The sequence below is a fragment of the Nicotiana tomentosiformis genome, chromosome 1 (assembly GCF_000390325.3).
Source record: "Nicotiana tomentosiformis chromosome 1, ASM39032v3, whole genome shotgun sequence".
NCBI classification, from domain to species: Eukaryota; Viridiplantae; Streptophyta; class Magnoliopsida; order Solanales; family Solanaceae; genus Nicotiana; species Nicotiana tomentosiformis.
In genome coordinates, this window is record NC_090812.1 from 54,006,113 (window position 1) to 54,078,201 (window position 72,089).

A 72,089-nucleotide genomic window follows, 5' to 3' on the forward strand; every position below is an offset into this window, starting at 1 on the left:
TGACACTGGCAATAATTTTGATGATAGTGACTATGTAGGGAAAGTCTGTGATGTGAGTTTTTAGTCATGTGCATAATTCTTAGGTTCTTGATTCTTGTGCTACTTTTTACATGTGTCCACACAAGAATTGATTTGCAACTTATAAGCAAATGAGTGGGGCTGTCTACATGGGAGATGATAATCCATTACCAGTAGAGGGATTGATAACATCAAATTGAGAATGTTCGATGGAATTATCAGAAACATTGAGTATTGGCATGTTCCTCGGATAAAGAGAAATTTGATTTCTCTTTCGACTTTGGATGATCAAGGGTATAGATTTTACTCCGAGAATGAAATACTTAAAGTGTGTAAAGGCTCCATGGTACTCATGAAGGGTAAACTGTATTCTAAATTGTATCATCTTCAGGCCAGTATAGTTAAAGGGGAAACTGTTGTAGCTTCTGGAAAAAGTGATCTGAATCAGTATCAATTATGGCACTTGCGACTTGGTCATACGAATGATAAGGTATTATCTTTGTTGAGTAAGCAGAATTTGCTGAATGGGTAAAAAAATCAAGTTTTAAATTTGTATGAGCATTGTGTGTTTGGTAAACATACAAGGGTAAAGTTCAACAAGAAGGCCAAGCACAAGACCAGAGACAAGTTAGATTATATACATTCAGACTTGTGGGGTCCAAACAGAGTTTTCTCCAAGAGTGGTGCCAGGTATTTTATGACTTTGATTGATGATTACTCAAGGATGGTGTGAGTGTATTTTCTGAAAATAAAAGATGAGGCATTTCCGACATTTGTTAAATGGAAAACGATAGTTGAGAGGCTGACGGGAAGAAAAGTTAAGCATCTTCGAACTGACAATGGGTTGGAATTTTGCAATGCTGAGTTCGATAATTTTTGCAGCAGAGAGGGCATAGTGAGACACTGCACTTGTGTCGGAACTGTCATGACCCAAATCGATGGGCCGCGACGGGCACCCGATACATTACTCAATCGAGTACCAACGTAATATATCTTTCGTATCATACTATCATAGGTAAGTGAGCCGGAGAGGTTGTCGTGAGATAAGTAGAATAAAACATAAGGAAATACTCAATATAGAGTGACCCAAGTTGATATACGGATTATACATATGATGTACTGGCTTATAAGGCTGGCATGATCCTTAATATACTTTAAACATAGGCCGACAAGGCCATACCAGTATCTGTATACATGAAATCTGTCTACAAGCCTCTAAGAGTACATAAATATCATAAAGGTCGGGACAGGGCTCTGTCATACCAATCAATACATATTCAAATCATACTGACCAAATAGGCAACTCCGGAGTAAGTGGAGTGCACAAACACCTTCTGCTGAGCTGATAGCCTACTAGGAGAACTCCCAACCTATCTATCGGGACCTGCGGGTATGAAACGCAGCGTCCCCAGGCAAAAGGGACGTTAGTACAAATATAGTACCGAGTATGTAAGGCATAACAGTAGTATATAAAAGATACGAAAGAAACATTGAGTAAAGAACTCATCCTGTAATTCTGAATAGCTCTGTGAATCATGAAAATTTATAATGTCTTGCATGTGCATATAAATGCCATACCATGCATAGGTATATGCGTACATAACATCATCAAGCCTTTGAGGGCATCCCATCATATCATCTTAACCACTGTGGGCAAAATCATCAACGTATACCTGCTGATCAGGTGATGGTGCGTATATAACGCCATAACCTTTTTCCATATCCCATATACATATAATATACGCGTATATAACGCCATATGGTCACGGGTCAATGTACATGTATACATGAATGAAATGCATAAGAAGTACGTTAATAGGATTTCTCAAAATGTCATAAGATCACTATGCCTTTGATTAATATCATGAAATAAACTTTATCAGCTTGCATATTTTTCTGAGACCCATAAACAGACGATAGAATAATAAGACACATAGGGAATCAAGAATATAGACATCCATAGTATTTATATGAATATAGTCATTTATGAAAGTTGTGTATTTGCTCGTTTCGTTTCTATCGTACATGTAACACCCCGAAAAATTTTGAAATACTTAAGTGGTAAGCCCGGTAAATTTTGCAAAGAAAATAATGTTTTATGGTGTCAGACTAGGCTTACGTATTTGAGAATCACTCTGCGGACCGCATAATGACCGCAGAGTGAGGCAGTTAATTGGGCCAATTGGAAGCAATTATACGGTCGACTATGCGACCGCATAACTGTTATGCGGTGCATTATGTGACCGCATAACGGTTATGCGGACCGCATAGTGACCGCATACACAGACAGTTCTTTTGGCTATTTTGTAACCAACTATGCGACCGATATGCGGTCCGCATATCGGTTATGCGATCACATACCTTGTTACAGAGCTCCATTTTTGGGGTTTTAAAACCCGATCCTATTTCGTTAAATACACTATTTGGGGTCATTTTTTAGCTATTATCTGATATTTTAGAGTGAGAGAGGGTGTCCTAGAGTGAGAAGGTGTTCTCCAATATTTGTCCTTCAATTCTTGCCCAAGTTTTGGAAGATTAAGAAGGAAAAACTCACTAGGTCTTCATCCTAGAGGTAAGATTCTACACCCTAACCCTCACTTTCGAATTTTGTGTAGAATTAGATAATTAGCAAGATAATTGTGTAGGAAGATTGTTGAACTAGGCATGGTAAATATTGGATTGTGGGATGATAAAATTCTCCATAAAAAGGGCCTTGAAACCTTAATGCATACCTAGTGTTTGATAAAATGCTCAAATGAGCTAGAATTATAATCATCTTCCTAATTTTGGCTCAATTTGTTATATTTTTAAAAATAGATTGAAGTTGCTAAGAATTCCGAAATATTTAGAGTGTAAGGAAGCTCAAGTGAGGTATGTTGGCTAAACTCTTCTTTAAGAATTGAAAATTCCAATATCCTTGTAAGTTCTGAGATGTTGATTATAAATGGAGTATTCCGATAAGTTTTATGGTGAAGATATATGTTCAATTCGTGTTTCAAATGCTCTTATCATATTGCATTATAAATTAATGATGTGCCCCAAACTATGGATTATGTATCCACATGTTATAATTTCTAGTCGTGATTTATGTGAAAGTTATTATGCCAAGTTGTGTAGAGATTGTGATTGTGATACACCTCCACCCGCATACATTGGGGTGAGGCGGCATGACCGCTTTATGTAGGGATTATGATATTGTGGGACTGCACCTCCATCCGCTTACATTGGGGTGAGGCGGTACGACCGCTTTGTGTATGGTTTTGGTATTGTTGTGGCACCACCACCCGCATACATTGGGATGAGGCGGCATAGCCGCTTTGTGTTGGTATTGGTATCGTTGATGCATTTCCATCTGCATACATTGGGGAGAGGCGGCATAGCCGCTTTGTGTAGGTTCTTGGTACTGTGGTTATACATACACCCGCATACGTTGAGGTGAGGCGGCAAGGCCGCTTGATTTGAGTTGTGGTATTGTACGTACACCTCCACCTGCCTACATCGGGTGAGGCGGTGGGGACGCTTTGTGTGAATATGGTTATATAGGATCTTATCTTAAATCCTATAAATGTTGTTGATAGCTTTTAAAAAACTTGCTATGGTTGAGACGGTTATCTATATTATTCTATTGTCGCACTGGTTCATCATAATTATCTTGTATTTCTAAATTCTTTAAATTGGTGTTTAGTTTTCATACTAGTACTATTCGACGGTACTAACGTCCCTTTTGTCGGGGGCTCTGCATCTTTAAATGGATGCAGGTGGTTTCACAGCAGGAGACATTAATCAGTGATAGCAGTACACCTTCTTCCAGCTGACTTGGTGAGCCCCACTTCATCTCGGGGTCATGTATCTTTTGTTCTTTATGTATTATGGTTGAGGTATAGCCGGTGCCTTATTGTCGGCATTGTCATTGTACTCTTCTTTATCTATAGAGGCTCCGTTGACATAGTGTGATTTGTGTATTGGTACTGGGAAAGACAAACTATGCTATGTTGTGGTTGTATTACTTGTCCATTTGAGACTTTAAAAATGGTGAAACTTATGGTAAGAAATTGGTAATTGCACACACGACCACTTTATTGTTTAATTAAGGAAAACATATATTCTCTTTATTCATGAATGAGTTTGGGTAGAAGAAATCTGACAGGCTTGCTCGGTCGGGTTCACTCAGTTGAGCGTCGGTCGCTCTCCACGGTTTTAGGGCGTGACAGTATGGATCATGCCAAAAGGAAAGGAGGGATAGCCTTAACATACCTTAACTCCATTGAGTCCTTAATACCTTCCAAGAAATTCTTCAAACAATGCAACCCAATCTACCACATCATAAGGAGATTTAAAATCAGTGCCGAGTAAAGGCTAAGTCCGCAACTTAAACTAGTAGCTCGTTTACGTAAATTTGGGCAGCATCTCCCCTGTAACTAGGCCCTCCTCCAATACCATATACCAACAATAACAAAAACACAACAATAACAATATGTAAGCATTATTTTCCAACCTTATCTCCGTCGCAATATATCACAAAATAGTCCACACACCCAAATCACTTCATACATAAAACGACAACCAAAGTAGTGTCAAACAACTAAAAAAAATGTAACGACGAACGACTAGCCCACCATTCCATCATTATGTGGTGTTTCTCCACACAATTTTTCCTCCAAAACTCCATTAAACAGTAGAAAAATATACAGCCCAAAGGCAACACGAAACAACCCACAAAATAGTCCACTACAAGTCAAATAACTCGAACTCACGACTTTCGATCATCGTCCCGCGAGTTCTAACTATTAGGAAATGAATTTATCAACATTCTTTGATATTTAGACACTTAAATATAGAAAGTACATATTTTTTTAACTATGAAGTACCTTCCAAAACTCAAACTACAAAGAAAAAAAGAGGCGATATAGCGATACTTACGTCATAGGGATTGTTTTAATATTAACGCTTCTTGATTCCGTGCCCGGAATGATAATGTTATTTGAAACTCTTGCATAGAGCTTAAGAGTAAAGTTAGGGGTATTATTTGGGTGTGTTCTCTGAAGAAATGGAGAAAGAGACGAGATGGGATGTAAATATCCCATTTTTTAAAAAAGTCAAAAAGGTGCTACTTGGTACCCTATGATTGGCCCTTCTTCCAACGCTTATAACTTTTTATACGGGTGTCGTATGAATGAAAGGTTAAGATCGTTGGAAACTATATTCTAAGACCTTCAATTTGATATATAATATGTCCCAAAAGACCTCATATATCATACGAAATTTATTTCTCAAAAAGTTGTGATACAAGGCAAATTCTTAGTCGATTTTTCCGCAACTTTAATCCGATTTTCCCAAACTTCATATTTTCTATACAAACATCATATATAGACATATTAAGACTTTAAAATTATTTAAATCATGATTAACAAGTCTCATATTCATTACGTCACCTTGAGACGCACATGGTGTAACAAGAACATCACAACAAAATGGTATTGCAGAACGTATGAACAGAGCATGCTTTCACACTCATGTGTTAGCAAGTTTTTTTGGGCTGAAACAATCAATACAACTTGTTATTTGGTCAACAAATTTCCATCCACACCTATTGAGTTCAAAACTCCTTTTGAGGTATGGTCCGGTTCGCTTGCTGATTATTCAAGCTTAAAAATATTTGGTTGTCCTCCTTATGCTCATGTGAGGCATGAAAAACTTGAGCCGAGGCCAAAGAAGTGCATATTTCTAGGGTATGCAACTGGAGTGAAAAGCTATAGGTTGTGGTGCAAGATTAAAAGACTCCAGGACTAATTAACAGTATGGATGTAACATTCAATGAATCTGCCTCACTGGATAGTCAGAGGAAGAAGGCAATAGCAGAAACATATCGTGGTGTCAGTGACCGCATAGAGCTAGAAATTGAATCTCCACTAGCTCAACCTAGTAGTTCTAAAGTAGAGAAAGTGGAGAATGTGCAAAATATTGATCAAGATGATAATGTTTGCGCAACAAAAACCATATAGGATTGCAACAGGCAGAGAGAAGAGAGAGATCAACCGACCGCAAAGGTTTGCAAACATAATTGATGAGAATCTTCTTGGATATATGAATCCTGTGGGATTTGCTTTGGCAGTTGCAGAGACCATTGATGCGTTTGAGTGTTATAGCTATCCGGAAGCTATTTCGGGTACATAACCAAATCGATGGATTAGTGCGATGGCCGAAGAGATCGAGTCTCTTAACAAGTTTAGGTGTTGCCTAGACTTAGTTGATGTGTACGGCAATGGGTAGAGCCATCGTGAGGGCCAAGGACAAGGTAGAGAGATGTTGTTCTTGTTAATAAAGAGAATTCAAGCCAAAGGGAAAATTTGTTATTTTGTGGCTTAGATTATTTTCTTGTATCCCATAATCCCTATAGGTTTAGGAAAACCCATTATCCTAATAGATTTGGGAAAGGAAAACCTATAGTCCTTGTCAAATTAGTAAACCTTTTTCTTATAGATTTGGGACGATTTTGGATCTATATATATGAATTGTGGTTGGAGATTCTATAGATTGTATTGTGCTTTTCTTCTTATTCATAGTGAAAAACTCTCTCTGCTTCTGCCCTGAGGATTATGCTTAGCCGAACCTCGTTAAATCCTTGTGTTAATTTTTCTTCTCTATTTGCTTTACGTGTGATTGTGTGCTAGTTAACCCACCATCTTCCGCAACATATATTCATGTATATCTAATCCCCTTGAGGAGCAGTTGGTAGTATCACGATCTTACTTTCTTTAATTGGCCCGAGAACGTCCGTTAAAAGCTGGCTAATAATATATTTCTTGCATCTTAGTTATTTGATCTCAATCTAATTATTATAACATATTAGTAGAACTAATCGTATAATTAATTGTCCTTAGAATATAATTATTGCAACCTCAAAGTTTGAACAAACAAGCTTAGTGGTTCCCAAGTACAAACTCCTCGTCGCCACCTTCTCCGTCTCTCAATCACCAATGAAAGAAAAATAAACAAGTAAAGGAAAAAAGAGAGGACTATTTCAAAATAATTTGTCGCTAAGTTGGAGTGTTTGAAACAAATTAAGCATATTCCTCTATCCTATTTTAATTGCCACTTTTCAATTGGATATAGTTGAATAAAAAAGGAATATTGTAAAGAGTTGTTGACTGTTTAGCTGGAAATGGATAAGAAAAATTTCATGACCATATGAAATTAGAGCTTTTCAACATAATGAATAAAATAGATTATAAAAACACAAATTTAAAGTAGTTTATGATAAATGGGATCCCAATTCCAACAAACGAAGATTTTAGGAAGTTTCGATTTGGCAACATGCTAACACAATTTTAAGTTTCTAAAAAACCAATAAAATAGGAATAACTACATTGTAAGATAAAAATATAACATTTGAAAAAATATGTTGAGTTCCAAAAATGAAGATAGTTTATTTCAACAAATAATTTAAAATCACTTTGAGCTAGAAAACCTGTACAAGTACGAAAGCATTCTGGTCAAAATATTCACTGGTTGCCAAATTTATCACTTATAATTAATTACTACCAGTAAGAAACTTAAATAACTAGCAGTATTCATTTTGGGACACAAGAAGTAACTCATTTACCCAATAATAAATTTCCTCTTCCAAGTGGAAAATTCTTTCTATGTTATGTTTGTTCTTAATCGCCATTCTCAACTATAATCGATGCACTCGTAGAAATAGACTAATTCAAAAATTATTTTTTTTAGGGTATGTTTAGTATGAAGGAAAATATTTTTTAATTTTTCCATGTTTGATTGGTTTAAATATTTTGGAAAATATTTTCCTTATTAACTCATTTTCCTTTAATTGGAGAAAAATATTTTTCTTATCAAAATAAGAAAAAATATTTTCCAAAACTCCCTCTCAACCTTCCCCGCCCTATTCCCCATCCTCACCAACCCACCCCACATCCCCACACCCACCCACCTAACCTCACCCCATGCCTACCCACCCCATCCCCTCTCTCAGAAAAAGCTTTTATTTTTTCAAATTTCAGTTTTTTTTTGTCATCACCCACCCTACTAACCCCCGCAAAAAAAAATTTATTTATTTATTTATTTTTTTTAATTTCAAATTTCTGTTTTTTATTTTTCTGCACCCCCGTCACCACCCACTCTACACCCCCCTCCCCCGTAAAAAAAAGTTTTTTTTTTACTTTTTTTTGTAATTTTAAATTTTTATTTTTTCGTTTTTCTACACCACCCACCCCCACGCTCATACTCCCGCTGCCCCACCCCTTACCCCCGCACATTTTTTTTTTACTTTTTGTTTTGTAATTTTAAATTTCTGTTTTTTCTTTTTTCTGCACTCCCCCGCCCCCCTCTCCCCCCGAAAAAAAATATTTTTTTAAATATATTTTCAGTTTTAGTTTTTCCATCTTTCGGTTTGTATGTTCGAAATTTTACAAGTTCCAAAGTTATGAGTTCAGAGATTTATGTGTTTGGAAGTTTACGCGTACCAAACACCGAAAAATGAATAAAATTACTATTTATTTTCCAAGAAAGTTATACCAAACACACCCTTAGTTCCAACAAAATTTATTTTCAAAATGATAGCTAAATGTTTTGTGTAGATAAATAAGGTTATTTTGGACACATTGGGACATTGGATCCTCCCTTTTTTCCATGGTTGTTCAAAATTTCCAAAGTAATCCAAAAGAATTCAAAGTCATAAACAAACCGCGAAAAGGATAAGGACTAGTCAAAGTGTTAGACAAAAAGGCCCCCGCGAATATTCCGCTGGCATAATTATTGTCTCAAATCGCACGCCCCCTCGTAAATCCCTTCCCATGCTAAGGACATTATTGTCATTTCAATTAATCTCCCGAGGCATCCACCGTTTGATTCACCATGATGTTAGATCCACGGTTCAAAATTAAAGTTTGACTGCAAGTACGAAAAAATATGCAGACAGGAATGATTGGGCCTTTCGGTCATGACTTTGACCAGTGAGATTTTGAATTTTGATTTGAATATTAGAGATTAGAGAGAAAAATAAGATACTTTTCTTTGTCTATTTACAATTACATTCCCAAATTAAAAAAGGATGCGATTTTATAAAAAACATTTTTACATGTTTTTTATATAATTACCTGAAAGTATTACTCCCTAAAAATATGATTCAAAACGTGATTTTCTAAATTTTAAAATAAAAATTATTTCATATTTTGAAATTACATAAAATCATATTAATTTTTTAGAAGGAAAATAATATATATAAAAAAGTAAAATTAGAGAAAGGAATACAAATAGTAACTCTTATCATGTTTAGGGAATTTCTTTTCTCTTTTGGACACAAAAGGAGAGGAGAGGAGAGAGAGAGGAGAAGGGGCCTTTTATTGTAGTAGTCATATTTTCACATTTTGGTATTTCAAAGTTCAACCTTCTCTCTATCTTCTTCCTTTTCTCTCTCTTTCTCTCTACCATTGAAGAAAAACTTTCAGGTGTTTGAGGAAAGAGGAGGAGAGTTAGTAAAAAACTCTTAAAAATTTGTGGGTAAGCGGTGGTTTTTTGTGCTCTTGGGCGAAGCAGAGATGAATGTCATGCGTCGCCTTAAGAGCATTGCTTCTGGACGTTCCTCCGTTTCAGATCCTGTAATTTTCTATCTCTGCCTTTCTTTTTCTTTGTTTCTCTTAAACTGGTCAAAATAGAGCGAAATAAAGATATATGTTTTATACAATATAACATAACCTAGCTAGTCTAGGAATTAGGATTGAATTAAATGTTAATCGTTGTTTTCTTAATGCGTCTAGATAGAGGGGAATCAAGTGAAGTGATTTGTATAGAAGGTTGGGAATTAGAGAAACTAAATGAAAAATATGGGAATTTACTGTTTTCTTGTTAATTTTCATCATATGGTTTGTTTTGATTAGGAAATTTGAGAAGAAAGATGTTTACTTTTTGAATTTGGAATTTAAATTCTGTTTTTTTAGTTTTTTCTTTTGGGGTCGATGATATTTGTGTTGAATGCTTCTTTGTGATTCTTGAGGGGGAAAAAGAAGCTTTACAGTGATTTTATTCATCATATTAGCTCTAAATATGTGCGACTAATAATTAAGAAAAAGTTGAGGCTCAACGGTTGCAAGAAGATAAATGCCATTTGGAAGATCATTTGCTTATTTGACTTTTATTTTGTTTTATGCTTTTTTTTTTTGTTTTTGGGCTGGGTAGGTGAGGGTTGGGAGAGTTGGAATCTTGCACCCCATAGGCCTGCTTACTCTGGTAATATCTGGCTGTTGTGTCCCAAATTTTGTTAGGATGAACTGATATGAGATTTATAATGGAAGCTTGATTTCATATTATTTTTGATTAGATTTATCAGTAATTCATCTAAAGAATGTGATATATTACTGATTTTAACAGGGTGGCGATTCAAGCATAAAGAGGGTGAAGGTTGAGCAAGAAGTAGATCAAAGGGTGGTTGGTGAAACTCAAATGGAAGAGAGATGTACAACTATAGTTCCAAAAGAGGATATGGCTTCTACTTCTAAGGGCACAACTACTGGAAGCACATCAACTATGGATACTAGACCAGAAAATTCGGAGTTTGATGAGCTTCCTAAAGAAATGCATGAAATGAAAATTAAAGACGAAAAAGCTGATAGTCATGAGGATAATTTAAAGGTATCTTCCACGCATGTGCTCTTTCCGGACTAATTTAGTACATAAAGTTGATGTCTTTAAAATTCTGAAAATGTTGCTGATCTATCTTGTATCCCATAGGATATGGAACCTGCTGTTGTTAGTGGTAATGGAACGGAAACTGGTCAGATAATTGTGACTACTGTGAGTGGTCGAAATGGACAACAGAAACAGGTGAACTAGTTGAATATAATTTAATTTCTTATTATCCCCACTATCCTCTTTTAGGTTTCATTTTAGCTCAATTAGAAGTTGACCTCATACTGTTGTCCCAGACATTGTCTTACATGGCGGAGCGCGTGGTTGGTACTGGTTCATTTGGAACTGTATTTCAGGTAAATTTATATATTTATCTAACGTCTATCGAAAGTGCTAGGTTGATGGAAGCTTTGCAGTTGTCTGGATGACTTTATTGATTCACTCTTCACCCATTTTATATATATGTCAGGCGAAGTGCTTGGAAACTGGTGAATCTGTTGCTATAAAGAAAGTCTTACAAGATAGGAGATATAAGAACAGAGAACTTCAGATTATGCGCACGCTTGATCATCCTAATGTTGTTAAACTAAGACACTGCTTCTATTCTACTACTGAAAAGAATGAAGTCTACCTTAACCTTGTCCTTGAATATGTTTCTGAAACTGTTTACCGAGTTTCAAGGCACTACAGCAGAATGAACCAACACATGCCCATTATATATGTGCAGCTATACACATACCAGGTGAGCTTATTGCTGGATTCTTCAATTTTCTTATCATGGTTGTTTAATTTCAGATTCTTGCAACGCAGATGTATTGTTTCACGAACTATCTTGATTTCAGAGATTAAATGAATTCTTCCTCTAAATTATAAATTTTGCAGATATGTCGGGCTTTGAATTACATGCATGGTGTTCTTGGTGTATGCCATCGTGATATTAAACCACAGAATCTTTTGGTGAGCACTCAATTTTCCCTCTGGACATGCTTGTTGCTTTTAGATATTTATAGCTCTTCCATTTGCATGCCAAAATGACTCGAAAAAGTTACTGTATCCCATGTTGTGGTAAACTGGAGTTTTATGTCGGATAGTCTGTTACTGCTTGCTTTTCTTCTCCCTTCGCTCCTTCTCCCGTACCTGTCCTGACTATTTTTGGCTTATCCAACTTCTGAAGGTTAATCCCCACACACATCAGCTAAAGCTCTGTGATTTTGGGAGTGCAAAGATGTTGGTATGTGATGTTTCTTCTTAACCAAGTTTTCTTCTTCCTTTACAGTTAGAGAAGTTCCTAATATTTTGCCTTTTTGCTTTAGGTGCCTGGAGAGCCCAACATATCATACATTTGTTCTCGTTATTATAGGGCCCCTGAATTGATCTTTGGGGCTACGGAGTACACAACTGCAATTGACATGTGGTCTGCTGGTTGTGTTATGGCTGAGCTACTTCTGGGACAGGTTAGTTTATATGTGTAGTTTAAAGTTCTGCTTCACGTGTTCTCGTTTCTGAGCAATCCAATTCCAAAAAGTTCACGATTAAGAAAACTAATGAATAAACAGAAATATATGTTGGTGACCTTGAATACATTAGTCTGATAGTTTACTGCTGTAATATTTGTAGCCTCTTTTCCCCGGAGAAAGTGGTGTTGATCAGCTGGTGGAAATCATCAAGGTGTGCAATCTAGGGACTCTAATTGCTAATGTTAGGTGGTTTTAATCTCTGTCAATTTGGATGCCTAATTTTACTTAGTCTTTTTATACTTGGCGCATGTCAGATTTTGGGGACACCAACTAGAGAGGAGATTAGGTGCATGAATCCAAACTACACAGAGTTCAAGTTTCCCCAGATCAAAGCTCACCCGTGGCACAAGGTTAGTGAAACTTATTTGGTGGATGTAACCGATTTTTCCCCCTTTCACCTCTTTGTTCCCTTGGTGAAGTTTGTTGTCCACTCACCCTCACACGAGTCTAGCATGGATCAAATCTAACTAGATTGCAATCTGCAGATATTTCATAAAAGAATGCCTCCTGAAGCAGTAGATCTTGTATCAAGGCTTCTTCAATATTCTCCAACTCTACGTTGTACTGCTGTAAGTTTCGAATTTTCCTTTTAGTTTTCGAGAAGTTAGGTTATTATGGAATTCTCCTTTTCCCCACCCTTCAAACTCGGTGGAATATTTGTGTCCTGTTTAATGAGTCCTCAATTTATGTGCTTTTAGCGCATCATTCAGTGCCCATGAAACAATTCGGTTTGCTTGCAATTCTTTAATGTGATCTTTCATGCATGCTTATAAAGGTACAAATAGTAAAAGACAGAATTTTTGTTGAAAGTAGTTTTCAGTAATGTTGTATTACTCCTTTAAACGTGCTTGATGTCTGTTTTCTGGGGGAATTTGAGCATATTTTGTGTTTATTGACAGTTGGAGGCATGTGCACACCCTTTCTTTGATCCTTTAAGGGAACCAAATGCTTGCTTGCCAAATGGGCGACCTCTGCCACCTCTTTTCAACTTTACTGCTCAAGGTGACCTTCAATTTGGTTTTTCACTTATGCTATCACATGATTTGATGCCTCAATCTGACTATTGTAATTCTCATGCAGAGCTCTCTGGTGCACCTGCTGACCTGCGAAAACGCCTTATTCCTGAACACATGCGCAAGTGAATTTTGTGAAGACAGTTGCTTAGGCTTTGTAAATGGGTTTTTTTGAGAGGTTTAGTCGCCTAATCAGTGCTTACTTTGCTCCAGCAAATGCAGCTGCTATTCTTGGCCCTGGTAATATTTGATGCATTTCAACGTCAACATGGAGCTAGTAACTTGCTAGTTGGTTTTGGAAGGAGGTTATGTCAGTAAGATTCGTCGGTGAATGATCGGCATGGCATGTCTGTCTATAAACTTATTATGTGTTAAAAGTATCGAATACCCCTCGCAGTTTTAGATGAGAGTTTTCATCTGTTAATTGATACGTTGTAGCAATATCTAGTTTGTGGGTATTCATAAGATCAATGGGTGCTCCCAAACTGGAGTTATAGATGAATTATTAGGAATTTTTTAATTTTTAAGTAAACCATTTCTTCTCTTCTGGTTGTCAGTGCTAATATATTCACTCCTTAAGTTAATATTTGTATTCTACCAAATGGAGCATTTCCACAAATGAGAAGAAAAAGGAAATGAAATATATGGGTTGTTCAACGAGCATTCCCTAATCATACGTGTTCACAGAATTTACCTATTTTCCAAAATGAACGACCTGCATTGACACTTGAAAAAATAGTGAATGGATACAGGATGGTGACTAAAACTAGAGGATAAAACAATTTTTTCTATAGCAATGACATATATAGGGTAACTTTGCCCGTAAAGGTTTAGAAGACAAATAAGAAGAAACTGATTAGCATTTTTTACATCTTTTGAGATTTGAACTGAATGCTAGGCCACCCACTTGGATTGTAGAGGGCAAAATAACTTGGGAGTGTTACTCCGTCCATGAGACTTGAAAATATGGGCATTAAAAACTAAATAAGGAACTATTAGTCCATTAAATACGAATCCTCCATTCAACAATTTAAGATTTAGTCGTAGCCACCATTTGGAGAAAATAGATTCAAAGCACTAATTAACAGCAACTACAATCTCTTATGAAAAGTCAGCACCTAAATAGTTTTAAGTACAGCTTTGTGGTCCTGTGATCAGAACAAATTTGAACCAGAGAGATCACATCCCCATTCAGCAAATAAGGACAATCAAGATAGGTCTGTTTACTTATTGACAATTGCATAAGGTCCTTGGCATGTGGTCCGGATGGTTTATGAACTTGCAACACATACCTATTTGATCTACGAAGAGAATACACCACCACAGATATAACCATCCCCATCAACAGTGACATTGTGACAATCCAATCAATCCATCAGTATGCTTTCCTTTTTCTTTCCAATTTGTGGTAACCTAATTTTAAGTCTCTGTTGCCATGCAACTAGTTGAATCTCCAGGATCAAACAGAAATGGATGTACTTTGAAACCTGTAACGCAGTCCCACCAGAATTCCTGGTACTGTTTCATCAACTCCGGGGGGATGGTGGATGGTTTCAGGAAATGTGTGTAGCTATTTTCCCCCGCTAGCACTCATAATAGGAAAGGCTACATTGACTTCACCGGAAAAGGCTTTGATGTCATGGAGGACTTGGGAATGATGAATATACTATGTTCAGTAACATGTGTGTTTTTTGTGGTCCATACAACCAAAGGCAGGCAATGAACAAAAGACTTTATTAGATATTCCACTTACCAGATGCTCACAATAGAGAAACAGGGGACTAGCGGTGGGAAAGCTATTAGCTTCTGCAAGCAACTATTGTTATACTTTTGCATAAAGGAATAGGCACTTAACAGAAATAAATTATTTATTTGAAATAAAAAAGTATCCATTCAAAATCAGAACACCAATTCATTTTGTCCTAGACATTAAGAGAGATAGATCTGAAAGTAAAGATGTCTAGACTTCTGAATATAACCACCGTCCGCTTCACCAGTAATAAACTCGTGCATCCTTGGAAAGAAAGGGCAAAAGAAAAGACAGGAATTTCCCATTTAACATGTTGTCTTTCTATATTTTTGCATTGTTGAAGAATCATCAGTTATTAAAAAGCCATTGGTGCACACCTAGCCGCTGCCTCTAAGGCTCCAATACTTTTTTTGTTTGATCAAATGATATCAATCAAGAAGACTCTCTTAGTTTTGTTAGTGTCTTTTCAGATTATGTCAGTGTCTTTTCATCAGTTATTAAGCTAAACGGAAGTCTAGCTGCATAGCTTTTTTCTCACTTATACAAAAGGCAGCTATCTCAATCTTAAGAAATTTAATGAATCAACTAGTACCCTAGGGAATTCTCAAATTTTTTCTGACATCCATCCCTTGTCAAAAAGTTTGACTTTATGGAAAGACACTGACATAATCCAAGCAAGGAACTTAGAAATCTTATAAAGATATAATCCACTTACCACTGCCTGCTGATATTTCTTCCATCAAAACTGTTGTCGATTAATGTCATTTTCATCAAATCTCCCTCCATTAACAGCAAACAGCAAGCAATAACCTGTATAGTTATATGGTTGCTTCACTACAGGTCTCTACATTAGGGACAATCAGTAAATTAGAGAAGCCTGCACTGTCAGATGCAGAAGCATCTTTTCACATGGCAACACAACTGAAAGCATCAGCATCATTAGACTGACAGCATTTAGAATATATAAAAAGGATGAAAATGAGGAAAATCAGGTACCAAGTAACAGGTAAAATAGTAGTTACAGCTACCTAAAGAAAATTCAAACTCAGTTTCTGCTTATGTACCAGGAGTATCAAACAGGAAGGTGAAAAAAGGTAAGAAAAACACTGAACAAAATGTCTATGTGGTGCAACTTGAAGATTTTGAAAGGATTAGCCCCCCAAAGAGTGACCTTTTTAACCATCATTTTCATTTATGAGGAACAAAACCTAAATTTTGTCCAGTTATACCAAAGTTTCAACTAGCCAGTTCTTGCTATCAGGGAAGGCAACGGAATCAAAGAAAATCCATTAGCTTTACCCAAAGTAAAAACACCTTTACCTTTAGAAAATTATATTATACGACTAGCATGCATCTTTTTTTTAAAAGAAAGAACTTTCATTCTATACAAACAGCAGTAAACTCCCAAGACAATGGCAAGGCTATGCATTGAACAAATGTCCAATCTTACTCTCAGGGAAACACTAAGATATTCTCAAGCACTAGCATGCACCTATAACATGCTCAGAGTTCTAATCTTAACAGAAAACACCAAGTCAACTCCTTTTCAATCAAAGTCTAGGGTTCAGGTACATGCTACACTTCATCTAAAGCGGAAATCAGCTCCATTGCAAAGGAGTTCAAACAACTAGGTGGACATGGCACTTAAAGGACATAATGGAGCTTCAACAACCAAATTTTGTTAGCATATACAAAATTTACTCCTATGCCACAAGTTGTTGTAGCTATCCCTATCCCCTATGGCGCAAGTGAAACCAGAGAAATTTCCTTCAGAAGCTAGAGGTTTATTTAGAATAGTTCCATAAGAAAACGGAGATGACCTACCCATGTAGATCATGTATTATACGTGGGTGAATAATTTACCATTACCTCACCGAAACACCGGCAAGCCAAAGTTCCCATACCCACTGTCAGAATAGTGCAAAACCAAATGCTGTAACCAAACACTAGATATATCTTCTTACCAATAAAAAAAAGGTTGTAAGCAAACACACAGCACTCCATAATTTTTTCAATCAACAAGACCATTCCAGAGTTCTAGAACAGTTTAACACAACCTAAAAATCCCTGACATCCCCAGAGTTCTCGAATAGTTTAACACAATCTAAAGTTCCTGATGCCCCACAACTGCACAGGTTAGGTCCCTTATCTAGTTGGAACAAGTGCACGGTTTAGGTCCTTAATCTGGTTGGGTAGTTTATAGACTGAAAAAGAAGCAGCTCCCTACTTTACCTGCAGAGTAGATATCAGAAATTAGGAGAAAACAATAACTCCAAGCAAAAGTATTAGTAAGATGGTTTCATACCTGTGTAGGGAAGCTCATCACGAGGTCATGTAGAACAAAGCTTTCTTGAGGACCATCAGACCCTGCTTCATGGAGTTAAAAATATCTCTCAGAATGAGGACTAGTTATCTTCCCTGATGCAGGGGAGTGGCAATTGGTGCCTGATGTAGAAGAGTGTTGCGAGAATAGGGACTAGAGAATCGACTCTTGTGTAAGTCTCAGAGAGAAATCAGCTCCGATAATTCCTATCATTTACATTGATCTGCATAATCTTAACTTTTAGTTTCTATTTTCCAATTAATGATCTTCATTCTAGCAATTTATAGATATACAGATGTGAACAGTAAACCTTGTGATGCACTGCACCTCCAATTAATGAAAATTGGATGATCTGATCTTGAAGGAGAGCCTTGGTGTAATTGGTAAAGTTGCTGCCATGTGACGAGGTCACGGGTTCAAGCCGTGGAAACAACCTCTTGCAGAAATGTAGGGTAAGGCTACGTACAATAGACCCTTGTGGTCCGGCCTTTCCTCGACCCCGCGCATAGCAGGAGCTTAGTGCACTAGGCTGCCCTTTTTTCGGATGATCTGATCTTGCCAAGCCCAAAGAAAACAAGAGTCAAGGAAAGTCAAAAGAACATTTGCTACCAATAATCCCCACAAGAACATATTCCTTCCTTAAAATGATGAAAACAATTTGAATCTCGCAAAATAATATGTCGATCAAAAACTCTTGACATGAACTTCATCGCATTATGACAGTCACCGCATACACGAAGGTTCTTGTAAATCCGAATTGGTACTCCATTTGGCACACAAAGAAGCCCAAAAGCAATAGCCAACTTCTCACTGTGATAAGAAAGACTTCGTTCCCTACCTTCTTCATTGATATCATGGAGAGAAAAATTCAAGTCTGGCACATATCCAGCTTCCTTAATCAATGTAATAACATCATCAAGTTTTGAGTAAATTTCATCACTCTTTGGATGGCTTCTTCCCTCAGATATAAATGTGTGGACAACTCCATTCATCTCAATCCAACTATAACCAGGCTCTTTATTAACACCCTTCAACTTCATTTTTCTTCTAAGTTTTGCTGCATCTTTCCATTTTCCTGCAGCTGAATAGATATTTGACAACATAACATACGGGGCAGCATCTTGTGGTTCTAACTGAAAGAGGGCAATTGATGCTTTCTCTGCTAGATCTGTGCTCCCATGTACTCTACATGCAGCAAGCAACGCTTTCCACACAGTAGCATCAGGTGCAATATCCATTTCATTGACTAATTTCTCAGCCTCCTGTATTTTCCCAGCACGACCCAAAAGATCGATCATACATGCATAGTGGTCAGCGCTTGGTCTTATCCCATAATCTTTCTTCATTGAATCGAAGTACTTCTTTCCATGCTCAACAAGACCTGTATGGCTGCAGGCAAATAATAAGCCTATAAATGTAATGAAGTCGGGTTCTATTCCACTTGCAATCATCTCGTCATAAAATCTCACAGACTCCTTTCCTTTGCCATTCTGGGCATAAGCCACTATAAGAGCAGTCCAACTGATCACATTACGCATTTGCATTGAGTTGAATACTTTTTTGGCGTCTTCAAGGTACCCACAATTGGCATACATTGTCATAAGAGAATTATCAATTGATAATGATGCCTCAAGGCCAGATTTAAGAAAATCCGCATGAACTTGTTGCCCAAGTTCAAGTAGTGCCAATTCTGAGCAAGAACTTAGAACACTAGCAATGATAATATGGTCTGGTTCAATTTCAGCCATTCTCATCTCACAAAAGAATTTAAGAGCTTCTTCATAAGAGCCATTGTGAGCACAGCCAGTGACAAGTGATGTCCATGAGATTACATCCTTTTCCACCATGCTGTTGAAGACACTCACTGCACAAGCTAGTTCTCCCTGTTTAGCATACATATCAATAAGTGCATTGCTTACAAGCTTGTAGCTTTCATATCCAGTTTTAACAACCATGCAATGAAGACATTTCCCATTTTTGACATCCTGTATACAAGCAAGAGAATTCAGAACTGAAGGGTAAGTAAATTCATCCACTTCCATATCACTAGCATGCATCCTTTTGAACAAAGACAGTGCTTCCCCTGGAACTCCATGCCTCACACACCCAAGTATCATCGAATTCCAAGAAACTGCATGATCTACCTCCATCAATTCCAATGCCTTCTTAGCACTGTGCAAATCCCCACATTTAGAATACATGTCGATTAACGAGCTTTGAACAAACACATTGGCCTCAAAACCACCCTTGACAATGCAACTATGTACCTGTACCCCAAATCTATTATCATAGAGTGCAGCACAGGAAGTTAAAACACCGGGAAATGTATACTGGTTCGCCTCAATCCCTTCTGAATGCATGTTGCTAAAACACTGAATTGCTCTTAATGCATCACCATTTTGAGAATACCCATTAATCATAGCAGTCCAAGTAACATGATTTTTCCCATGAGACATAACTTGAAAAATACACTCAGCTTCCGAGATGCGCTTAGACTTTGCATACATATCAATAAGGCCAGTCATAACAAAAACATTCACATCAAAACAAGTCTTAATAGCATAGCCATGTATCTGTTCACCTCTTGAAAGCAAGCCTTTTATCGCGCACATTCTCAGAATACTTCCCAATGTGAACTGACTGGGTATATGCCCCTCACTTTGCATTTGCCAGAACAATTCAAATCCTTCAATTTCAAAACCATGCTTACAGTATCCACAAATAAGAGAAGACCAAGAAATTGAACTCTTAATTGGGACCTCCTTGAACACTTGTCTTGCTTCAACAAGCCTTCCTACATTGGCATACGCCGCAATAATTGTATTCCATGTAAACTCGTCTTTCTCGGGCATTTTATCAAACATCTTTCGAGCTGCATCAGTGTGACCCAGTTTTGACAACTCACTCAGTTTTTTATTTTTATCAACTAAGGAACATTTATGGCCTCGTGTAATCGAACTTGCAAAGGTTTGAATCGTGCGATGAAGTTGCAGAGACATAAGTTGACACAAATAAACCTTTGACCAGAGGTTGAAATGCTGAAAATTTTATGAAAATTTTGCTTCTTGAATATGAGCATAAATTTTTCATTAGAACAAATAACATGCAGGAATAAAGACACTTAATTGTTTATAGTATGATTTTTAGAATTGCATAATTCATCTCCATAAATTTTTGGACTTGCAACATCCAAACTAAAACTTGGGTTATTTTGGTGCAATCAATTTGCTATCTCCTAACAAAGTCATGGGTATTACCACTTGAATGAAAAAGAAGGGAAATACTTCACCTCATCATAGAGTTTAAGGAATGGTATTATAAGGGTGGTTTGTCCACATTGACATTATTTCTAAGGAAATAATTTTCATTCATTCTTTTTCTTTTTTTCTTTTTAATGTTGGTTGGCTGTAAGGTGGCTTTCCCATGGGTAATCTTATTTTAATCACATATGATCATCCAATTTTACAAAAAATATAAAATAAAATTTTAAAACGATAAATAATACAATCTTACCTTTATATCACTAAGATATTAATCTGGAGCCACAAACACAAATCGATGGTAAAAATATCCACGAGACACCACTTTAAACATAAAATAATAATTCTAACCCACTTAAAAATATAGTAAAATCTACAATGTGCTACGTGGTGAAAGACAATGTGCAGCAGTAACTTCTATATAACATCATTCCTATATAATAACATTTCATTATAAAAGTCAAGTTTTTTCGGAACAAATTTTTATGTTATGTTATAATATATGTTCTATATAATAACATTTCGTTATAATATCCAAAAATATTCGGAACAAACGAGTATGTTATAAAGAAGTTTGACTGTATTAGGTTGGGAAATGATTTTTTTTTTTTGGCTTTTCTTAGTGTTGCCATGTGAATATTATACATGTTCCGGCCTACAAGGACACATTTTAGCATTCTCTAACGTTTTCTATTTTTATGATGTATATGAATAATTAACTTATTTTTTCACAAATATTCTTTATTTTTTAATATTATATTATATTATATATATATATATATATATATATATATATATATATATATATATATATATATATATATATATATATATATATATAAAAATTAAAATGCACACTACAATATACGCTTTGGGCTTTAAGCTCCGTATATTTTGTTTTACTCTTTTTTTTTTTTGGTCTTTGACGACTCTGATATGATCATACAATTACATTTAAATTATAAAGAAACACATGATGTGCGACTAGTAAGAAAAAAGAACTCAACATCCAAATAATAGCAAACATCATGATTGTAAAGAATCTAAATTCTAATTCACATGCACTTATGTATAGGTGTTACAGCAAACGCATACAACGATCAGACAAACCAACGGAAAAAACAAAAATGCAATACAGTAAATCCTGTGAAATGAGGGAGTAAACAAAAAATTAAAAAACAAGAAACTTCCTCGAAATAACACGTCCCCCTTTGCTTTCCAATTATTATGGAACTCATCTGTCGCTTTATACACTCGAAATCTAGTAGTAGCAAAATGTTATGAATTGATAATGATATTTGATTATGATGTAATATATATAAAAAATATAGTAATAGATCTGATTGAAAAGATAATGACTCAAACTTGAAATTCATGATATAACACTATTACTTCGGCCATCATAAAGTTTTGCTGGTGTTACTGTGTCCCGACAATTTGGAGGAAGTTACCAAGGGTGGCGACAGAATCAGAAAAAAGCTCGCCAATTGGATACAAAGGTAATAATGTGTGTGATTTTTCCCAGGTCCCAACATTAAAATATTTAAATGATTATGAGTTATGTAATACTCCTTTGTCTCATATTATCAGTCGTGGTTACTAAAAATAACTGTCTCAAATTATTTGTCACTTTAGAAGTTCAACACAAAATTGATTATCTTTTTCCTCTTTTACCCTTAGTAATAATTATTATTGAAGACTACAAACAACTCAATTATAGATAACTTTGTTCAAATACCAATGAAGAAAGATTAAATATTACTCTCTCCGATCCACAATAAGTGACCATTTTGCTTTAGGCACGTCCATTAAGAAAATACTAAATTTTATACAAAAATACCTAGTATGATTAAACTACCCTTAATTAAATATTGGTCACATAGTTATAGTAGATTTAATGTGAGGAGTAAGAAAACTTTTTAGAGATATGCACATAAGGGTAAAAGAGTAAAAATAAATTAAATTTTTTCTTGATTACATAAATGGACACTTATTTTGAACAAAAATGAAAAAGTAAATTGATCACTTATTGTGGACCGAAGGGAGTAAAACATGAATAAGGGTAAAATAGTTAAAATTTTATCCTAATTAATTTTTTTTAAATAGCGTGTACAAGAGAATCACGGTAGATAAGGAGACGGTTGGAGTATAGGTATGGGTGTGAGGCCAGGAAGGTGCAATTTCAATGTCTTACCAATCTTTAAAATTTTTAACGGAGAAAGCTAATAAACACATTCCCCTAATTGGCAAGTTAGCATCTCGTGTTCAGCAGTAAGGAGAACGTTATCGTCTAGCCTTTAGCAAATACCGACCTTATAAGTTACTATATATACTAGACTAGACTAGAGCAAATAACTGCTAAGCGATGTAGTTTTATTGTAATTTAAATAGTTTCCTAATATGTAGTTCACGCTGAACTCCATTTCGCCTTTTTTAACCCTTTTAAAATGGAGTTCACGCTGGATAAAATAGTAATTTAAATAGTTTCCTAATATGTAGAACTTTCAAATAAAATAAAATATTATTTATTAAATCTTTCCTTATTTGAAATATATAAGATTCATAATTAAAATTTTGGTTATGAAATCTTTCCTTTTAAAATTAGTAGAAAGTTTAATATTTAGAATTTCAAAATAAATATAGTATGGGAGAACTAGGAATATGTTTTCTTTTCCTTCTATTTTCTTACGGCAATTCCCTTCGAAATATGTTTAGGTATTCATTCTTTTTATAGGTAATAACTTAGAATTTTAAGGGCTAGTGAGATGTTTATACTTAAGAAATATTTTAATTATTAAATATATTTTTTAAATATTACATAAGAAGATAAAAAATTATCTATAATTTCTCTATTATTATTAAATTAAAAATTCCCAATGCAATAAATAAATAAATTATTCTTTTAATGTTAAGAATAAATAATCAACTCTTTGAATTAATTAATTAGCAAAAGAATCCAATTTAATTCTTTTTCAAAATCTCATGTTAGTAAAGTTATTTTTCAAGTTGATCAAACTTTTAAGTTACACAAATTTGTTTCCATAAGAAGAGCACCAGCGGTGGCAGAAATTAAAAAGTTGAGCAAAGTTAGTTATATTATAGTATTAAAATGTTACTTATTTTCAGTATTAGGTAACAAAATAATAATAATTTCCATAATATATTCCCAAAGTTCTCATAAATAAGAATATGGCATAACAGACTTTTATTGGACAAGATTTTTTTATTTAGTGAATTAGCTAAATTGGATCAACATTCATTATTAAGAGCTAACATTTTTAATTTTTGTTCAATAACTCAAATATTTTATTTAATAATAGTCACATTATTTTTAAAAGTTATATATTCACTGAAATAGGGTACACGCGCAAAGCGCGTACCTTAAGACTAGTTGATTAAAAAGAAACTAATGGATTAATTAATTATCTAACTCTATACTCCGTGAAGGGACAAGAGTGGATTGGTGAGCACCCTCCACTTCCAACCAAGAGGTTGTGAGTTCGAATCACCCAAGAGCAAGGTGGGGAGTTCTTGGAGGGAGGGAGCCGAGGGTCTATCGGAAATAGCCTCTCTACCCCAGGGTAGGGGTAAGGTCTGCGGACATACTACCCTCCCCAGACCTCACTAGTGAGATTATACTGGGTTATTGGGCATGACACATAAAAGATTTAATAAGTGCCAGCAATTTCTAATTTAATACATAAGGATGTCTACAATTTTAACCGATATAATTTGCACATATAAATCAAGTACGTACTCGTCACCTCGCGTACATAGTTTTCAACTACACATTTTTCACATAAGAATCAATGCCTAAGGGGTAATTCCCCCACTCAAGGTTAAGCAAGATACTTACATTTTGAAATTATGCCGATATTTCAAAATAGCCGTCTTGCTTGAATAAATCCTCCAGACAGCTCATATCTATTCAAATTAATTGTATAACTTTATTAAAATTCATCAAAAATAATTTCGGATAATATAACGTCGACTTAAAAATTTTACATTAAAAGTCAACCAAAAGTCAATGTGGGGTCCGCCTCTCGGAACTCGGCAGAATTTTTACGAAATCCGAACACCCATTCCGATACGAGTTCAACCATACCAATTTTATCAAATTCCGATAATGAATCGACCTCCAAATCCTCAATTTAAAGTCTATAAAATTTCTACCATTTTCAACCCAAAAACTAATTTAATGATAAAAACAATAATAGATTTGGGTAATTTAACCAAAATTGAGTTAAGAACTCTTACCCCGATGTTTCCTTTGAAAACCTCCCGAAAATCGCCTCTCCCCGAGCTCCAAATCGTCAAAGATGGAAAATGGGAAGAAGTCCCATTTTAGAACTTAAATCTGCTGCCCAGTCATTTCCTCTATGTGATCGCGAAGCAAAAGATTTTTCCACCCCCTTTTTACTCTATGCGATCACGGCCATTCTCCCGCGATCGTGAAAAACAAATTCCCCAACAACCTTGTCCAACTTCTTTCGGATAATCTCTAGTATAATAGTCATAACATTTTGTACAAAATTCTAAATAATGAATGGTTTAACTTTTTGAAAACTAGACACCAAGATCAACAACTTTCTTGTTTTGGTCATCTCCCAATTCCTTATAGATTTCGAGATATAAGCTTCCAAAGTTATCCTTATGCAGCACATATTTCTTCTTTGCGATTTCCAAACTCTCCCCGGATGGCTTGTAGTATATCAACCATAACTTTTGGTACACAACTCCAAATAAAAATTGGTTTGATTTTCTAAAAACTAGACACAAAGGGCTACAACTTTTATTTTTGTATCATCTCCAGATTCCTTATAGATTGCGAGATATAAGCTTCCAAAGTCGGGTGAGTGCAATAGAAAATTTCCTCTATGCGATCGCGAAAGGCCTTCCGCGATCGCGATTCACTGGCCATTTCCCCCCATTTTGTGCTTCGCGATCGCGGCCAATTCCACGTGATCGTATAGCACACTATTGTAACCAAAAACCAGCAGCTATAAATGGCCTAGAAATGGTTCGAAACCACCCCAAAACTCACTCGAACCACTCGGGACCCCGTCCGAACATACCAACAAGTCTTAAAGTATATTACGGACTTAGTCGAAACCTCAAATCACGTCAAACAATGCTAAAACCACGAATCATACCCCAATTCAAGTTTAATGAAACTAAGAAATTTCAACTTATACATTCGACGCCGAAACCTATCAAATCAAGTCCGATTGACCTCAAATTTTGCACACAAGTCATAAATGACATAACAGACCTATGAAAATTTTCAGAACTGGATTCCGACCTCGATATCAAAAAGTCAACTCCCCGGTCAAATTTTCAACTTAAACTTTCTATTTTCGCCATTTCAAGCCTAATTTAACTACGGGCTTCCAAATAATTTTTCGGACACACTCCTAAGTCCAAAATTACTATACGAAATTATTGGAATCATCACAACTCTATTCTAGGGAGTCAACTCCGGTCAACTCTTTTCATTTAAGCCTCAGAAATAGGGATTGTTTTTCCAATTTAATTTCGAACCTTCAAAAAACCAAACTCGATCGCACATGCAAGTCATAATACGTATTACGAAGTTGCTAGGGGTATTAAGTCGCTGAACGGGGAGTAAATTCTTAAAATGATAAGTTGGGACGTTACATTCTCCCCGTCTTAAATATACGTTCGTCCTCGAACGTGCCAAGAATTATTAGGAGGACATTAAATTACTGAGTGTATTTTTACACATATACTCGCGGGTGATTCTACGTCACCGTAAATTTAACAGGGGTCCGACTGTAAGCACGTAATTTTTGACCCGCACATTAGAATTATCATTAGTATTCATAGTATTTTTAATATTTATTTGAGTTTATAGATATTTTTATCTGCAATTTTAGTTTTAAGATATGAAATTGAAAACACAAAAAAATAGTTTCATTTTTCTGTTTAATTCAGGTATTAGGTATTTTTAGAAAGATATTATTTTTATTATTATTTGAAAATATCAAAAATAGTTTTGTTTTAACGGTTAGTTTTATTTTAATAGTTTATTCTACTTAAGTAGGACTAATTAATATTTTAATAGTATCTTTATCTTTGTTTTTATTTAATAGGCAAGAGTTGATATTGGGTTGATAGATTTTTGGCTAATTAGGCCAATTTTGAGTACAAATCCGGCCACCAAAGGCCCAAATCGGACAACACATTCCCCTTGGCCCATACTCCTTTACCCTACCACATAAAATCCAATTCTTTCACAAAAAAAAGAGAACCCAAGAGTACAAGAGGGAAAAGCTACGCAGCAGCTTGAAAAAGAGAGAGGGAGGAGATCTGCAGATAAACATACAGAAAAAGAAACAGAGGCGAGAAAACGAGAGGACCTTCTCTTTCGGTTTTTTCCCTCTCAAATCCTCCTCCATTTTCTGCCATAGAAAACCCCTCAACTCCAGCGGAACATAGCTTTATTTCCACTTCAAAAATCAGTTGGTAAACATCACAAAATCGCCATCGAACAAGGTCAGTCGAGGTCGCCGGCAAAGTTCCCGTTCGTGGTCAGATTTGCTCTTAGATCAAGTTCCATCACTCGAAAGTTTTTTTATCTGCATTTCATTATCACTAAGGTTCATTTTTTTACCTACTGTTTCAATAGGATTTTTGCTTTGTTTAGCAAATGTCCTACTGTTCTTGGTCTGCTTGCTTCAGTTGAACATAACTGCTGAGATATGAGTTTGCATTTAATAGATTTTGGAGTTACAATAATTTAAGAAATTTGATATTATGCTGTTGTTCAACTTCTCTTATTTTGTAATATGCTACAATAGCTTTCATATAGGAGTCTTAAAATTGGAAAAGCTCATTAGAGGTTCATTTCCTTCTCTTAATGCATTTCTTGCTCATGAATGGATTAGTATCATTTTTTTCCTGTTAATTAGTAGATCTTTGTAAAGACCCGACCGGTCGTTTTGAGCATTCACGCTCCTTTCAACTATTTGAAATCTTGAATAACTTCCTACGAGGTATCATGACTTGTGTGAATTGTCAGTTTTGGTTTTAAGGTATTTCGGAGTTAGCTTGGAAGAATGAATTTCATGTTGGAAGCTTAAGTTGAAATAGTTGACCGGATATTGACTTATGTGTAAACAACCCTGGAATAGGGATTTGATGATTCCAATAGCTCCGTATGGTGATTTTGGACTTAGGAGTGTGTCCGGAAAATTATTTGGAGGCCCATAGTAGAATTTGGCTTTAAATGGCGAAAGTCGAATTTTTGGGAAGTTTGACCGGGGGGTTGACTTTTTGATATCGGGGTCGAAATCTGATTTTAAAATTTTTAATAGCTCTGTTATGTTATTTATGATTTGTGTGCAAAATGTGAGGTCAATCGGAATTGATTTGATAGGTTTCAGCATCGAATGTAGAAGTTGGAAATTCTTAAGTTCCTTAAGCTTGAATTGGGGTATGATTCATGGTTTTAGCGTTGTTTGATATGATTTGAGATTTCGACTAAGTCTGTATAATGTTATAGTACTTATTTGTATGATTTGATGGGTCCCGAGGGGCTTGGGTGTATTTTTTTAGGATAATTGGTTGAGAGACTAGTAAGGTTAAGAAATTTGGGAGTTTGACCATGGTCAATAGCGGGTCAAGATGACCTCTTTTCAGTATTTTGAGTACGCGAGCAGGTCCGTAGCTTATTTTATGATTGAAATTCATATATGGTTTGTGTCCAGGAGGTTTCAGATGGTTAACGGATCAAAAGTTGGACTTCCTGCTACAAAAGCTGCTGCAATTTTTATTCTGCTGGAGGACTGAAGGCCGATGATCGAAGGCCGAGTATCGAAGGCCGAGGGCCTGGACAGAACTGTAAGTTATAAAGCAAGAGACTTCGTCCCATTTTCTATTTTTGTCAAATTAGAGCTTGGGGAGAGGCTATTTTTGGGAGATTTTTAGAGAAAAATTGAGGTAAGTGTTCTTAACTCAATTATGGTTAGATTACCCGAATCCATCATTTGTTTTCATCATTTAATTAGTGTTTTGAGATTGAAATTTGGAAAAATTATAGAAATCTCATAGAAACGAATATTTGAGATTTCAGTGTCGATTCAGAGTCAGGTTTGAGTGAAACTGGTATGGTTGGACTCGTAATTAAATGCGTTATCGGATTTTATAAGTTTCGCCGGATTCCGAGATGTGGGCCCCCACGGACGATTTTTGAGCTAAAAATTCGGATTTTTATGGAAAATTAGCATTTTCTTATGGAATTAATTTCAATAAATTTTATTGACTGAATCGAATTATTTGTGGCTAGATTCGAGGCGTTTGGAGGCCATTCACGAGGCAAAAGCTTAACGAAATAAGAATTTCACGGTTTAAGGTAAGTAATAGTTATAAATCTGGTCCTGAGGGTATGAAACCCCAGATTTTTGTATCATGTGATTATTTTGGAGGTGACGCATATGCTAGGTGGCGGGCGTGTGGGCGTGCATCGAGGGGATTGTGACTTGGTCCGTCCCATGAAACTGTAAAGTTGAATAACTTGTTGTTAGCTATATGCTCTCTATGTATTGAAGAAATTTGACTGTAAATCATGTTAGAAATCATGATTAGGCTATGTGATAGTACTGTTAGGACCCACAGAGGTCGCGTACTTGTTGAATTATTTGCTAATTGCTGTCTTGTACTCAGTCATGATTTTACTTGCGTATCATACCTCGGTCCTTCTTGATTTTGTTGATACACTATGTTATATTTGTTTGGATTGATCTTTGTGATTTTTGAGAGCCGAGAGACTAGAGAGGTTGAGGACTGAGTAAGGCCGAGGGCCTATCGGTGAGGTAAGGATACTATGGCATGTGAGTTGTCCGTGCAACACATGAGTTGTCCATGCGGATTATGGCTCTTGGGCTGTAGGAGCCCCTCCAGAGTCTGTACACCCCTAGTAAGTGCGGGTACCCATTGAGTGTGAGTGCTGAGGGCTGGGAGCCCAGTGAGTGATTGTTGTCCTAAGAGGATGTACTTGCTTTTCATTTGTTGTTGCACTTAGTTGCTATCTGTCATTGTTGTGAAATTCTTTGAAAGATTTTATATCCGGAATACATGAACTTGAATTGCATAAAATTGACTTGACTTAAAATGCTGGATTTGAAAGCATGTCTATTCTTTGCTGGAATTACTGAAAATGAACTACAACTGTGTAGCTCGTCACTATCTTCAGTTCCTTATTTATTATTGTTACTTACTGAGTTGGTTGTGCTCATACTACACCCTGCACTTCATGTGTAGATCCAGATATTCTCGAACATAGCGGGTGTTGATTCTTTCCCCCAGTTGATTCTTTTTTTCGAAGATTCTGAGGTAGTTGCCGCATTTTGCAGACCTTGTCTCTCCTTCCCTTTATCCTTGTTTACTGTATTTGGTATCAGACTATCATAGACTGTATTTTCCATACTTGTAATCATATTAGATGCTCATGTACTTAGTGGCACCAGGTTTTGGGAGTATTTATATTTGTACTTGTGAGATTTCTTCCGCTGAATTTAATAATTCTCTTTTCAAATTTAAAAGAATACGTGGTTTATTGAGATTGTCGGCTTGCCTAGTATTGAGATAGGCACCATCACGACGGGTGGGATTTTGGGTCGTGACAATTTGGTATGAGAGCCTAGGTTACATAGGTCTCACGAGTCATGAGCAGGTTTCGTAGAGTCTTGCGGATCGGTACAGAGACGTCTGTACTTATCTTCGAGAGGCTGCCAAAACCTTAGGAAAATTTCACTTTCTTGTATTCTATCGTGCGAAATTGATTCAGCTTGAAACATAACTCTTTGAATTCCTTCCACGCATTTGTATGCGTACATGAGCGCTCGGTGTCAGCTGTACATCACCGGCTTGTGATTCCATGAACGATGTTTGAGATGTGTATTCCATGTTCTGGTGATGGCCCAGTCTGGGGGACTTGAGGCCAGGTTTAGACCGCAACTTAGGTTCGGTAGCTTCAGTTGTAACCTGTACATTTGGACTCATATGTCCGGTAATGTCCCTATGAGTGGAATTTATGGCTCGATGAGCGGTGGAATGGCTTTGTGATGAGTATGATATAACTGCGGGATGTGTTAAGACGATTTGAATATTTTTTTATTCTAGCTCAGTATCTGTATTTATGATTTCGAGACTGTGCACGGGTTGCTACGATGTCTATGCGTTGTTATCTCATAATATTGGTGTAATGGTAAGGTTCTCGTTATGTGTTGAGGCGGTAAATGGCTTGAAGAGAGGATTTTGCAGTACATGATTAAAGGGTTCGGCAATTAATTCCAGCGGAGGAAAGGCAATCGGACTATAGATGTTCAAGTTTGGTTGTTAAAGTAACAAGACTTGGTATTTGCGAGCATGGTCTAATTTTCATTGTGATGCTTTGTCGCCGTCCTTGTTTGAACGCATTATGGTCCGCCGGTGTTACAGTCTTCTTGGATTTCACCTTCGGGGTAGGGTGTTATGAAATGGTGCATGAGGGGTGATTGCTAGAGATAGCTGTGTGCAGCGGTTCAGAATCGAATGGGTATTTCTAATGTTGATGGCTCAAGAAAGATGATCTTCGAAGAGGCTTAGAGTCGGTAACCATTTATTGGTTCAGGTGCTACAGAGATGCATTTTGATTTGATGTAATTTTTGGACAACAAATTATGAGGGAAGACATGATGAGAAGTGTTTCGCGGTGGTTGAAGTACTAGCATGTCAAGTAGGAGAAGTAGAGGTTAAGAAGTTGTTTAAAGGAGATGATTTAACTGAAGTAACAGTGGCAGATTAGCATATGGATTCTGTGGTAAGGTAGTCGCGTGCCTTGAGAAAGTGTAGAACGGTTTGGAATCATGATAGAATGTGATTTGGCCTACGGAATTTATTTGGAGTGATGGTTACTGTACGAAGACAGATTGAATATGGCAGGAAGGAGTTTGTTTGAAATGAAGAGGGATGTGAAGAACTGATTATCGTTTCAGGCGCAATATGACTTGAGTTCGGAATATGTTGTTGAACTTTCAGTTGATGTCAATAGGGAAAGTGCAGACTTATACAAATGGTGGGCGAGCATGAGCTCAGGAGAATTTACTGATTACGTGGTCGTTGCACCCAGTGCAACGTCGTTGGAAAATGTCGGTAAGGAATTCTACAGGTGGGTTATCTCTTGTGAGCAGTTAGCGGTGGTGTGATGTTGATGAAGCTTCTGCGAGGAATATTACTTGCTACCCGGTAAGAGGTCAAGTGTGTGACTGTGACTGGCGATTCAGAATGTTCGTGAAAATCTTAACAAAAGATTTCGAGAAATTTGGCGGGTTAACTGTGCGAGATCTTGGTAATTGAGAAGGAGAATTCCTTGCGGGTTCTAATTTTATATAATTGTAGCTTAAGGATAAGTGAGGGAGCCTGCTATTGACAATTTGATTTCATGGTTATGTGTTAAATTTTAGTTTTGGTCTGAGACATACCTGTGGTTTAGTTATGATTTACAGAGGAGGAGATCAAGGATGACTCGGGTAAGTAAATTCCTGGATATGGGTTACATTGCACTTTATGAAAACATAAAAATTATGAAATGATTAAGTTGTTATTTTGAAGGATGTAGTGCACACGAAGTATGAATTTGATTGGTTGTGATAAGGCATGGTTACTTAATTGAGTGTTGATTGTGCTAAAGGAGCACGTGTCTTTCGGCCCGTTTGGGGCAGAGTAAATTAGATTTGAGCAGAGTGGAATACTCTCAAGAGGGTTCTAATGGATTCAAAATGTATATGTGGAAATTGAATTTTTTTTGAATTTGTATATCACTAGAATCAGTTACTTAAATTCGCATAAGGTATTTTCAGAGTGAGTGTTACAGTTGGGTATTTATGGAGGTGCTTAAGAAGAATACAATGGCTTATGGGCCTTAGAGCGATGTGGTTTTATGTTAGGATGTCTTGTAGTGAGCTTTGGGTAAGGATAAAAGTGTTCTAACAAGGAGAAATGTCAACTTGAGGGTAATTCAGAAGAAACTCGGAGAAAATAGGACAAATGGGTAACATGATGGATCAGTATGGTAATTGTATGCTTGGTTCTTTTGGTTCTTACGATGAGGTGGGGCTTTACTGGTGTTTTATGGCAATACTCTCGGATTTGGCAACCTGTGTGGCTTGGTGGAGTTAGAAGAATTCAGTTCTGATAGCTTTGTTATGTGCAAATGAATTTTAAAGTGTTCATGATAGTTTCTACCATGGTTTGAACCGGATATTTTCTACCAGTGTATGGAACATGTTGTGTATTGTGATTTTCTCCTGGAAAGAAGCAAGAGAGAGGTTTCCAACTAATAAGGTATGTAATTTGCTGGTGACTTAGAGTTTATAATGAGATTCTTGTGCCTTTCACATGATAGATGTGGTGTGTTGCGCGGGATTTAGATTGACATGCACAAGGTGGCAGTTCATTATTGAAAGGAAGATCACGAATTTTGTACAGAATGGTTTGTGTCAAATATTTAGATAAATGTTATAACTACTCGATGATCCCTGAGAAGGGTGCGCATTTCAAAAGGCGCATTGTGTTTTGACTTATGGATGTTCATTGGTATTGAAGTACTCACCTGGTTGATAGACTGCTGGTATTTAAATTATTTCTATGTGGCACAAAAGAATTATGAAAGTATTCCGTATGGGAAGATCGTGAATGGAAGATGTGTTAGTCATTCTAGTAATAGAGTTGGGATCAGTTACGGTGATTCATGTGTTCGATGAATTTGGAGACTGGGAGTTCTCAGAAGTATATTGTTTCGGGGTTGCGACCTATTTGAAATGACTATTTTATTTAAAATACGGTGGAGGCACTAGTTGCATTAATTATTTGTGATATCTATGCGCTATGAGTGCGCATATATGTGAGGTTTGAGTCATTGTGCGGGCATTAGAGCAAGTATTCATACTCGAAAGAATGCTTAGGCTATAATATGCCTAGAGTTGACTGTTAAGTGTAAATTTATAACGTTTTCCATATTCGTACCTTTGTTGAGAACTATCTGGGCTATACTTGAGGTTACAAAGAAGATAATTTCCTAAATAAAAGGGGTAGTTACTAATTCTGCGTAAAATTGCCGATTTGAAGTGTGATAGCAGACTTTGCACATGCTTACACTATGGCGAGCTATTTATACCAGTCCAAGAACATGAGAATCTTATTTCATTATCACATATAAATGTACTTGTTTAATTGCTCTTGTATGATATGTTGGGACTGAAGGTATGTGACCATACCGGACGATTTATATTATTGGCACGTGAGTTGTCCGTGTCGTGTATGGGAATTTTATTTCTATGATAATTTATCTGATTCATTAATTTTCTTCCTCTACAATTGTGCATATGCGCCTACGGTTATCCTCTTCATGAAATTTGAGGAGCTGGTTGTAACATTGTGGTTGTGGTGGTGCTTGTTGAACTTGCAATATAGTTCTCTTCCTTGAGACATCTCCCATATTTGGGTACACAGATTGCGCAGTTGTGGCTTGAGTGATATTGATGTGGCGTGTCTATGGGATAATTATGTTTAATAATATAAGGTCATTGGACCTAGAATGGGTACTATCAGGTTGATTACGGTATATTCAGGAGGATAATGTTGAAAGTCGGCTTAGAAAGTGATTATGGTTCTGGTTGGGGCGAGAGAGCTCCATGACTAGTTGCTCTGATAAGGGGTCATGAGATTTCTGCATGTTTCTTTTATTATCAGCAGTGTACGAAGGTGTTGGAATGAGGTTTGGCTTGATATGAGGTTTTATACTAGTACTTGGTTGATTTTGAGTAGTTACTGTGATCAGAAATGGTGTTACGAGTATGCGAGTTGTGTAGTATGTTATGCGATTATATATGGGATTATGGTTATGTCTGGATACAGCTCGTTCAGGCCTATACAGTGTGTAGATGTGAGATTCGGGTCTTGAAAAGAATTCTGGATGTTAGAAATTTGGCTCTAAGGTTTTTGGGCTAAGGTTAAATTAATGATTTCAGTTATATTGTGTGGTCAGGCCTATATATGGGTGACGTGAGATCACCCCCGGGTATGTGCGTGGTAAGGTGGAATAGAGATTTGAAGGTTAAGAACAACTCTTGGCACGTTCGAGGACGAACGTATGTTTAAGTGGGGGAGATTGTAACGACCCGCCCGGTCGTTTTGAGCATTCACGCTCCTTTCAACTATTTGAAGTCTTGGATAACTTCCTACGAGGTATCATGACTTGTGTGAATTGTCGGTTTTGATTTTAAGGTATTTCAGAGTTGGCATGGAAGAATGAATTTCATATTGGAAGCTTAAGTTGAAATAGTTGACCGGATGTTGACTTATATGTAAACAATCCCAGAATAGGGTTTTGATGATTCCAATAGTTCCGTATGGTGATTTTGGACTTAGGAGCGTGTACGAAAAATTATTTGGAGGTCCGTAGTGGAATTTGGCTTGAAATGGCGAAAGTCGAATTTTTGGAAAGTTTAACCGAGGGGTTGACTTTTTGATATCGGGGTCGAAATCTGATTTTGAAAATTTTAATAGCTTCGTTATGTCATTTATGACTTATGTGCAAAATTTGAGATCAATCGGAATTGATTTGATAGGTTTCGACATCGAATGTAGAAGTTGGAAATTCTTAAGTTCCTTAAGCTTGAATTGGGGTATGATTCATGGTTTTAGCATTGTTTGATATGATTTGAGGTTTCGACTAAGTCCGTATGATGTTATAGGACTTGTTTGTATGATTTGACGGGTCCCGAGGGGCTTGGGTGTATTTTTCTTTAGGATCATTGGTTGAGAGACTAGTAAGGTTAAGAAATTTGTGAGTTTTACCATGGTCAATATTGGGTCAAGATGACCTCTTTTTAGTGTTTTGAGTGCGCGAGCATGCCCGTAACATATTTTATGATTGAAATTCATATATGGTTTGTGTCCAGGAGGTTTCAGATGGTTAACGGATAAAAAGTTGGACTTAAACATCTGCTGCAATTTTTATTCTGCTGGAGGACCGAAGGCCGAGGATCGAATGCCGAGGACCGAAGGGCGAGGGCCTGGACAGAACTGTAAGTTATAAAGTAGGGGACCTCGTCCCATTTTCCATTTTTGTCAAATTGGAGCTTGGGGAGAGGCGATTTTTGGGAGATTTTCAGAGAAAACACCGGGGCAAGTGTTCTTAACTCAATTAAGGTTAGATTACCCGAATCCATCATTCGTTTTCACAATTTAATTAGTGTTTTGAGATTGAAATTTGGGAAAATTATAGAAATATCATAGAAACGAATTTTTGATATTTCGGTGTTGATTCAGAGTCGAATTTAAGTGAAACCAGTATGGTTGGACTCGTAATTGAATGGGTTGTCGGATTTTGTGAGTTTCGCCGAATTCCGAGATGCGGGCCCCACGGGTGAATTTTGAGCTAAAAATTCGAATTTTTATGGAAAATTAGCATTTTATTATGGAATTAATCCCAATAAATTTTATTGACTAAATCGAATTATTTGTGGCTAGATTCAAGGCGTTTAGAGGCCAATTCACGAGGTAAAAGCTTAGCGGAATAAGAATTTCACGGTTTGAGGTAAGTAACAGTTATAAATCTGGTCCTGAGGGTGTGAAACCCCGGATTTTTGTATCATGTGATTATTTTGGAGGTGACGCACATGCTACGTGACGGGTGTGTGGGCGTGCACTGAGGGGATTGTGACTTGGTCTGTCCCATGAAACTGTAAAGTTGAATAACTTGTTGTTAGCTATATGCTCTCTATGTATTGAAGAAATTTGACTGTAAATCATGTTAGAAATCATGCTTAGGCTATGTGATAGTACTGTTGGGACCCGCAGAGGTCGCGTACTTATTGAATTATTTGCTAATTGCTTTCTTGTTCTCAGTCATGATTTTACTTGCGTATTATACCTTCGTTCTTCTTGATTTTGTTGATACACTATGTTATCTTTGTTTGGGTTGATCTTTGTGATTTTCGAGAGTCGAGAGACTAGAGAGGTTGAGGACTGAGTAAGGCCGAGGGCCTGTTGGTGAGGTAAGGATACTATGGCACGTGAGTTGTCCATGCGGATTATGGCGCTTGGGCTGTAGGAGCCTCTCCGGAGTCTGTACACCCCCAGTAAGCGCGGGTACCCATTGGGTGTGAGTGCTGAGAGTTGGGAGCCCAGTGAGTGATTGTTGTCCTTGGAGGCTGTACTTGCTTTTCATTTGTTGTTGCACTTAGTTTCTATCTGTCATTGTTGTGAAATTCTCTGAAAGATTTTATATCCGGAATACATGAACTTGAACTGCATAGAATTGATTTGACTTAAAATGCTGGATTTGAAAGCATGTCTATTCTTTGCTGGAATTACTAAAAATGAACTATAACTGTGTAGCTCGTCACTATCTTCAGTTCCTTATATATTATTGTTACTTACTGAGTTGGTTGTACTCATACTATACCCTGCACTTCGTGTGCAGATCCAGGTATTCCCGGACATAGCGGGTGTTGATTCTTTTGCGCAGTTGATTCTTTTTTTTTTCCCGGAAATTCTGAGGTTGTTGCCGCATTTTGCAGACCTTGTCTCTCCTTCCGTATCTCCCTGTTTACTGTATTTGGTCTCAGACTATCATAGACCGTATTTTCCAGACTTATAATCATATTAGATGCTCATGTACTCAGTGACACCAAGTTTTGGGAGTATTTATATTTGTACTTGTGAGATTTCTTCCGCTGAATTTAATCATTCTCTTTTCAAATTTTAAAGAATACGTGGTTTATTGAGATTGTCGGCTTGCCTAGTATTGAGATAGGCGCCATTACGACGGATGGGATTTTGGGTCGTGACAATCTTTAGTTGTTCTGTTTCATTGAATGTTGGAGTTTGTATTCCATTTGCACGAGAGCTGGTCCAAAGTTATCAAATCAAAGTCAGGCTCATTTTTTCCATAACTGAGTAATTATTACACTTAGTTCAATAGCTAAAATCATACATTTCTTCCACAATAATTCCATATCCATAATTCATGACCTCACAACAAATCTCAAAACCTTAGGAAAATCACTTATGAACATTCGTAACTTGCTTTAGGCGCGATTAATAAATTATCGTGACTATGGGTACGGTTCCCGTGACATAATTATGATACATAATCCCCAATTCGAGTATGCGTTTCTTGCGACTTGACTTTACAACTTCAAATCAATTAATAATAAAATAAACATGTTGCAAATCGCGGATACGTTTCACGTGGAGCGATTTGCAATATGTACAAAAACAAATGAGTGCGCGACATCGCGACTTGTTCAAATAAACTCCATAAATACTAAAAGTGGTTAAATAAATAATTAAAAGCGGTTAGAAGATAAAATGCACAATAGGTTTGAAACATGTAATAAATTAGATAATTAGGTCAATTATTAATAGTTAAGCGACCGTGTTAAAACCACGGAACTCGGAAGTGCCTTACACCTTCTCCCGGGTTAACCAAATTCCTTCCCCGGTCTTCTGTGTTCGCAGACCGTAAAAATATAGTCAATTTCCTCGATTTAGAATTTAAAATAAACCGGTGACTTGGGACACCATAAATTATTCCAAGTGGCGACTCTGATTAAATAAATAATCCCATTTCGAATAATGTTGCTTTAATTGGAAAAACTCCCCTATCCCTCGGAAAAAAGGAGGTGTGACAGCTCTAGCGACTCTACTGGGAGAAAAACCCAGAATATCTGGTTCAGGGTTCAGAATTCGAGCTTAGATGACTTTTATACTTTGCTTTTGTTTATTATTTGATCTTACATGTTTGGGTCTAATGTGCTAATTGCCTCTCTTTATCGCATTGATATTGCTGTGAATTGTATATAAAACTATTACGACACCCTTCTTCTTTCTTAGTCTTCTAAATCTTCTGGGAAGCGTGCACTCTGCGTGGCTTCTTTTCTGTTAGAGTCATACCCCTAATTTTAGAACAAGGATCAGACAAGTTGCAAAGACGGTGAAACTTCTGTATTCCCAGTACGCTGCCCCCCGGCTCGAGTTGTCTGCTCGGGTAAGCCAGGTCTAGAACAATACACCCAAGATTTATATTTAGAATTACATAGCCTCATGTCGGATCCCTAGTAGGAACGTTTGTTTGCATCACGTGCATTTGACTTTGGGGACTCAACACAAGGGTTGGGTCCGTCTAGGACAAGTGTACCCAAATTAAAAGACTATCCTGATGCATCTTACGTGCTACTTGCGCCTTTGTTTATTTCGACTTGCATGTTGACTGGCTTCTAGAATAAGTAAACAAAAAGAAAATCAAGAGTTAGAGGTAGGTATTTGAAAAATTCCGAAACTTTGCCGAAATTTGAAAAACAAAAAGAGAAAGAAAATAAGCCAATGTTTTCAAAAAATCACGTTTCCCCTGTTCCGTCAAAACTGGCCGAACTACGCGGGTTTGATTCTCACCAGATGTGAGATACGTAGGCAAACCTCATCGGTTCCGGACCCAATTTTCAAAAATCCAAAAATATTTTCTTTTAATTCCTTTTTTAGAAGTCTATCCTTAGAAAATTTCAAATAAAAAAAAAATTAAAACCAAAAAATATTTTCTTTCTTTTTAGAAGTCTTTCATTTGAAAAAGAAAATCAAATCAAAATTCAAAAATCTTTTTTTCCTTCTTTAGAAGTCTTTCTCCGAAAAAATAAAATAAAAAATCGAAATTCAAAGAAAAATATTTTCTTTCTTCTTTAGAAGTCTCTTTTCGAAAATTCTCAGCAAAAAAAATATATAAACAAACAAATCAAATTCCAAAAATATTTTCTTTCTTCTTTATAAGTATTTCTTTCGGAAATTTAAAAAAAATTCAAAATCCAAAAAAAAGAGCTAGTTTATTTCCTTTATTTCTGATCTTTCCGAACTATGCAAGATCTGATTCATGTTCCCACATGATACGTAGGCAACCCACATCAGGTTCGATCAAATGGTTTAAAAAAAATAACAACAAAAAAAAGAGAAAAAACGGAAAAACGAAAGAGAGTTGTTCATTCTAATATGTTTGTTGTTTTGAAATAAAATCTGGTTAAAAGTGGTCGGTTTGTTAGTTTGCAATGACGAGTCCACGATCCCCCAGAAATAAAAGCATTTTCTTGACCGAAGGAACATGAACCACTATTGTTAATCTAACTAAGGTCACAAAAAGGCAAGTAGAGAAGGTGGTGATAAAAATGGAGGCAAATGTTGGCCGACTTCTACCTGTTTTGAGAAACAGGACGTGCTCTGCTTGGACGATCTTTCTTCCAAGTCCTTTGGCAAATCTGTTGCTTTGAAATTTTCCATATTGTCAGTACTGAAATCCGACAGCCAATATTGGAAACGGTTCAGTCAAAAAGTCAAAATTTGAGTAATGAATCAAAAGCAATAAAAAGGATTGAATGTCGTAGTAGTGGTGATGTGCAAATTTGTGGCTAAGATGTCGCTTAGCAACTGGAAAGTCACTCCTCTTTTAGGAGGAGTCTTGGTAGTTTGTTTTGTCATCTTTTCTGTTATCTGGGTTATCCAGGGTTGTAACCCAGATTTCAGTTTGTTTGTCTTATTGTCAAATCATTCCATCATATATTAATGAAATACAGTTTGTCCCTTTGTGTCATTCTCTCCCTTTGTGTCATTCTATGCTTAATTCTTTCGCCGCTAGTTCTAGTGATATGACATGCATGCGAAATTTTCGGTCGGCTTTTATAAAATTGGTCTAGTTTTGAACTGGTTAACTGAGAACAAGACACTTTTGAGGATGAATACAAAGTCGAAACACTTTGGAATTAAGCTCGGGTAAAATTCACGTGGAACTAGAATAGTCATACCTGTTGAGGTTAATGATCTTTGCCTTCAAATCATTATGAAGGTCGGGTTTGAGGAAGAATAAATTGAAGTTCGGTGGAAAGTTTGACATTACTAGATGGAAAGTGTCTTTCGACCACGACACACCAAGAAGACAGACATGTTCATCAATGTTGTGATTGCGAAAGAATACTATGATTGACATTCTCGAGGCTAGGAGGCCCTTTTCCTTCTATCCAAACACTTTATACCCTTTGTTCAAGTGAAAACAAAGAAGAAAAGAACAGTCAAAGGTCCATGCCCCCATAAAATAGAAGTTGGGGCAACTTGTTTTGAAAATAAGAAGCAAAAAAAAAAAAAAAAAAAAGAAAGAGAGAAAAAAAAAGTTAGGTCAGATGTTTGAATTACGTTCGGCCTGATTCTTTAAAAAAAGGGATACGCAGGTAGCCTTACACGGTTCGGTCCAACCAAATGAGAAGAAAAAAAAGAAAAAAAAAAGATCCAAAAATCCCAGTATCTGAAACTGGGGCAAATATTTTATTTCACTTTTGAAAGAGTCGATTCCAAGAGTTGTAAGTCTACAACCTCCTCATTTTTAGTCTACTTTGAGCCTTATGCCGTCCTTTCTTTCCAACTTTATCCAAAAACCTTCCAAATAAAGACCTCCAGATCAACTTTCAAGAATGCCAAGAGAAGCATGCAATGAGCAAGAGTTGTTACACGACATAGACCATTGTCAAGTTGCTCCCACAAGAAAGAAAGAAAAATAACTATAAATAAATAAATATAGAAAACAATGAGAGAGTCTTACTGGTAAAAACCTTCATAGGCACTTTAAGGTGACGATAAGTAGAGATAAATAAATAAGAGAGACTTGTTGGTGAAAACTCCTTGGGGCACCACTAGTCGAAGGTGAGTCATGAGTCTGGTGCAAATATTTGGCACAGAGATGCCCGGTTTGAAAGCTCGAAGGAATAACAAGAGTAAATGTTAGATTGATTTGAAAGATCAGGCCGCTAAGTCCAAAATGCATCTCATTATCATTAATGATAGCTACCCAAAAAAAAATCTTCCTTCTTTCCTTCCCGACAGGGGCATTTCCTGTTAATATTGTGTCTTCGCATCATTATGTCCTTTGCTTTGAGTCAGTCCTCATCAAAACAAGCAAGAAATGATTTCAAAATCTGCTACCAGATTTTTAGTTGCACAAAGCAAATTCTGGCCAGAACATTCAAGATAACACTGTCTAGGGAGTAATATGCACTCAGTTTTTGTGATCGACATGTTGAGGATTTGTGCAATACGAAGGTTCCCTCAAAAGAAACTTATGTCGGCCTACTTGTCTAAAGCAAGCAAAGATAACCTCAAGGTTAATCAGGGATTCTCTGTAGTACCAAACAAGGATAATGAAGTGTGCACATCGTGCAAAATGCACTTACAAGTTGTGATTCTCTATGAGAGACAAAATTGCTCCAAAAGAAAAAGCCATTCAAGATATCTGAAAAGGTTATCCAAGAAAAGAAATCTTTTTTTTGAGATAAGGCTGATTGAGCCACAAAACACAAATGGCATTGGGAGCGAAACAATCAGTGTTGATACAGAAAGTAAAGGTCCCTTATAAGCAACAACAGAGTCTCCCAACAATGCAACCAATTACCAATGCAGTCGCTCTTCCAAAGGCTGGATGATCACAAAGCCAAGCCGCCCAAGACTCAAGGCCACAAATCGACCACCACTTTCAAAACTGACAAAATTTTCTTTGTTTGAAATAGGAACAAAGCAATGCAAGGAAAGTGGTAAAAAAAAAATTAAAAAAAAGAGAAAAAGAAGAGAAGAGAAGAGCCGGGAAAGAGAAGTTTCTCAAATCTTTGCCTTTATTTGTCTTGCTAGTGTGCATAAAACCTTGCCATTGCTCTTCACAATTTTCCTCCTAGGGTAATACATCCTAGTCTGATGGATTTTCCTCCAAATAAAAATTTTAGTCTGATGAATCTTTCTCCTAAGGTAAGAAAACCTAGTTTGATGAATCTTTCTCCTAGGATAAACATCTTAGTCTGATGAATTTTTCTCCTAAGATAAGAAAACCTAGTCTGATGAATTTTCTCCTAGGATAAACGTCTTAGTCTGATGAATCTTTCTCCTAAGATAAGAAAACCTAGTCTGATAATTTTTCTCGTAGGATAAGAAATCTTAGAATCTTTCTCCTAAGATAGAAAACCTAGTCTGATGAACTTTCTCCTAGGATAGACGTCTTAGTCTGATGAATCTTTCTCCTAAGATAACAAAAAAAAGGACCTAGTCTGATGAACTTTCTCCTAGGATCGAAGTTTTAGTCTGATAAATTTTTCTCCTAGGAAAGAAAATATAGTCTGATGAATTTTCTCCTAGGATAGTGTCATGACCCAAAACCTAACCCGTCGTGATGGCACCTATCGTGGAACTAGGAAAGCCGACACATTTCCAAAACACATCGATATTTCATTTAAAAGATAAACCAAAGCTTTACTTTACTAGAATCTTGATTAAAGAGTTCAAACCAAAATAAAAATAAAATGCGGAAAAGGTAGCCCGGCATCGGGGTGTCACTAAGTCATGAGAAACTACTACAAACTGTCTAATAACATCAAGACTAGCATAGTTTGGGAAAAACCAATACAACTAAGGGGAAGATAAGGAAGGAGAAACACATGGCTGCAATCGCCAGACAACTACCTTGCTATCTCCGATGATCCGCTACAGAATATATCGACAATCGCTACTGTAGCCAGAAATGTCTGGATCTGCACACAAGGTGCAGGGAGTAACGTGAGTATACCAACTCAGTAAGTAACAGCAGTAAATAAAGGCTGAGAAGTAGTGACGAGCTAGATGCAAGTATAGTTCATATCACAAAAATTCTGTAAAGTACAACATGCTTTAAAAACCAGTGTTTAAGTCATTTCGGCTTGTTTAAATCCAGTTCAGGTAAAAACCAATAAAAATATCCTTCAACAGTTCTAAAATAAGGACTCAAAGCAGCTATGAGCATACCAGATGAAATCATATACCGCCCCTCGGGCAAAAGCATCACTCAGTCCTCCCAATCACTCCAACCTCTGTAACGACCCGACCTGTCATTTTGAGAATTTGATCCCCGATCCCCTAATATTTGCTTTCCCCATATTGTTTTTCTGCTTTTGGGATTTGCCGGAGTGTTTGGTTATGGAATTCGGGGAGTTTTGGGATACTTAGTCCATAGTTGTGAGTTTAAGCCTTAGAGTTTGGACCGTAGTCGGAATTGTATGAAGACGGATCCGGAATGGAATTCTGTCAACTCCGTTAGCTCCGTTGAGTGATTTTGGGGTTAGGAGCACATCCGAAATATGTTTTGGAAGTCTGTAGTAGATTTAGGCTTGAATTGGCGAAAGTTAGTTTTTCGGCGATTTTGGCCGATAGTGGAAATTTTGATATCAAGCTCGGAATGGAATTCCGAAAGTAGTTGTAGGTTCATAGTGTCATTTTTGAGTTGTGTGTAAAATTTGAGGTCATCCGGACTAGATTTGATATGGTTCGGCGTCGTTTGTAGAATTTGGAAAAATTTAAATTCTTAGGCTTGAATCCGTGCTTAATTCATGATTTTGGTGTTGTTCGACGTGGTTTTAAGGCTCGACTGAGTTCGTATGGTGTTTTAGGAGTGGTTGGTATGTTTGGTTGAGGTCCCGGGGGCCTCGGGTGTGTTTCAGATGCTTAACGGGAAGAAATTTGGACTTAGGAAAATCTGGTGCATTGCTGGTTCTGATGTTTCGCACCTGCGGAGGGGAGTCCGCAGGTGCGCTTGAGAGTTCGCTGATGCGGAAATGGACAGAGCATGCTGGGCTCGCAGGTGCGGCTTGTCGTCCGCAGAAGTGGAGCCGCAGATGCGGCCCAGGGGTCACAGATGCGGACCCAGCCCAATAAGTGACTTCCGCACCTGCGTTGATTTTTCTGCAGGTGCGAGACCGCAGATGCGGCCCCATGAGCGCAAATGAGGAAATCGCTGGGCAGAAAAGGGGATTTCGAGGGTTTGAAATTTCATAACACAAAATTCGATTTGGAGCTCGGTGGGAGATGATTTCTCGAGGGATTTTGAAGGAGAATTATTGGGTAACGAATTCTAACTCTATTTTGATCATAATACAATAATCTATTGTTGTTTTCCTTATCTAATTAAGGAAATTGAGGGTAGGAGTTTGGAAATGGGGGAAAAGGTTCCCCAATTGAAAATCTGAGATTTGAATGGGAATTTAACGTCAGATTTAGATGATTTTTATTCGAGTGCACTCGTGAGTGAATGAGTGTTTATAAATTATAATTTTTACCTGATTCCGAGATGTGGGCCCGGGGTGACTTTTTGGGCATTTTTCCTAATTTCACGCTTTAGCTTCGAATTAATTAGCTAAATTAGTTACTTGAAGTTATATGTACATTATGCAATTTATTTGAATAGATTCTGGCCATTTGGAGTCGGATACTCGTGGCAAGAACGTGTTATCGAGATAATTTGAGCGGTTCGAGGTAAATGGCCTGCCTAACCTTGTGTTGGGGACGTTTCTCTTAGGATATTTCGATATTATTTGGTGTGTGAGCGCCATGTACGTGAGGTGACGAGTACGTACACGAGCTGTTATTGCAAAAATCCCGTTTATCTTTTTTTTGTTATCATAAATTGTTCCTTTTATAAATTGCACTAATATGCTTAATTGTTTATTTTAGACTAGAAAAGCATGCTTACGTATTTTAACTGCCTATTTGACATTTTGTACGCCATGCTTAGTTAAATCCTTATTTTCCTTGTCCGTGTTTAGTATAAACTGTATAACTCGATGCCATACCTGCCATTTCATCTTGCGTTGCATATTTAAATTGGGACTACAGATGTATACCGGGAGATCCCCCTGTCTTGCATATTTACTTTGGGACTACGGACGTATTCTGGGAGATCCCCCAGCACTGCATATTTACTTTGGGACTACGGACGTATTCCGGGAGATCCCCCAGCACTGCATATTTACTTTGGGACTACGGACGTATTCCGGGAGATCCCCCTGTACTGCATATTCATTTGGAACTACGGGACAGTATCCCGGGAGATTCCCCATTGTGTTTACTTTGTTCTGAGCCGAGGGCTCCCTTAACTGTTAAATTTTCGAGAATTTCTTTAACTGTGTTACCGTAAATTTTGCTTATATCTTTTACTGTTTAATTTATTATATTTACTTCGGTAGGGCCTTGACCTGACCTCATCACTACTCGACCGAGGTTAAGCTTTGCACTTATTGGGTACCATTGTGGTGTACTCATGCCCTTTCCTGCACATGTTTTCGTGTGCAGATCCAGGTACGAGCTATCCGCCTTGGGGTTAGTGCGTGCTGCTGATTCTAGGAGACTTCAAGGTACTTCTGCTTGCGTCCGCATATCTTCGGAGTCCCCTTCTACTCCCTCGCCTATAGACTTTCTTTATTATCTTTAGACTCTTGTATCGAGCTACATAGATTATAGCAGCTTGTGACTTAGTGATATTCCGGGTCTTGGAAAAATTATTTTGTATATGCCGAGTGGTAATACTCTTGGCTATTCATAATATGCTGTTTATCTTTAAGATGTTGTGTTTTCTTTATATTTTTCGTAATATTAGGCTTACCTAGTCGTGAAGACTATGTGCCATCACGACACCGTACAGAGGGTTAATTTGGATCGTGACAAGTTGGTATCAGAGCACTAGGTTCATAGGAGTTGCGAGTCACAAGCCGGTTTATTAGAATCTCGTGGATCGGTGCGGAGACGTCCGTACTTATCTTCGGGAGGTTATGTAACTGTTAAGAACAATCATATTTCTTTGATTTTCTTGTCGTGCGAGTTATTGACACTAGAAATTCTAAGATTCTATTCTATTCTTTCTCACAGATGGTGAGGACCCGTACTGGGAGGACCGACGATCAGGCACCCGAGCCCCCTGTCAAAGCCACCAGAGGCCAGGGTCGGGGTAGAGGACGACCATGCGGTGCAGCCCGAGCACCTACGAGAGCTGCGTCAGAGGAGCCCCCAGCAACTCCAGCTAAAGGGCCAACACCGAAGATCCTTATTGCTACTCCAGCCCTCGAGGAGACTTTAGCTTAGTTCTTGAGCATGTTCAGCACTCTGGCTCAGGCTGGACTATTTCCGATAGCTCCCGCTACATCTCAGGCTGGGGGAGGGGCACAGACTCCCGCAGCCCGCACTCCTGAGCAGAGGGTCCAGGTTGATCAAGCCCCAGAGTATATTCCTATGCCCCCAGTGGCTCCGGTTCAGCATGAGATCAAGTTAGCTGCTTCTGAGGCAGAGCAACTCAAACTTGAGAGGTACAAAAAGTACCACCCACCTACTTTCAATGGACTAGTTTCAGATGATGCTTTGGGTTTTCTTGAGGAGTGTCATCGTATTCTCCGCACTATGGACATTGTGGAGACGAGTGGGGTTTCTTTCACCGCTTTCTAGCTAAGAGGAGCGGCATATCAGTGGTGGCGTGCCTATGAGCTCAGTAGTCCAGACGAGGCAGCCTCACTCACTTGGACTCAATTTTCAGAGATATTCTTGTGTGAGTATGTTCCGCAGAGCCTCAGGGACGCTTGGCGCGCAGAGTTTGAGCAGTTGCGTCAGGGTGCTATGACTGTGTCAGAGTATGCAGTCCGTTTCAGTGAGTTAGCTCGCCATGCGCCGACTCTGGTTGCTACAGTGAGAGAGAGGTTCGTCGCTTTATTGAGGGACTTCACCCCAGTATTCGGACCAGTATGTCCAGGGAGTTGGAGACGGACATCACTTATTAGCAGGCAGTGAGCATTGCCAGGAGAGTGGAGGGCATATTTGCCCGGGACAGAGAGGAGAGAGAGGCCAAGAGGTCTCGAGAGACTGGTCATTATTCAGGAGCTCGTGCACCAGCAGCACGCCATGGTAGGGGTTTTGTGAGTCACCCTGTTCATTCAGCTCTTCCAGCAGCCAGCGATATCCCAGCTCCTCCTAGACCTCAGGAGCCCTATTATGCACTGCTAGTATCAAGTATGCCTCCTGCTCGAGGTGCTATTACTTGCCAGTCCAGCAGGCCAGGTCCGAGTCAGTCTCAGCTACCGCGTCCTCCGAGAGGTTGTTTTGAGTGTGGTGACACTCGTCACCTGGTTAGAGATTACCCAGAGCCAGGAGGGGTGCACCTCTACAGACTTATCAGCCTCCACGTGCTCTACCGGGTCCTCCGACCATTCTTCCAGCACCAGCTGCCACCCCACCTCCTCAGCCAGCTCGAGGTTGAGGTCGGGGAGGTCGAGGTCTCCCTTGAGGGGGAGGCCAGGCCAGGTACTATGCCCTTCCAGCCCATTTAGAGGTCGTTGCTTCATATTCAGTCATCACAGGTATCGTCCCTGTCTGTCATAGGGATGCATCAGTATTATTTGTCCCAGGCTCTATGTATTCATATGTGTTTTCTTATTTTGCTCCACATTTGGGGATATCTCGGGATTCTTTGAATTCTCCTGTTTATGTATCTACTCTTGTGGGAGATTCTCTCGTTGTGGACCGTGTATATCGGTCGTGTTTGATTGCTCTTAGTGGTTTTGAGACCAGAGCCGATTTGTTATTACTCAGTATGGTAGATTTTGATATTATCTTGGGCATGGACTGGTTGTCGCCTCATTATGCTATTCTTGATTGTCACGCTAAGACCGTGACGCTTGCTATGCCAGGCTTGCCGAGATTAGAGTGGAGAGGTACCTTAAAGTATACTCCCCGCAGGGTCATTTTATTTCTTAAGGGTCAGCGAATGGTTGAGAAGGGGTGTGATACGTATTTGGTCTATGTGAGAGATGTCAGTATTGATACCCCTACAGTTGAGTCAGTTCCAGTAGTGAGGGACTTTCCAGATGTGTTTCCAGGTGATCTTCCGGGCATGCCGCCCGACAGAGATATTGATTTCGGCATTGATTTGTTGCCGAGCACTCAACCCATATCTAATTCCTGCTTACCGTATGGGTCCTCCTGAGTTGAAGGAGTTGAAAGAGCAGTTGCAAGAGTTGCTTGATAAGGGTTTCATCAGGCCCAGTGTATCACCTTGGGGTGCTCCGGTCTTATTTGTGAAGAAGAAGGATGGTTCTATGCGTATGTGTATTGATTATCGGCAGTTGAACAAGGTTACAGTGAAGAACTTTATCCTTTGCCTCGCCTTGATGATTTATTTGATCAGTTACAGGGTGCCAGGGTGTTTTCCAAGATTGACTTTTCTGGCTATCATCAGTTGAAGATTCGGGAGCCGGATATCTCGAAGACTGCTTTCAGGACCAGATATAGTCACTATGAGTTTCTTGTCATGTCATTTGGGCTGACCAATGCCCCAGCAGCCTTTATGCATTTGATGCACAGTGTATTCCGAGCTTATCTTGATTCCTTCATCATTGTGTTTATTGACGACATCCTGGTATATTCCCGGTCTCGGGAAGATCATGAGCAGCACCTGAGGACCGTGCTTCAGACTTTGAGGGAGAAGAGGTTATATGCAAAATTTTCTAAGTGTGAATTCTGGCTTGATTCAGTGGCATTCTTGGGACACATAGTGTCTTGTGATGGGATCAAGGTAAATCCGAAGAAGGTGGAGGCAGTGCAGAGTTGGCCTAGACCGTCATCAGCTACGGAGATCCGCAGTTTCCTTGGTTTGGCGGGGTATTACCATCGTTTTGTGGAGGGATTTTCATCCATTGTAGCACCTATGACCAGGATGACCCAGAAGGGTGCTCCGTTCAGGTGGACCGAGGAGTGTGAGCAGAGCTTTCAGAAGCTCAAGACAACTTTGACTACAGCCTCAGTATTAGTATTGCCTATAGGTTCGGGGTCCTACACTGTCTATTGTGATGCCTCGAGGATTCGCCTTGGAGCGGTATTGATGCAGGACAGTAGGGTGATTGCCTACGCATCTAGACAGTTGAAGGTGCATGAGAAGAATTATTCGGTTCATGATCTTGAGTTAGCAGCTATTGTTCACGCCCTGAAGATCTGGCGTCATTATTTGTACGGTGTTCCCTGTGAGATTTACACTGACCACCGGAGTTTGTAGTACTTGTCCAGGCAGAAAGACCTTAATTTGCGTCAGCGGAGGTGGTTGGAGCTACTTAAAGACTATGATATCACTATATTATACCACCCAGGGAAGGCCAATGTAGTGGACGACGCCTTGAGTCACCGGGCAGAGAGTTTGGGGAGTTTGGCATATCTTCCGGCAGCTGAGAGGCCCTTATCCTTGGATGTTCAGGCCTTAGCCAACCAGTTCGTGAGATTGGATATTTCAGAGCCTAGCTGGGTATTAGCTTGTGTGGTTGCTCGGTCTTCTCTTTATGACCGTATCAGGGAGCGCCAGTATAATGATCCTCATCTTCTAGTCCTTCAGGATAGGGTTCGGCGAGGTGATGCTAGAGATGTGACTATTGGTGATGACGGTGTGATGAGGATGCGGGGCCAGATCTGTGTGCCCAATGTAGATGGGCTTCGGGAGTTGATTCTCGAGGAGGCCCACAGCTCGCGGTACTCCATTCATCCCGGTGCCGCGAAGATGTACCAGGATTTGAGACAGCACTACTGGTGGAGGAGGATGAAGAAGGATATAGTTGGGTTTGTGGCCAAGTGTCTCAACTGTCAGCAGATCAAATATGAGCACTAGAGGCCGGGTGGATTACTTCAGAGGTTAGAGATCCCAGAGTGGAAGTGGGAGCGGATCACCATGGACTTTGTAGTTGGACTTCCACGGACTTTGAGAAGGTTTGATTCTATTTGGGTGATCGTGGATCGGCTGACCAAGTCAGCTCATTTTATTCCAGTGTTGACCATTTATTCTTCTGAGAGGTTGGCTGAGATTAATATCAAAGAGATTGTCCGCCTTCATGGTATTCCAGTATCCATCATTTCAGACAGAGGTACACAGTTCACATCACGGTTTTGGAGAGCCGTACAGCAGGAGTTGGGTACTAGGGTGGAGTTGAGCACAACCTTTCACCCTCATACGGACGGGCAGTCCGAGCGCACGATTCAGATTCTTGAGGATATGCTCTGTGCCTGTGTGATGGAGTTCGGAGGGTCATGGGACCAATACTTGCCACTTGCAAAGTTCGCTTACAACAACAGTTACCGGTCCAGTATTCAGATGGCACCGTATGAGGCTTTGTATGGTAGGCGGTGCCGGTCGCCAGTAGGATGGTTTGAGCCGGGCGAGGCCCGATTGTTGGGTACATATTTGGTCCAGGATGCCCTGGATAAGGTGAAGGTGATTCAGGAGAGACTTCGCACAGCCCAGTCCAAGCAGAAGAGTTATGCAGTCCGTAAGGTTCGTGATTTGGCATTTATGGTTGGTGAGCGGGTCTTGCTTCGGGTATCGCCTATGAAGGGTGTCATGGGGTTCTGGAAGAAGGGCAAGCTGAGCCCGAGGTTCATTGATCCTTTTGATATATTGCGGCGAGTTGGGGAGGTTGCTTATGAGCTTTCCTTGCCTCCCAGCCTAGCAGGATTTCACCCGGTATTTCACATGTCTATGCTCCGGAAGTATCACGGTGATCCAATTCATGTATTGGATTTCAGCTCAGTCCAGTTGGACAAAGATCTATCTTATGTTAAGGAGCCAGTATCCATTTTAGACAGGCAGGTCAGAAAGCTCAGGTCAAAGAATATTGCTTCAGTTAAGGTCCAGTGGAGGGGTCAACCGATCGAGGAGGCGACTTGTCTTTATGTCTTTATACTCGTTCGAGGATGAACAATTGTTTTAAGAGGGGGAGGATGTAACGACACGGTCGGTCGTTTTGAGAATTTGAGCCCCGATCCCCTAATATCTGCTTTCCCCATATTTGTTTCTACTTTTGGGATTTGTCGGAGTGTTTGGTTATGGAATTCGAGGAGTTTTGGGACACTTAGTCCCTAGTTGTGAGTTTAAACCTTAGAGTTTGTACCGTAGTCGGAATTATGTGAAGACGGATCCGGAATGGAATTCTGTCGACTCCGTTAGCTCCGTTGAGTGATTTTGGGGTTAGGAGCGCGTCCAGAATGTGTTTTGGAGGTCTGTAGTAGATTTAGGCTTGAATTGGCGAAAGTTAGTTTTTCGGCGATTTCGGCCGATAGTGGAAATTTTGATATCGAGCTCGGAATGGAATTACGAAAGTGTCTGTAGGTTCGTAGTGTCATTTGTGACCTGTGTGTAAAATTTGAGATCATTCGGACTAGATTTGATGTGGTTCGGCGTCATTTGTAGAATTTGGAAAATTTTAAATTCTTAGGCTTGAATCCGTGCTTAATTCATGATTTTGGTGTTGTTCGACGTGGTTTTAAGGCTCGATTAAGTTCGTATGGTGTTTTAGGAGTGGTTGGTATGTTTGGTTGAGGTCCCAGGGGTCTCGGGTGTGTTTCAGATGCTTATCGGGAAGAAATTTAGACTTAGGAAAATCTGGTGCATTGCTGGTTCTGGTGTTTCGCACTTGCGGAGGGGAGCCCGTAGGTGCAGACTCGCATGTGCGCTTGAGAGTTCGCAGATGCGGAAATGGACATGGCATGTTGGGCTCGCAGGTGCGGCTGGTCGTCCGCAGAAGCGGAGCCGCAGATGCGGCCCAGGGGTCGCAGATGCGGACCCAGCCCAATAAGTGACTTCCGCACCTGCGTTGATGTTTCCGTAGGTGCGAGACCGCAGATGCGGCCCCACGAGCGCAGATGCAGAAATCGCTGGGCAGAAAAGGGGATTTCGAGGGTTTGAAAATTCATAACACAAAATTCGATTTGGAGCTCGGTGGGAGACGATTTCTCGAGGATTTTGAAGGAGAACTATTGGGTAACGTATTCTAACTTTATTTTGATCATAATACAATAATCTATTGTTGTTTTCCTCGTCTAATTAAGGAAATTGAGGGTAGGAGTTTGGAAATTGGGGAAAAGATTCCCCAATTGAAAATCTGAGATTTGAATGGAAATTTGACGTCAGATTTAGATAATTTTTGTTCGAGTGAACTCGTGAGTGAATGGGTGTTTATAAATTATAATTTTTACCCAATTCTGAGACGTGGCCCCGGGGTGACGTTTTGGGCGTTTTTCCTAATTTCACGCATTAGCTTCGAATTAATTAGCTAAATTAGTTACTTGTATTTATATTTACATTATGCAATTTATTTGAATAGATTCGGGCCATTTGGAGTCGGAAACTCGTGGCAAGAACGTGTTATCGAGGTGATTTGAGCGGTTCGAGATAAGTGGCTTGCCTAACCTTGTGTTGGGGACTTTTCCCTTAGGATATTTCGATATTATTTGGTTAGTGAGCGCCGTGTATGTGAGGTGACGAGTACGTACACGGGCTGTTATTGCAAAAATCCCGTTTATCTTTTTTTGTTATCATAAATTGTTCCTCTTATTCCCTCCGTTTCAATTTATGTGAACCCATTTGACTGGGCACGGAGTTTAAGAAAAGAGAGAAGACTTTTGAACTTGTGGTGTAAAATGAGGCAAATATATTTTGTGTGGCTATAAATCATTGCATAAAAGTAAATTGTTTCCAAATAAGGAAAGGGGTCATTCTTTTTGGCACGGACTAAAAAGGAAATAGGTTCACATAAATTGAAACAGAGGGAGTATTAAATTGCACTAATATGTTTAATTGTTTAGTTTAGACTAGAAAAGCATGCTTACGTGTTTTAACTGCCTATTTGACATTCTGTGTGCCATCCTTAGTTAAATTCCTATTTTCCTTGTCTGTGTTCAGTATAAACTGTATAACTCGATGCCATACCTGCCATTTCATCTTGCGTTGCATATTTAAATTGGGACTACAGACGTATTCCGGGAGATCCCCCTGTCTTGCATATTTACTTTGGGACTACAGACGTATTCCGAGAGATCCCCCAGCACTGCATATTTACTTTGGGACTACGGACGTATTCCGGGAGATCCCCATGTACTGCATATTCATTCGGAACTACGGGACGGTATCCCGGGAGATTACCCATTGTGTTTACTTTGTTTTGAGCCAAGGGCTCCCTTAACTGTTAAACTTTCGAGAATTTCTTTAACTGCGTTACCGCAAATTTTGCTTATATCTTTTACTGTTTAATTTATTATATTTACTCCGGTAGGGCCTTGACCTGACCTCATCACTACTCGACCGAGGTTAGGCTTGGCACTTACTGGGTACCATTGTGGTGTACTCATGCCCTTTCCTGCACATGTTTTCATGTGCAGATCCCGGTACGAGCTATCTGCCTTGTGGTTAGTGCGTGCTGCTGATTCTAGGAGACTTCAAGGTACTTCTGCTTGCGTCCGCAGATCTTCGGAGTCCCCTTCTATCCCTCCCCTATAGACTTTCTTTATTATCTTCAGACTTTTGTATAGAGCTACATAGATTATAGCAGCTTGTGACTTAGTGATATTCCGGGTCTTGGGAAAATTATTTTGTATATGCCGAGTGGTACTACTCTTGGCTATTCATAATATGCTGTTTATCTTTAAGATGTTGTGTTTTCTTTATATTTTTTGTAATATTAGGCTTACCTAGTCGTAAGACTAGGTGCCATCACGACACCGTACGGAGAGTTAATTTGGGTCGTGACAACCTCACAATCACTCATGCCTCCCAATCGCTCATGCCTCCTAATCACTCAGCACTCGGCACTCAGTACTCGCACTCAGTAGGTACCTGCGCTCACTGGAGGTATGTACAGACTCCGGAGAGGATCCTACATCCCAAACGCTATAATCTGCACGGACAACTCACGTGCTGCACGGACAACTCACGTGCTATAAACCTCTCAAGTCTCTCGGACTCTCAGAAATCAAAGAAATCAGCCCAAACAACATTAACATGATGCAACAAATAGAATAACAGAGACTGAGCTATGATGTAAGAATGCATGAACATGACTGAGTACGGGATATCAACTAAAGCAGTGAGAGGACAACAAGAAACGACCTCTAAGGGTCCAAACAATACTGACATAAAGGCCAAGACATGGTATCTAGCATAATTTACAGTAAATCTTTCTAAAGCACATAAAGAGCATATAGCTACAATAGGTTGTTCAACTTTACAGTTGCTACGGGACGGACCAAGTCACAAATCCCTAATGGTGCACGCCCACACGCTCGTCACCTTGCATGTGCGTCACCTCCAAATAGTCACATGACATAAAAATCCGGGATTTCATACCCTCAGGACTAGATTTACAATCGTTACTTACCTCAATCCGAGCAAATCTCTACTCCGCAATGCCCTTGCCTCTCGAATCGGCCTCCAAACGTCCCGAATCTAGCCACAAAAAATTGTCACGACCCCAAATTTCCTCCGTAGGAGGTCGTGATGACACCTAGTCTCTAAGATTAGGTAAGCCTATTAATGCAGAATAATCATAAATATCTGAAATAAATAAACTACAATTCAAATAATTATAACTCCCAAAACTCGGTAGAAATAAGTCACAAGCTTCTAAAAAAAAGTTCTCAATGTTTCTATGTATCAAGGTCTAAAGAAAAATAAGGAAGCAACATAACAATGATAGAAGGGGACTCCAGAGTCTGCGGACGCTGGCAGATATACCTCGAAGTCTCCGTGCGCAGGTAACTCACTGACGTCTAGACTGGTAAGATGTACCTGAATCTGCACAAAAAGATGTGCAGAAGCGTACTATAAGTACACCACTGCGGTACCCAGTAAGTGCCAAGCCTAACCTCGGTAGAGTAATGACGAGGTCAGGTCAGGCTCTACTGGAGAATAGATAATGACATGGAAAAATGTTTAAATAATTTAATAAGATAAAATGACTATGGAAATGAATCAAATAGTATGTCACATTTAATGACACCAAATAATTGCAAATAATATCTCGTGGAATCAAAACAGAATTCCTTTCAACTTTATGAAAATCACAACAAGTAATCGAAGGCAACTATGGCAATAAATCAATATCAACAAGGGCACTACCGATGTACCGCCTCGTAGTCCCAAATCATAAATAAATTCACAATATCTCATTTCCTTATCTCACCGCGGGAGCCTTCACAATTTATTTTAAAGAAAATAATTTTTTCAAAATAGCATCCCGCGTTTTAGCCATTCTTATCACACCGCATGACTTCTAGTAGTTCCCCTTACTAGCCACGTGTATCAAGCCACTCTTATCTCACCGCATGCGTTTCAATACCCAGACCTTATACCACCGCATGCGTATCAATATCACAATATATCACAATTTGCACCTCAAGTGCCCAAATATTTCAATTTGCCAAAATAAATCAACGATATTTTTCACAATAAAGAGCTCACGGCTCATGCCAACATAAATCATCAATAATATTTTTTCACAATAAAGAGCCCACAACCCCATCACAATGAGTACAAAAATCTTACAAAAATATACAGGAATAAATAATTTAGAAAAATAATATTTTAAAATATTTAATACGTTGCTTTAATACCAAATTTAAAATGTCAAATACTTCATATTAATAATATTTAATTTAAAGAAAATCAATTTCTAATAATGCACAGAATAAAAGAAACCAAGTTTCAACTAAACAGGTAAAACAATTAGCAGGAAAAGATCAAGCAAATTTTAAGTATACAAATCAAATCAATGATGGAGAATATAATAAGATTTAATAATTTAATTAATGGGCAACAATGATCTTCACAATTTAAAAACATAATCCTTCACATTTAGTCCGTGTACACACTCGTTATCAGCAGTCTCCCAAAGGCCAAAAGTGATCCGTTAGCCATTCGAAACTCACCCGAGCCCCTCGGGACCTCAACTAATTATACCGACAAGTCCAAAAATATCATACGAACTTATTCGAACTCTCAAATCCACCAAACAACGCTAAAATCACGAATCATCCTCCAATTCAAGCTTAATGAAACTTAAGATTTCCAACTTTTACATTCGGTGTCAGAACCTATCAAATCAAGTCCGATTGACCTCAAATTTTGCACACAGGACATAAATGATATAACAGAGCTATGAAAATTTTCAGAACTGAATTTCGACCTCGATATCAAAAAGTCAACTCCCCGATCAAACTTCCAAACTTAATTTCTTGTTTTAGCCATTTCAAGTCTAATTTAACTACGGACTTCCAAATAAAATTTCAAACACGCTCCTAAGTCCAAAAATCACCATACGGAGCTATTGGAACCGTCAAATCCCGATTTCATAGTCGTTTTCTAAAAATGCTGACCGAAGTTAAACTTGGCCTTTTAAGGCTAACTTAAGGAACCAAGTGTTCCGATTTCAACCCAAACACTTTCAAATCCCGAACCAATCATCCACGCAAGTCATAAATCATTAAAAGCACATACATGAAGTTTTATTTTTAAGGAACGGGGTTCTAAAAGTTAAAATGACCGGTTGGGTCATTTCAGAAATAGTGTTGTCGGTGTCACACCTCTTTTTTTTTTAGGGATAGGGGAGTTTTTCTAATTAAAGGGACATTATTTAAAATAAAATTATTTATTTAATCAGAGTCGCCACTTGGAATAATTTATGGTGTCCCAAGTCACCGGTTTATTTTAAATCCCGAATCGAGAAAATTGACTCTATTTTTACGATCCGCGAATACAGAAGACCGGGTAAGGAATTCTGTTAACCCGGGAGAAGGTTTAAGGTACTCCCGAGTTTTGTGGTTTTAGCACGGTCGCTTAACTATTAATAATTGGCCTAATTATATGATTTATTACATGTTTCAAACCTATTGTGCATTTTATCTTCGAACCGCTTTTAATTATTTATTTAACCGCTTTTAGTATTTATGGAGTTTATTTGAACAAGTCGCGATGTCGCACACTCGTTTGTTTTTGTACATATTGCGAATCGCGCCACGTAAAACGTACCCGCAATTTGTAACATGTTTATTTTATTATTAATTGATTTGAACTTGTATAGTCGAGTCACGTGAAACACACACTCGAATTGGGGATTATGTATCATGACTATATCACGGGAACCGTACCCATAGTCATGATAATTTATTAATCGCGTCTAAAGCAAGTTACAAATGTTCATAAGTTATTTTCTTAAGGTTTTGAGATTTGTTGTGAGGTCATGAATTATGGATATGGAATTATTGTGGAAGAAATGTATGATTTTAGCTATTTAACTAAGTGTAATAATTACTCGGTTATGGAAGAAATGAGCATGACTTTGATTTATTAACTTTGGTCCAGCTCTCGTGCAAATGAAATACAAACTCCATCATTCAATGAAACAGAACAACTAAAGATCTACTAATTAACGGAAAAAAAATGATACTAATCCACTCATGAGCAAAAAATGCATTAAGAGAAGGAAATGAACCTCTAATTAGCTTTTCCAATTTTAAGACTCATATGCCAAAGCTATTGTAGCATATTACAAAATCAGAGAAGTTGAACAACAACATAATATAATATTTCTTAAATTATTGTAACTCCAAAATCTATTAAATGCAAACTCATATCTCAGCAGCTATGTTCAACTGAAGCAAGCAGACCAAGAAAAGTAGAACATTTGCTAAATAAAGCAAAAATCCTATTGAAACAGTAGGTAAAAATACGAACCTTAGTGATAATGAAATACAGATAAAAAAACTTCCGAGTAATGGAACTTGATCTAAGAGCAAATCTGACCACGAACGGAAACTTTGCCGGCGACCTCGGCTGACCTTGTACGATGGCAATTTTGTGATGTTTACCAACTGATTTTTGAAGTGGAAATAAAGCTCTGTTCCGTTAGAGTTGAAGGGTTTTCTATGGCAGAAAATGGAGGAGGATTTGAGAGAAAAAAAACCGAAAAAGAAGGTCCTCTCATTTTCTCGCCTATATTTCTTTTTCCGTATGTTTATCTGCAAATCTCCCCCCTCTCTTTTCCAAGCCGTTGCGCAGCTTTTCCCTCTTTTACTCTAGGGTTCTCCCTTTTTTTATGAAAGAATTGGATTTTATGTGGTAGGGTAAAGGAGTATGGGCCAGGGGGAATGGGCTGTCCTATTTGGGCCTTTGGTGGCCATATTTGTACTCACAATTGGCCTAATTAGCCAAAAATCTATCAATCTAATATCAACTCTTGCCTATTAAATAAAAACAAAGATAAAGATACTATCAAAATATTAATTAGTCCTACTTAAGTAGAATAAACTATTAAAATAAAACTAACCGTTAAAATAAAACTATTTTTGATATTTTCAAATAATAATAAAAATAATATCTTTCTAAATAATACCTAATACCTAAATTAAACGGGAAAATGAAACTATTTTTTTGTGTTTTCAATTTCACATCTTAAAACTAAAATTGCAGATAAAAATATCTATAAACTCAAATAAATATTAAAAATACTACGAATACTAATGATAATTCTAATGTGCGGGTCAAAAATTACGTGCTTACAGCTGCCCCTCTTTGCTTGGAAAGACGAAGTGTTTTTGAGCAAAGAATTGAATAAGCAACGTAATTAATTTCTAACCCGACACTTATTCAAAAGAAAGGAAAGATGAACAAAAGATTGTGACTGAGCCTTGTATCTGAGCTGCCTACATATCCTTGGCTATAAAGGAATCATGTCGTGTGTAGTTCAGAAGTGAATGAAGTGATGGAGTGTGTGGAGAGGATGAGAGAGTCGAGTGAGGTTCCGTCGAGGCTCCGGTCCGTGGTCTTGTTATTACATCAAAATCAAAATCTAAAGGAACTAAACAAGCCTATCAGCTATGAGTTACAAGATTCCTATCTATAAGTCTTTTGAAGCTTGATATTGAGTCTTGAATGATTCTTCATGCAGACTTTGATCTGAACCTTGATGCTTGCTAGCTGCAGGGGTTAGTTCATTCTTCTAAGGCTTCTTCTGAGCAAAACAGGAAATGCAATGCTCGTGAATTCAGTCATGTCTTGAGAAGTTCACATCTTTTCATCTACCTCTGCATTTTGGATTCACTTCGTGTTTTTTTCTTTTCTTTAATTTTGGATTGAGACTTCTTCTTTTGATCAACTCGAACCTTGTGCCTCGAGGTAAAACCTGCTCAGACACCAAAACAAACAAACGAACGAATTTTTTCTGCCCCAGTTTTCACTATTAATATTTTGTGAGTTATTGTAACAAAATTCTAAACTACTTCTTTATTGAAAGCAATAAAAGGCCGGGAATGGTGTACCTTGAAAAGATCATGATGATTTTTTTTTGTGTGTGTGTGTGTGTGTTTTTTTTCTTTTTGGATGGTGTTCCTTTATTGTCAAAACATGTCTCAACTAAGGATTGGTGTACCTTATGTTGGGAAAATATGGCCAAGGAATGGTATACCCTATATTGGCAAAGATATCAGGGAGTGGTGTACCCTGCATTTAAGATCAAATCAACCAGGGAATGAATACCCTATGTTGGAAAGGAGACTAGAGAGTGGAGACCCTATGTCTAAAATAAAATCAACTAGGGAGTGGAGACCCTATGTTGGAAAAGAAGACTAGGTTAAAAAGGAGACTAGGGAGTGGAGACCCTGTGTCTAAAATAAAATTAACTAGGGAGTGGAGACCCTATGTTGGAAAAGAAGACTAGGGACTGGAGACCCTATGTCTAAAATAAAAATCAACTAGGGAGTGGAGACCCTATGTTGAAAAAGAAGACTAGGGAGTGGAGACCCTATGTCTAAAATAAAAATTAACTAGGGAGTGGAGACCCTATGTTGGAAAAGGATACTAGGGAGTAAAGACTCTATGTCTAAAATAAAATCAACTAAGGAGTGGAGACCCTATGTTGGAAAAGAAGACTAGGGAGTGGAGACCCTATGTCTAAAATAAAAATCAACTAGGAACTGGAGACCCTATGTTGGAAAAGGAGACTATGGAGTGGAGACCCTATGTCTAAAATAAAATCAATTAGGGAGTGGAGACCCTATATTGGAAAACGAGACTAGGGAATTGTGTACCCTATGCTAAAACGAACCAAGAAGGATTTTATTTTTTGTTGAGAAAATTCAATTTGTTTTTGAAAAAATCATTCTTTTAAAGAAATTGCCCCAACACTTATTTTCTGAAGGCATAAACAAATGACCTTTTTTTAACAAAAACAAAATCCAGACTTCCTTTTTTTAAAATTATCCTAGGAGAAAATTCATCAGACTAGGTTTTTTATCTTAGGAGAAAGATTCATCATACTAAGACAAGAAAATTCATCAAACTAGGTTTACTTATCTTAGGAGAAATATTCATCATACTAAGATTTCTTATCCTAGGAGAAAATTCATCAGATTAGGTTTTATTTATCTTAGGAGAAAGATTCATCAGACTAAGATATTTTATCCTAGGAGAAAGATTCATCAGACTAGGTTTCTTATCTTAGGAAAAAGATTCATCAGACTAAGACCTTTATCCTAGGAGAAATATTCGTCAGACTAGGATTTTTTTATTATGTTAGGAGAAAGATTCATCATACTAAGATTTCTATCCTTTGAGAAAATTTATTAGACTAGGTTTTTATATCTTAGGAGAAAGATTCATCAGACTAAGACTTCAATCCTAAGAGAAAGTTCATCAGACTAGGTCTTTTGTTTTTTGTTATCTTAGGAGAAAGATTCAATAGACTAAGATTTCTATCTGTAACGACCCGACCGGTTATTTCGAGAGTTATAGCCGTGTTTCCCCTATTTTTCTGCTTCTTTTGTGTTCTTCAGCTATATTATGATATATCGGGTTAGTTGGTTTGGGTCCGAAGTAGTTTCGGAGTGAATTGGGACACTTAGTCTCTTTATTAGAAGCGTAAGTTGGAAAAGTCAACCGGATGTTGACTTATATGTAAACGACCTCAGATTTGAACTTTGATGGTTTCGTTAGCTCCGTTAGGTGATTTTGGACTTAGGAGCGCTTCTGGAATGCGATTTGGCGTAGTGGAATTAGGCTTGAATTAGCGAAAGTTAGAATTTTGGCGATTTTGGCCGGTAGTGGAAATTTTGATATCGGGGTCGGATTAGATTTTTGGAATTTGGAGTAGGTTCGTGGTGTCATTTCAGACTTGTGTGCAAAATTTGAGGTCATTCGGACGTGGTTTGGTAGGTTTCGGCGTCGTTTGTGGAATTCAGAAATTTCTAAGTTCATTAGGCTTAAATCCGTGTGTAATTCATGTTTTTAGTGTTGTTGAAGGTGATTTGAAGGTTCGACTAAGTTCGTATGATATTATGGGACGTGTTGGTATGTTTGGTTGAGGTCCCGAGGGCCTCGAGTGAGTTTCAGGTGGTTAACGGATCATTCTTGGCCTTGGTGAGATTGCTGATATTTGTTGCTGCATTCTTCTGGTTTCCTCTTTCGCGATCGCGAGTGGGCTCTCATGTTCGCGAAGAGTGTTTTCTGAGTGGTGAATTTTTGTTCTACGCGTTCGCGAAGGGGAGGACGCGAACGCGAAGGTGTGGTCTGTGTGTGCATCGCGAACGCGGGAAAAGGGTCCTGTTCGAAGGTCTGAGTTCGTGAAGAGTAAAATGGTGAGGCAGTCAAGTTGTTCTACGCGAACGCGAGAGGACGGTCGCGTTCGCGAAGGGAAAAATCTGGGCAGGCAGTGTTAAATTCAAATCGAGGGTTTGAGCTCATTTTTCATATTTTGAGCTAGAGATCACGGATTTGGGCGATTCTTGAAGGGATTTTCCCGGAGTTGATTGGGGTAAGTGTTTCTCACTTAGTTTTGGTTAAATTCCATGATTATATCTTGATTTTTATCATCTAAATTGTGATTTGGGGGAAAAATGGAAGAGTTCTTGAGATGGAATTTTGAGGTTTTGAAGGGGATTTTGTTGTCGGATTTGAGTAAATTTGGTATGCCTAGACTCGTGAGTGAATGGGATTTCTGGTTTTGTGACTTTTGTCAAATTTCGAGACGCGGGCCCAGGGGCCGGGTTTGAGCCGATTTCGGATTTTGGATATAATTTGGTATTTTTCTTGTGGAATTGATCCCTTTAGCCTATATTGATTGTATTGTATTTTTGTGATGACCCAAAAAGTTATCTTTAAATTTAATAATTAATTATGTGTTCTAAGACCTCAAAAAGCACTATTTATCATTCCTCTACTTGCGTGCGCAGTTCGTAAAATTTTCTGGAAAGTGTTTATGTGAAAAATAGATTAAAATATGAATTAGAGCTTTAAAACTTAACTGAGTTGACTTTGGTCAACATTTTGAGCAAACGGACTCGGATCAGAATTTTGACAGTTCCGGTAGGTCTGTATCGTGAATTGGGACTTAGGCGTATGCCCTGAATCAAATTCTATGGTCCCTAGCCGGAGGTATGGAATTTTGAAGAAAAATTAAAAGTTTAAATTTAAATAGTGACCGGATGTCGAATTATGTGAAAATGACACCGGAATAGAATTTTGATGATTCCAACAGCTCCGTATGGTAATTTTGGACTTAGGAGCGTGATCGGAATTTTAATTGAAAGTCCGTAGTGAAATTAGGCTTGAAATGCCGAAAGTTGAATTTTTGGGAAGTTTGACCGAGGGGTTGACTTTTTGATATCGGGGTCGAAATCTAATTCTGAAAATTTGAGTACCTCTGTTATGTCATTTATGACTTGTGCGCAAAATTCGAGGTAAATCGGACATGATTTGATAGGTTCCGGAGTCATTTGTAGAAATTAAAAGTTTCAAAGTTCATTTGGCTTGAATCTATGAGTGATTCATGTTTTTAGTGTTGTTGGATGTGATTTGAAGACTCGACTAAGTCCGTATGGTGTTTTAGGACTTGTTGGTATATTTGGTTGAGGTCCCGAGGGGCTCGGGCGTGTTTCGGATAGTATTCGGAGTATTTTCTTTCATTTTGGCACTGCTGGTAGCTGTTGATTTCTGGCATTTTAAACCTTCTTCGCGATCGTGAAGATTGGGACGCGATCGCGTAGGCTTAGTTGAGGCAGTGTTAATGTTGTTCTTCGTGATCGCGTGAGGTCAACCGCGATCGCATAGGTTTGGCAAGCTGTGCATCGCGATCACGTGGCATTGTTTGCGATCGCGTAAGGTTAATTGAGGGCTGCTAAGTTTTGTGCTTCGCGATCGCGTGAAGCAGGAGGCGATCATGTAGCTTTGAGACCTTGTGACTCGCGAATGCGTGAAGAGGACTGCGATCGCGTAGAGCTGGGAATTCTGTGCTCTTCGACCGCGTAGAGTTAATTTGGGCAGTGGTATTTTTGCTTCGCGATCGCGTGTGGATGTTCGCAATCTCGATGAGTAAAAGCCTAGGCAGAATGTTTAAGTTCTGATTTTCCATTTTTAACGAATTCGAGCTCGGATTGAGGCGATTTTTGAGAGATTTTCAGAGAAAACGTTGGGGTAAGTATTCTTAACTCAATCTTTGTTAGATTACCCGAATCTATCACTGTTTTTAACATTTAATTGATGATTTAAGTTGGAAAATTTTGAAAATCCTCTTGGATAGATTTAAGGATTTGAGGGTCGAATTGTTATTGGAATTTAGTCATTTTGGTATGGTTAGACTCGTGGTTGAATGGGCGTTCATATTTCGTAACTTTCGCCGGATTTCGAGACGTGGGCCCCACGAGCCAGTTTTGAGTTAATTTCGGATTTTTATTGAAAAATATAGTATTTTCTTACATAATTAATTCTATAATTTTGTTGACTGTATCGAATTAATTATGACTAGATACGAGTCGACCGGAATCGAAAAATCGAGGAAAAATCATACTACTTGGTTAAATTGGAGCAAGTCGAGGTAAATGACTTGTCTAACCTTGTGTGGGAGAAATTTCCTCAAGGATTGGTATTAATTGTAATGTGATGAAAGTCGTGTACACGAGGTGGTATTTTCTTCTGATTTCCTTATACGCGATCGCGTAAGTTGGTCTGCGATCGCGTAGGGTAATTTGGGCAAAGGTGAATTTGTTCTACGCGATCGCGTGAATGGGGTTGCGATCGCGTAGGCTTAATTTGGGCAGCTGGAAATATTGTTCTATGCGATCGCGTGGGAACGTCTGCGATCGCGTAGGTTGGGCTAGCCTGTGCATTGCGATCGCGGTGTATTGCTTGCGATCACGTAAGGGAAACTGGAGAGGGAGCTGGCCACGCGTTTGCTCTATGCGATCGCTTGAAGAGGGATGCGATCTCGTAGAGTTGGAACCTTGTGCACCGCGATCGCGTGAGACTTTATGCAATCGCGTAGAGTTATTTTCTGGGCAGAAGAATTTGTGCTGTGTGAGGAAGTTCGTGATCGCGTAGAAGAAATCACTGGGCAGAGAGTTTAATTTCTGAAAATGGGACTTCGTCCCATTTTTCATTTTTAACGATTTGGAGCTCGGATTTGGACGATTTTTGGGAGATTTTCAGAGAAAACAACGGGGTAAGTGTTCTTAACTCAATATTGGTTAAATTATCCGGATCCATCACTGGTTTTATCATTTAATTGGTGAATTGAGATGGAAAAGTTTGAAAATCCTCTTGGATAGATTTGAGGATTTGAGGGCCGAATTGTTATCGGAATTTAGTGATTTTGGTATGGGTAGACTCGTGGTTGAGTGGGCGTTCATATTTCGTAACTTTCACCGGATTCCGAGACGTGGGTCCCACAGACGATTTTTGAATTAATTTCGGATTTTCATTGAAAAATGTAGTATTTTCTTATAGAATTGATTCCTATAAATTTTAGTGATTGTATCGAATTATTTTTGGCTAGATTCGAGCCAGACAAAGTTGGATAATCGTGGAAAAGGCCTTCTATTGGATTAAATTTTAGCAAATTGAGGTAAGTCTCTTGTCTAATCTTGTGAGAGGAAAAAGTTTCCCATAGGTAATTAAAGTAATAATTGTAGCTAATTTTGGGGGCTACATACGCACGAGGTGACGAGAGTCCGTGCGTAGCTACTATTAATGCTAAAGTTCGGGTAGTTTAGGACTCAAAGCATGAATTACTTGTGTAAATTGTATTCTTTGTTTAATTAATATTATTTGATATATATATATGATATATATGTATATATATATATGTGTGTGTGTGTGTGTGTGTGTGTGTGTGTGTATATATATATATATATATACATACATATATATTGTGAATTGTTAGATAAAAATATTAAAGGATGGAAATCTTATATACTTGATTTTTTATTTAAATTAATTAATTGTTAAGAGAAATTGTTCTTCCTCCTGAATTTATCTTATAATAAATATACTCTCATTCCGGAGGTACATAAGAAAATGTCCTCTTTTCTTGTGGAGCGAGTCGAACGCCTCGGCAGGATAGATGCAGCTATGGATCGTGCCGCACATCCCTCGATAGTGTACACGACAATCTGGATTGGGCCGTACGACCTCGGCAAAAATCTGGTCTAAGAATAATAATTACACGATACTTTGATAGTTTATTGCAGCTTGTGAAGCTAATTGATAAATTGAAAATCTTTAGAATTTAAAGAATTATTATCTTTGCTTGTTAAGGAATTATTGTTATCCATGTAAGCGAGGTTAATTAATATACTGAGAATTGTTGCATTTGAAGGAATTTAATTACTTCTGCTGGTTAAATAAATTATTGTTATATTATGTGAATCATGCCGATTTAGATATTCTAGCTTTATTTCAATTATAATTATTGACCCATAGTGAGTGTCAAAGTTGGCCATCTCGTCTCTACCACTTCGAGATTAGGCTTGATACTTACTAAGTACATGTTGTTTACGTACTCATACTACACTTGCTGCATTTTTTGGGCAGGACCTAAGGCAAGTACTAGTGGGGGACCTATCATCTTACACCTACATTATCCAGAGGCGTAGTGGTGAGTTGCCTTTCTGAGCCGTTCTGTAGTTACCAGTGTCTCTTCTTGTATTTATATTCTGTCTATTTTATTTCAGACAATATTTGGAGTTTTGTATAATCTACTAGATGCTCATACACTTGTGACAGCAGGTCTTGGCACACACATTGGTATTATTTTCTGGAATTTAAACTAATCGGTATCTTTTATATTCTCTTTAATATTGCTAGTAAAGTAATAAAATTTCTTAGAAAATTATTCTGAAAATAATTGATATATATTTAATTTATTTGTTGGCTTGCCTAGCTATAGTGTTAGGCGCCATCACGACCTATAGGTGAAATTAGGTCGTGACAACATGGTATCAGAGCACTAGGTTCACGTAGGTCTCACAAGTTATGAGCAGACCTAATAGAGTCTTGCGGATCGGTACGGAGACGTCTGTACTTATCTTCGAGAGGCTATAGGGTATTAGGAAACTATCTTTCTTCATATTCCATTGTGCAATTGATGAAGTATTAAATATATTTCTCTTATTCTCTCACAGATGGTGAGAAAGCGCTCTCATGAGATTCCAGACCAGGGAAGAGCTACTCCCCCAGTTTCTAGAGGCCGAGGCAGAGGCCGAGGCAGAAGCCGAGGGAGGGCTCCAGCCCGTGGTAGAGGGCGAGGACGTCCCAGGACTGTTCCAGTTATACCGCCAGTGGGTCCAGCAAAGAACCCCATTGTTGAGGAACATGATGAGGTGCATGTGGCAGAGCCAGCTCCGGTGGATTTCACATCTGCACATGGATTCTAGGATGTTATGGGTCGTATGCTGCAGTTCATGGACAATATGACTCAGGCCGTTTTATTTCCGGCAGACCCAACGACATCTCAGGCGGGCCGGGGAACAAAGACCCCTACCACGCAGGCTCATGGGCAGGGAGCTGTTGTATATCAGACCCAGGGTGCACTACCTGGGGTGGAGCCCAGCCAGTGGCAGCAGCTACACCTGAGCCCAGGCCAGCTGCAACCGCTGATCCTCAGAAACTATTGGACAGATGGACTAGACTACATCCTCCTGTCTTTGGGGGTGAGCTACATGAGGAGCCCCAGGATTTCATTGATCGGTGCAAGGATAGATTGTACAACATGAGGATATTGGAGTCTCATGGGGTAGACTTTGCTACTTTTCAGCTAGAGGGCAGAGCCCGTAGATGGTGGCAATCTTATGTTCTTGGCAGACCAACAGATTCTCCTCCTATGACTTGGGAAAGATTCACCCATATTTTCCTGGACAGGTATATTCCACCCTCTCAGAGGGAAGAGTTGCGGTTTCAGTTTGAGCAGCTCCAGTAGAGTCAGATATCAGTGACCGATTATGAGGCGAGGTTGTCTGAGTTATCTCGCCATGCACTTATGATACTCCCTGCTGAGGCGGAGAGAGTGCAGAGGTTTGTTGCGGGTTTACATACTGGCATTCAGGCCACTATGGCTCGAGAGGTTGAGATGTGTACTTTTTATGAGCTAGTCGTGGAGATAGCCCGCAGGATTGAGGGTGTACGTCAGTGTAGCCGAGAGCAGGTTACTAGAGATAAGCGGTTTAGGTATTCTGGAAAGTTCAGAGGTGATCCGTCGGGGTGCAGAGGTCAATTCGTGAGAGGGTAGTCCAGCAGGCCCCCATATCCAGCACCACCGCCTCCTCGAGGTACTCCAGTGCGACCCTATCTCAGTGCTATACCAGAGAGTTCTTATCGCCCACTAGCTATTCAAGGTCCTCCTAGTGGGTATTCAGTTCCCCAGGGCCAGACTCTTAGTCAGCAGCCCATCGTACCAAAGAGTTGTTACGAGTGCGGGGATCCCAGTCACATACGAAGATTTTGCCCCATACTTCGGGGCAAGGTCAGTAGCCTATGATTACTGGACCAGTTGCTCCACCAGTTATCCGACCACAAAGAGGTGGAGGACAGGTGGGTAGGGGTCATCCTAGAGGTGGAGGCCAGCCAGTTGGTGCTCCAGCTCGGTTCTATGCTTTTCCGGCCAGACAAGATACAGAGGCCTCAAATGCCGTGATTACAGGTATTATTTCTGTTTGCGGTAAAGATGCCTTAGTATTATTTGATCCAGGATCTATGTATTCATATATGTCATCTCTATTTGCTCCATTCCTAGGTGTTTCTCGTGAGTCCTTGAGTACTACTGTTTATGTGTCCAATCATGTGGGCGATTATGTTGTTGTGAACCGGATCTACCGGTCCTGTATTATTACATTCTATGGTTATGAAACTAGAGCAGATCTCCTATTGCTTGAGATGACCGATTTTGAAATTATTCTGGGCATGGACTGGTTATCTCCATATCATGCTATTCTAGATTGTCATGCCAATACTGTTATCTTGGCTATTCTAGCATTTCCTAAGCTGGAGTGGAAGGGTCCGTCTATTAGTTCATTTAATCGAGTTATTTCTTTTATAAAGGCTCAACACATGGTTGAGAAGGGTTGTTTAGCTTATCTAGCTTATGTTTGGGATACTACTGCAGAGACTCCTGCTATTGATTCAGTGCCTGTAGTTCGGGAGTTTTCCGATGTATTTCCTTCAGATCTTCCAGGTATGCCACCTGATCGTGTTATTGATTTATGTATTGATTTGGCTCCAGATACCCAGCCTATATCTATCCCACCGTATCGTATGGCTCCGAAAGAATTGAAAGAACAGATTGAAGAGTTACTAGCCAAAGGGTTCGTCAGACCGATTGTATCGCCTTGGGGTGCACCGGTATTTTTTTTTATTGAAGAAGTAGGATGAAACAATGCGGATGTGTATTGATTATCGCCAATTGAACAAAGTCACTATTAAGAACAAGTACCCGTTGCCGTGTATTGATGATCTATTTGACCAGTTGCAGGGTGCTAGAGTGTTCTCTAAGAACGACTTGAGGTCGGGGTACCATCAGTTGAAGATTCGGGATTCGGATGTTCTGAAGATTGCTTTCCGGACCAGATATGGTCATTATGAGTTTCTGGTGATGTCTTTTGGTTTAACTAACGCCCCGACAACGTTTATGGTTTTGATGAACATGGTATTCATGCCATATATTGATTCGTTTGTCATTGTCTTCATTGACGACATTTTGATTTACTCGCGTAGTAAGGAGGAGCACAAGCAGCATATGAGAGTAGTGCTTCAGACATTGCGGGAACAAAAGCTATATGCTAAGGTCTCCAAATGTGAGTTTTGGCTAGAGTCTATAGCATTTTTGGGGCATATTGCATCGGGCGAAGGTATTAAGGTTGATCCCAAAAAGATTGAGGCAGTTCAGAACTGGCATCGTCCCACTTCGGCGACAAAGATAAGGAGTTTTCTGGGGTTAGCAGGTTATTATCGTCGATTCGTGAAAGGTTTTTCATCTATTGCAACACCTTTGACCAAATTTACCCAGAAGGGTGATCTGTTCCGATAGTCCGATGATTGTGAGGTGAGCTTTCAGAAGCTCAAGACAGCATTGACTACAGCACCAGTGTTAGTGTTGCCTTTCGGTTCGGGGATATATACAGTGTATTATGATGCTTCACGCATTGGCTTGGGTTATGTATTGATGCAGGAAGGGCGAGTTATTGCATATGCTTCACGTCAGCTGAAGCCCCACGAGAAGAATTATCTAGTATATGATTTGGAGTTAGCTGCGATTGTTCACGCTCTTGCGATTTGGAGGCATTATATTTATGGGGTGTCTTGTGAAGTTTACACTGATCATCACAGTTTGAAATATTTGTTCAAGCAAAGGGACCTAAATCTGAGATAGCGCAGATGGCTTGAGTTACTATAAGATTATGATATAATTATCCTATATCATCCGGGCAAAGCAAATGTAGTTGCAGACACCTTGAGTAGAAAGGCGAAGAGTATGGGTAGTTTGGCTTTCATTTCAGCAGAGGAGAGGCCATTGGCTTCAGATATTCAATCCTTGGCCAACAAACTTGTGCGGCTGGATATTTCAGAGCCCATCCGAGTTCTTGCATGTATTGTAGCTCAGTCTTCACTATTTGAACAGATCAAGGCTCACCAGTATGATGATCCACACTTAACGGTTCTTCGAGAAACGGTACTACGGGGTGGTGCCAAGGAAGTTACTATTGGAGCGGATGGTATTCTGCGACTCCAGGATTGTCTATGTGTTCCTAATATGGATGGACTGAGGAAAAAGATCCTAGAGGAAGCACACAGTTCTTGGTATTCTATTCATCCAGGTGCTACGAAGATGTATCATGATTTGAGGCAGCATTATTGGTGGAGACGAATAAAAAAGGACATAGTTGAGTATGTGGCTAGGTGTCTAAATTGTCAGCAAGTTAAATATAAGCACCAGAGGCCAGGTGGCCTACTTCAGCAGATGACTATATCAGAGTGGAAATGGGAACGCATCACTATGGACTTTGTAGTTGGGTTGCCGCGGACCTTGCGGAAGTTCGATGTAGTTTGGGTCATTGTTGACAGGTTGACCAAGTCGGCACATTTCATTCTGGTTGTGACTACGTATACTTCAGAGAGGTTGGCCCAAATTTATATTCATGAGATAGTTCGTTTGCACGGTGTGCCAATTTCCATCATATCAGATAGAGGTCCTCAGTTTACTTCACATTTCTGGAGAGCAGTACAGAGTGACTTGGGGACCCGTGTAGAACTCAGCACATCCTTTCATCTGCAGACCGACGGGCATTCAGAGCGGACAATTTAGATTTTGGAGGATATGCTCAGGGCATGTATGATTGACTTTGGAGGTCAGTGGGATCATTTATTGCTTTTGGCCAAGTTTTCTAATAATAACAGTTACCAATCCAGCATCGAGATGGCTTTATTTGAGGCTTTATATGGTCGGCGATGTCGTTCACCCATCGGGTGGTTTGAGCCAGGTGAGGCTAAGTTATATGGTACTGATTTGGTGAAGGATGCCTTGGAAAAGGTTAAGTTTATTCAGGAGCGACTTCGTACAGCGCAGTCCAGACAGAAGAGTTACGCAGATCAGAAAGCGCGTGATTTATCCTTTATGATGGGTGGAAAAGTTCTCTTGAAGGTTTCGCCGATGAAGGGAATCATGAGATTCGGGAAGAAGGGCAAGTTGAGCCCAAGGTTTATAGGCCCATTTGAGGTGTTGAGACGAGTTGGGGAGGTTTCTTATGAGCTTGCATTGCCTCCCAGTCTATCGGGAGTTCATCCGATTTTCCATGTATCTATGCTCCTGAAGTATCATGCCGACCTATCACATGTGTTAGACTTTAGCACAGTTCAGCTAGATAATAGCTTGGGTTAAGAAGAGGAGCTAGTTGCCATTGTTGATAGACAGGTCCGCCAGTTGAGGTCCAAGAGAATTTCTACAGTAAAAGTCCAGTAGAGGGCCAACCAGTCGAGGAAGCAACTTAGGAGACCGAGGAAGACATGCAGAGCATATATCCATACTTATTCAGCACTCCAGGTACAATTCTAAACCCGTTCGAGAACGAACGTTTGTTTAAGAGGTGGAGAATGTAATGACCCAACCGGTCATTTTAACTTTTAGAATCCCGTTCCCTAAAAATAAAACTTCTCGTATGTGTTTTTAATGATTTATGACTTGCGGGGATGATTGGTTCGGGATTTGGAAGTGTTTGGGTTGAAACCGGAACACTTGATTCCTTAAGTTAGCCTTAAAATGCCAAGTTTAACTTCGGTCAATCTTTTTAGTAAACGACCCTGGAATCAGGATTTGACGGTTCCAATAGCTCCGTATGGTAAATTTTGGACTTAGGAGCGTATTCGAAATTTTATTTGGAAGTCCGTAGTTAAATTAAGCTTGAAATGGCTAAAATAAGAAATTAAGTTTGGAAGTTTGACCGGGAAGTTGACTTTTTGATATCAGGGTCAGAATTTAGTTCCGAAAATTTTATAGCTCCGTTATGTTATTTATGACCTGTGTGCAAAATTTGAGGTCAATCGGACTTGATTTGATAGGTTCCGACACCGAATGTAAAAGT

The 72,089-nt window shown here is 38.6% G+C and overlaps 2 protein-coding genes and 1 long non-coding RNA gene across 7 annotated transcripts; 1 reads left to right on the forward strand and 2 right to left on the reverse strand.

Annotated features, from left to right (window-relative positions):
• Nucleotides 1–9,332: 9,332 nt before the first annotated feature.
• LOC104097940 (shaggy-related protein kinase epsilon) lies at nt 9,333–13,773 on the forward strand. Its single transcript, XM_009604563.4, has 13 exons — nt 9,333–9,632; nt 10,402–10,662; nt 10,762–10,854; nt 10,956–11,015; nt 11,129–11,401; nt 11,542–11,616; nt 11,834–11,890; nt 11,973–12,113; nt 12,277–12,327; nt 12,431–12,526; nt 12,662–12,745; nt 13,076–13,178; nt 13,257–13,773. Exons 1-13 carry the CDS (start codon nt 9,573–9,575, stop codon nt 13,316–13,318), a joined length of 1,416 nt encoding a protein of 471 aa, XP_009602858.1. The 5' UTR covers nt 9,333–9,572; the 3' UTR covers nt 13,319–13,773.
• A 415-nt stretch (nt 13,774–14,188) lies between these two features.
• Nucleotides 14,189–20,673, reverse strand: LOC104097941 (putative pentatricopeptide repeat-containing protein At3g15130). Of its 4 annotated transcripts, none has more exons than XM_009604566.4 (3): nt 17,573–20,673; nt 17,245–17,485; nt 14,189–17,171 (listed from the first exon to the last, which is right to left on the reverse strand). In XM_009604566.4, exon 1 carries the CDS (start codon nt 20,259–20,261, stop codon nt 17,868–17,870), a length of 2,394 nt encoding a protein of 797 aa, XP_009602861.1. In that variant the 5' UTR covers nt 20,262–20,673; the 3' UTR covers nt 14,189–17,171; nt 17,245–17,485; nt 17,573–17,867. The 4 variants fall into 4 exon arrangements, with proteins under 4 accessions (XP_009602861.1, XP_009602862.1, XP_018626913.1 ...); XM_009604567.4 differs by having other exon boundaries at nt 14,189–14,855; nt 15,655–17,171; nt 17,245–20,673; XM_018771397.3 differs by having other exon boundaries at nt 14,189–15,749; nt 17,245–20,673.
• A 22,138-nt stretch (nt 20,674–42,811) lies between these two features.
• LOC138907838 (uncharacterized) lies at nt 42,812–58,262 on the reverse strand. Of its 2 annotated transcripts, none has more exons than XR_011415093.1 (4): nt 57,931–58,262; nt 54,934–54,993; nt 54,578–54,710; nt 42,812–43,132 (listed from the first exon to the last, which is right to left on the reverse strand). It is a non-coding gene; the product is annotated as an uncharacterized lncRNA (long non-coding RNA). The 2 variants fall into 2 exon arrangements; XR_011415094.1 differs by having other exon boundaries at nt 54,578–54,726.
• Between the last annotated feature and the right edge of the window lie 13,827 nt (nt 58,263–72,089).

What these genes read in the sequence shown, in the direction of transcription:
- LOC104097940 (XM_009604563.4), top strand. Translation starts at nt 9,573, where the DNA reads ATGAATGTCATGCGTCGCCTTAAGAGCATTGCTTCTGGACGTTCCTCC. An exon ending in GAAATGGACAACAGAAACAG is followed by an intron (nt 10,855 to 10,955) that starts GTGAACTAGTTG and finishes CTGTTGTCCCAG; the next exon opens with ACATTGTCTTACATGGCGGA. An exon ending in AAGCTCACCCGTGGCACAAG is followed by an intron (nt 12,527 to 12,661) that starts GTTAGTGAAACT and finishes TGCAATCTGCAG; the next exon opens with ATATTTCATAAAAGAATGCC.
- LOC104097941 (XM_009604566.4), bottom strand. Translation starts at nt 20,261, where the DNA reads ATGTCTCTGCAACTTCATCGCACGATTCAAACCTTTGCAAGTTCGATT.